This window comes from Salvia miltiorrhiza, unplaced genomic scaffold (assembly GCF_028751815.1).
Source record: "Salvia miltiorrhiza cultivar Shanhuang (shh) unplaced genomic scaffold, IMPLAD_Smil_shh fragScaff_scaffold_57_2, whole genome shotgun sequence".
Taxonomy (NCBI): Eukaryota; Viridiplantae; Streptophyta; class Magnoliopsida; order Lamiales; family Lamiaceae; genus Salvia; species Salvia miltiorrhiza.
In genome coordinates, this window is record NW_026651470.1 from 92,042 (window position 1) to 163,219 (window position 71,178).

The 71,178-nt window shown below is 39.9% G+C and overlaps 5 protein-coding genes and 2 long non-coding RNA genes across 12 annotated transcripts; 5 read left to right on the forward strand and 2 right to left on the reverse strand.

The window, feature by feature from the left end:
* Positions 1-6,736: 6,736 nt before the first annotated feature.
* Positions 6,737-7,507, forward strand: LOC131002986 (uncharacterized). Its single transcript, XM_057929461.1, has one exon. The coding sequence runs from the start codon at positions 6,737-6,739 to the stop codon at positions 7,505-7,507; it is 771 nt and encodes a 256-aa protein (XP_057785444.1).
* An 11,822-nt stretch (positions 7,508-19,329) lies between these two features.
* LOC131003002 (RING-H2 finger protein ATL78-like) lies at positions 19,330-20,242 on the forward strand. The gene has a single exon (XM_057929479.1). It carries the CDS (start codon positions 19,426-19,428, stop codon positions 20,014-20,016), a length of 591 nt encoding a protein of 196 aa, XP_057785462.1. The 5' UTR covers positions 19,330-19,425; the 3' UTR covers positions 20,017-20,242.
* Positions 20,243-21,376: 1,134 nt separating this feature from the next.
* LOC131003006 (uncharacterized) lies at positions 21,377-23,442 on the reverse strand. Of its 2 annotated transcripts, none has more exons than XR_009094503.1 (2): positions 22,815-23,442; positions 21,377-22,637 (listed from the first exon to the last, which is right to left on the reverse strand). It is a non-coding gene; the product is annotated as an uncharacterized LOC131003006 (long non-coding RNA). The 2 variants fall into 2 exon arrangements; XR_009094504.1 differs by having other exon boundaries at positions 22,788-22,920.
* On the forward strand, positions 22,894-37,250 carry LOC131003005 (uncharacterized). Its single transcript, XR_009094502.1, has 2 exons — positions 22,894-23,262; positions 36,392-37,250. It is a non-coding gene; the product is annotated as an uncharacterized LOC131003005 (long non-coding RNA).
* LOC131003003 (uncharacterized) lies at positions 29,974-33,632 on the reverse strand. Of its 3 annotated transcripts, XM_057929482.1 has the most exons (10): positions 33,216-33,632; positions 32,723-32,770; positions 32,336-32,395; positions 31,955-32,061; positions 31,579-31,721; positions 31,446-31,493; positions 31,307-31,359; positions 30,984-31,068; positions 30,845-30,911; positions 29,974-30,180 (listed from the first exon to the last, which is right to left on the reverse strand). In XM_057929482.1, the coding sequence occupies exons 5-10, from the start codon at positions 31,678-31,680 to the stop codon at positions 30,119-30,121; spliced, it is 417 nt and encodes a 138-aa protein (XP_057785465.1). In that variant the 5' UTR covers positions 31,681-31,721; positions 31,955-32,061; positions 32,336-32,395; positions 32,723-32,770; positions 33,216-33,632; the 3' UTR covers positions 29,974-30,118. The 3 variants fall into 3 exon arrangements, with proteins under 3 accessions (XP_057785465.1, XP_057785464.1, XP_057785463.1); XM_057929481.1 differs by lacking the exons at positions 32,336-32,395; positions 32,723-32,770; positions 33,216-33,632 and adding an exon at positions 32,213-32,295 and having other exon boundaries at positions 30,845-30,905; XM_057929480.1 differs by lacking the exons at positions 32,336-32,395; positions 32,723-32,770; positions 33,216-33,632 and adding an exon at positions 32,213-32,295.
* Positions 37,251-41,331: 4,081 nt separating the features above from the next.
* On the forward strand, positions 41,332-48,752 carry LOC131002992 (ASC1-like protein). 3 transcript variants are annotated; one of them, XR_009094497.1, is made up of 8 exons: positions 41,332-41,681; positions 45,078-45,307; positions 45,533-45,688; positions 45,924-46,109; positions 46,629-46,813; positions 47,751-47,817; positions 47,970-48,088; positions 48,672-48,752. XR_009094497.1 is itself a non-coding variant. In XM_057929466.1 (7 exons), the coding sequence occupies exons 1-6, from the start codon at positions 41,544-41,546 to the stop codon at positions 47,780-47,782; spliced, it is 927 nt and encodes a 308-aa protein (XP_057785449.1). In that variant the 5' UTR covers positions 41,332-41,543; the 3' UTR covers positions 47,783-47,817; positions 47,970-48,342. The 3 variants fall into 3 exon arrangements, 1 of the variants encoding a protein (XP_057785449.1); XR_009094496.1 differs by lacking the exon at positions 48,672-48,752 and adding an exon at positions 48,231-48,342; XM_057929466.1 differs by lacking the exon at positions 48,672-48,752 and having other exon boundaries at positions 47,970-48,342.
* On the forward strand, positions 41,681-44,598 carry LOC131002991 (uncharacterized). Its single transcript, XM_057929465.1, has one exon. The coding sequence runs from the start codon at positions 43,260-43,262 to the stop codon at positions 44,250-44,252; it is 993 nt and encodes a 330-aa protein (XP_057785448.1). The 5' UTR covers positions 41,681-43,259; the 3' UTR covers positions 44,253-44,598.
* Positions 48,753-71,178: the final 22,426 nt, after the last annotated feature.

Sequence of the window (71,178 nt, forward strand, 5' to 3'; positions counted from 1 at the left end):
ATGTGTAAACGTCCACCCAACGTGGCTTGCACATGGGATTCTTTGAGCCGTTGGAGGTTTCATTAATATTGTTTTATCAAAAGGTTACAATATTACTGTTACGAACTATGTGCGTTTCATGTTCTTACATGTTTATTTGTTTACTTTCAGATATGTCTATGTCTCCGATTATTAACATTCTAGCCAACAATCCTCTCACCGGTCCAAATTACACTGAATGGAAACGCCATATTATGTATATTCTTGACGCTGATGAGCACAGTTTTGTGCTTACCACTCCACGTCCCGCGGCCTTAACTGATGAGTCGACTGATGCGGAACGTGAGGCGCATAAAAGGTGGCACAAGTCGAATAATATGGCCAAGTGCTATATTATGATGACTATGTCGCAAAATTTGCAACTCCAGCATCAGGTCATGGATGACGCAGCGACCATCATGTTAAACCTCAGCGAGGTTTATGGGGAGTCCGAGAGGTCTGCTCGTTTTAACTTGATGAGAGAAATCTTATCTTGTAAAATGAGCGAGGGCAGCTCGGTGCACGATCATGTCATGCATATGACAAATCTGTTTGACAGGCTTGATCTGCTAGGAGGGGGTATCGAAGGCGAAGCCAAGGTCGATATCATCCTCAATACTCTCCCCAAGACTTTTGAGCATTTCCGTCTCAATGTCGTTATGAGCAAGGCCAACTATACTCTTAATGAGTTGTTGAATGCTCTAGTTTCGGCAGAGGGGGTCATGGGCACGCGCAATGGGAAAGAGGTCCTTGTTGCTGCCAAGGGATCTACTTCTTCGTCGAAAGGCGGGAAAAAGAAGTGGAAAGGTCCAAAGGGCAAGCATGACCATGAGGCTAGTGGGAGCGGTAAAGCCAAGGTTGATGGCCCTAGCGGCGGCGTGAACAAGCCGACAGCCAAGGGAAAGTGCTTCAAGTGCGGCAAGGTTGGGCATTGGAAGAAAGATTGTCCAGTGCTCAAGGCAAAGGGACAAGGTACGTCACAAGTTTTAGTAACAGAAACATGTTTAGCTTCGTTTTCTACTCATTCGTGGGTAGTGGATACGGGGGCAACTGACCATGTTTGTTACACCTTGCAGGGGTTCAACCCAACAAGGGAGCTGGCAAGTGATGAGATCACCATCTCCATGGGCAATGCGTCGAAGGTCGCAGCTGTTGCTATTGGAGATTTATCTTTATGTTTTGGTGATGACTTTTTAGTTTTGAGAGATATTTTATATGTGCCGGAGTTTCGGCGGAACATAATTTCTGTTTCAAAGTTGTTTTTGAATGGATATTCTGTTACTTTTGATGGGGGTGTCTCTATCATGAGAGATAACAAGATTATTTGTTCTGGAATTTTGAACAACTCTCTCTATACTATTACATGTCCAATGAATAACTCTGTCCATGTTGCATCTACATCACAAATTCTTCCAAATCCTAATAAGAGAAAATATTACTCTCATGAACAATATACACATACTTGGCACCTAAGATTAGGCCACATCAATCTAAATAGGATCCAAAGGCTCGTTTCAAATGGAATCTTGAAAGACTTTCAAGCTGTGCCATTTAGAACCTGCGAATCCTGTATAGAGGGAAAGATGACGGCAAGGCCTTTTAAGGCAAAGGGGAATAGGGCCTCGGATGTGTTAGAATTGATTCACTCTGACTTGTGTGGACCGATGTCCACTAGAGCTCGTGGAGGATACGAGTACTTCGTCACTTTCATTGACGATTACTCAAGGTATGGGTATATTTACCTACTTCAACGCAAGTCTGAATGCTTTGAGAAATTCAAAGAATTCAAGGCGGAGGTGGAGAAGAGAACGGGTAAATCTATCAAGTCATTGCGGTCTGATCGCGGTGGCGAATACCTCGGGAACGAGTTTCTGCAATACTTGTCAGATCTTGGGATTACATCCCAATTGACTGCACCGGGTACTCCCCAACAGAACGGTGTAGCGGAGAGAAGAAACAGAACTCTTATGGAAATGGTACGATCTATGATGAGCTATGCATCATTGCCTATTTCGTTTTGGGGATATGCCTTGGAAACAGCGGTTTATTTGCTGAATCGGGTACCGTCCAAATCGGTTCCTAAAACTCCTATTGAGTTATGGTCAGGGCGTAAGCCCAGCTTGAATCATATAAAGATATGGGGTTGTCCTGCATACGTGCTAGACAAGGAAGCGAGGAAATTGGAGCCGAGATGCGAACTAATGCTGTTTATAGGATACCCTAAGGAAACGAAAGGTGGTTACTTTTACAATCCGAAGGATCAGAAAGTGGTTGTTAGCACCAACGCACGATTCTTGGAACACGATTATGAAAGTAATCACAAGTCTAAGTCCGAGATTGTCCTTCAAGAAATCGAAGGCAATGGACAGGCGATTCCATCACCCCAGCCAAGTGTGCAAGTGAATGCACCACAAGACCCTGCACAAACCATTGTCACAACTGTACCACCACCGCTTCGTCGTAGTGGGAGGGTTGTAGTTCAACCCGATCGATTTATGTTCTTGGGAGAATCTTCGGATCTACTCCCTGTTGATGAACAGAAGGATGTCGACCCTGATAACTATAGACAAGCGATGAAAGATCAAGATGCAGATTCTTGGTACGAGGCCATGGTTTCTGAAATAGAATCCATGGGTGCTATGGATGTATACGAGAAGACCGAACTACCAGATGGCTTCCTAGCTATAGGTAGTAGGTGGGTATACAAGAGAAAGAGAGATTCGGATGGCGAAGTCGCAGCTTTTAAAGCTAGACTGGTGGCGAAAGGTTATACCCAGGAACAGGGTATAGATTATGATGAGACCTTTTCGCCGGTTGCCATGCTTAAGTCTATCCGAATACTCCTTGCCATAGCAGCCCACATGAACCTTGAGATTTGGCAAATGGATGTCAAGACCGCTTTCCTAAACGGTTTCCTTGAAGAAGGAAGGGACATCTATATGCAGCAACCTGAAGGGTTTGTGAAGAAGGGCGAAGAGCATCTTGTGTGGAAGCTTAAGAAGTCCATTTATGGACTTAAGCAAGCTTCGAGGTCATGGAACAAACGTTTTGACGAGGTCATTAAATCCTATGGATTTACTCGTTGTGAGAACGAGAGTTGCGTGTACCGTTTAGATGCCAATGGTGACGTGGTTTTCCTTGCACTTTATGTAGATGATATCCTCCTCATTGGCAACAATGTTGAGCTATTATCGGACATAAAGAAGTGGTTATCCGAACAGTTTCAAATGAAAGACTTAGGAGATGCAGCGTACATCCTGGGGATCAAGGTCGTTCGTGATCGCCAGAAAAGGATGTTGAGCTTATCTCAAGCGTCTTACATTGATACTGTGATTGCTCGTTTTAGCATGCAGAATGCCAAGAAAGGCTTGCTACCTTTTAGACATGGCATTCCTCTGTCTAAGGACATGTGTCCTAAGACGCCTAGTGAGGTTGAGGAGATGAGGAAGATACCCTATGCTTCCGCCGTAGGTAGCCTCATGTATGCGATGCTCTGCACGAGACCTGATATTTGCTATGTCGTTGGCATGGTTGCAAGATATCAGTCGAACCCTGGACCAGGACACTGGACTGCGGTAAAGCATATTCTCAAGTACCTGAAGAGGACTCGAGATTATAGGCTAGTTTACCAGTCAGACAGTCTATTTCCTTTGGGTTACACCGATTCGGATTTCCAGGCTGACCGGGATGAGAAGAGATCTACCTCTGGTTATGTGTTTACCTTGGGAGGTGGAGCCGTATCATGGCGGAGTGCAAAGCAGAAGTGCATTGCAGACTCCACCATGGAAGCCGAGTATGTAGCTGCTTCGGAAGCTGCTAAGGAGGCTGTATGGTTCCGGAACTACCTCTTGGATCTAGGAGTGGTCCCTAATTTGCCTAAGAGTATCATAATTTATTGTGATAACTCGGGTGCAGTGGCAAATTCTAAGGAACCCAGGAGCCACAAGGCGTCAAAACACATAGAGAGAAAGTACCACATCATACGAGAAATCGTAAACAGAGGAGATGTGCTAGTAGAGAAGATTGATACATTGGAGAACCTAGCTGATCCTTTCACGAAAAGCTTACCGCAAAAGACCTATGAGAAGCATGCTCGAGGGATGGGATTGCGGTTGATGCCACCCACTTAGAGAAAAACTTTCAGTATAAGTGGGAGAGATGAAGTGAAGTTTTGTAATAGCTAGTATTTAGACACATTGTATACTAAAAGTTTTGCTTTAGTATAAGTGGGAGATTGTTGGATTTGTATACTGAAAGCAAGAACTTTATGCTTGTATACAATGATTCCTGTTATTCACTATTCTTATCTCCTATCTGATTGTGTTCATGATTGCATATGTATGTTCTTTATCTCTGTATAAGTAGATTATATGGTGTGTTGTAGATCACAGAAGACCATATAATTGGAATAACCTTAAGAGATATAATTTGATCACAGCCGAAATAACTCTAGGACAAGTTATTGTTTTAGGCTGCAGTATAGATGGAAGTAGTTTGTCTTGGCTACTTGTCTATACTGGTACGTCATTACGTATTGATAGGACCACAGTTTGAGATGTATTCTTCTATCTGACTTAAGTGAAGAATCAAGATCTCGGTGACTTATAAATCTTAATACTAATAAGTATTCAGATATATATGTTAATTCGTATATCACTTTGACTTACTATGAGCGAGAGTTAAATACTAACTCGAGTACTCTGTATCTTGGGTGATAGCAGTTAATATATGATATTTGATTATCTGTATTAGTACCCGTATCCGGTATAGGATAATGACATCCCCTTAAGGAGCTCAATAAGGTTTATTACGCTAAACCCTGCAGGTTGATTAAGTTCAGGCGTAATAATAAAGATTGAGTGGTACTGCTTAAGGAATTATTAAGAGATTAATTAATTTAAGCTGTCAGAGCTCTAATTAATTAATGGATGTCGGATATTTTAAATACGGAGATTTAATAAGTCTAAATACAAGCCCCGACTCATCACCGGCAATAAAGGGGTAAGTCAGTATCGGTTCTCTAGTGGAATGAACTGATATTTATAAATTAATTATGGTCTGGGCTGACCATGGATGAATTAATTTATTTGAGGCCCATCTTTATTCCTTGTATCTGGTCCCTGGGCTGGCCCAATGTCTCCTAGCCCATGAAGACAGAATTTTCGGCCCTAGCACTGTAATTGGCGCCTCCTCCTTATTTCTGTATTATTAAATACAGCTGTCAGCTCTCAGGAAAATACAGTGATAAAATATTAGGGTTTGAGAGCAGAGGGAGGCGCAGAAAATCGTGAGGTGCCATTCTGTCTTGGGAGTTCTCATAGCTCGTTGTCCATCCAACGTTGGGAATTGAGCGGGATACAGTCGAGAAGATCAGAGCTGGAGTCTGAATCATTCGACGCGATCATCAACCATCTGTGCATCCGTTTCTCAAGTAAGTTTTCCTAACACCTGTGTGCAGCTGTTAAATTCATAGGAGCATGTTAGGAATTAATCGTTGTATGGCAAATCAATAATAACCAAGAAACGATCATCGGGCAATCGGAACGTTAATTCAATTTAATATTCCTTCAGGTTCTGTGGCTGGTTAGGGTCAATGTAGTGATTACCCCCGTACCTCAAGTTCTCGTGGTTTCTCCATGGTTGGTGGTATCCGTGACCATTCTAGTCATATCGCTGTTGCTGCCCATAGTTCCCTCCGTTATTGTTGTTATGCCTAAAGGCATTAACTTACTCTTCCTCGAACAGGGTAGGGCATTGGTCCGTCATAAGGTTGGGATCAGTGCATAACTGGCATGCCTTGACGGGCTTCTTGATTGTGGGCTTCTTGATTGTGAGCTTCATCATCTCCACCATTTGTTTTACTGCATCACACAACTCATCCACCTTTGAGTTGTTCTGGTTCTGGGGCACAGTTGTGTTTCCTCTGGGCACAACTGCTCCGTCTTCTCAGAATTCCTCTGCCATTTCCGCGAATAACTTGAAAGCTTCACTAGGCAATTTGTTGAGTATTGATCCTTCACACGCCGCATTGACCAATAGCCTCTCATTTGGTCTCATCTCATTCACGAAGTATTGGATAAGGTCTTGGTTAGAGATCTGATGTTGTGGGCATTTGGCCAACATTTGCTTGAATCTGCCCCAATAGTCATAGAAAGTCTCCCCTATGCCCATCTATATGGTGCTTATCCTTTTTCTTGCGTTCTAAATCCTCGATGCAGGGAAGCATTTCTCTAAGAATTTTTGCTGCATCACCTGCCATGAAGTGACACTCCCTGTGGGCAAAGTGTACAACCACTCCCTCGCACCATCCTGTAGGGAGAATGGGAACGAGATGAGGCGGATGTACTCTGCCTTGTTTCCAGTAGCTCTGACTGTGCCGCACACCATCTCAAAGTCCTGTAGATGCCTCTGAGGGTCCTCTCCGGGCATATCGCTGAACTTGGGTAGAATCTGTATGAAGGACTGTCGTAACTCCCAATTGTCAGTGATTGTGGATAAAGTTATGTCAATAACTTTCGTGTTAATTGATGAGAAACCCTAGCTCTCTCGCCGCCGCGTGATTTTTCCTCCGTCCTGCTTTCATGGCTTCCGATTTTCCTCCGATCTCCAACAATTTCGTTAGGCCTTCGATTACTTCTTCCGGTAAGAATCAAACTCGGCCCTTGGATGTCCCTCAAGTTCCACGAACAAGGGTTCAGAGGCCCTTATCAACACGACGATGCATGGAGTCTCTAGCCCTAGCGCTGAGGGGAAAAGGAATAAGCTCTCTTTTGCGCGAACGGTTCAGCGTTCCGTTCCTAAACCAGCAAATGTTTTCGCTCAGGATTTCAACGCTCTTCACCCAGTAAACATTGGCAACAAATCTATTCTTCGGATTCCTGAATCCCTTTATCAAAGTAAACTCAAGGAGTTTGAGTTCGCTATCCATGCTAGACTTTTGCTGAATAAGGGTGATACCCCTAGATTTGCTTCTGACATTAAACAAGAGCTCATGGCTTTATGGAAAACCTCGGATGCGATCCGTGTGGTGCCGCTTGGGAAAGGTTTCTTTTCGATAATTTTCACGAACGAAGCTGAACTTGCTACGGCAAAATCTAGGGCTACTTGGAAATTGAGTAAAGGTATTATTCGTATCAGGGAATGGGTTCCGGATTTTGACCCGTACAAAGAATCATCGGCTCTCTCTCAAGTCTGGTTGAGAATATATTATCTTCCTCACGAATACTGGCATCCGGAAGTTATTATCGGCATTGCCAGATATGTCGGTCTGCCTATTAAACTTGATGGCTTTGCGTTTGCTGGACATGTTGGTCACTTTGCTCGTGTTCTTGTAGATATGGACGTCTCTAAGCCCATCCCCGAAACTCTCACGGTGGATGAGGGGACTCGCTCTTTTGAGGTAGAATTTGTCTATGAAAATTTGCCGCATTTCTGTGGTTATTGCAAACTTGCAGGACATAATATTGCCCAATGCCGCCGCAAGAAGTAGCAGGATAACAACACTGAGGACACGAATCATAAAAACTCAGAGCAGCCTTCTTCCAAGCCCAATCACAATAAAACTATGGGGAAAGAATGGCAGAAAAATAAAGAGATCCCTATCGGTAATTCCTTCGATGCGGTATCAAAAGAGCCTACGGGAGCAGAAGATGTCAACGAGGAGAATCTTCTTGAGAATGAGAGGACTTCCATTATCAGCGCTTCGGAACAGGTTAATCACAATCCTGCTGAGGAATTTCACCATACAGAAGGGGCGCAGATTTCGCCCAAGCATAAAGAAGGTTTGTCCGGACCCGATTTACTTGCTGCCGCGTGCAGTCCTATTCCTGCTTCAAGCCTCGAGCCGCACACAATACTTGAAGAGGAATTAACTAATAAGAGCACCGAGATAGGTAATTTTGCTGATAAGGAGGTGGCCTTGGGAAACATGGGGCAGATTTCTAGTGAAAGGTCAGAATCGGAGACTAACTGTCGAACAGTTGGAGACACTCATCGTGTTACTATTGAGAAGAACGAAATCATACCAAAACGAGGACGGGGTAGGCCTCCTAAACAAGCTGTCGAACAGTTGGTGCGCACGGCAACTCCTTCTATAAAAGATCGTCTACGACACAATCAGGTCGCTACCATTGAGGATCAGGTGCGGCAATCTCAGGGGAACACAGCGGCGTTTAATTCTATGGTTAAGGAAGCGGTGGATAAAGGCGTGGCTATCTCGGAGTTTCTTATCTCTCAACCTACTTCTGCTGCTGGTAAAAGTATGGATACCGCTTCTTCACGGAAATGGGGTGATATGGTGGATGATGATTATGATCCTCAGGAGGAGGATGACAATGTCCACTTTTCTCAATGAATATTCTCTCTTGGAATATTCGAGGAATGACGGACACGGCACGTCAGTTGCTTCAAAGTTACTGTCATGTTCATCATCCTATTATTCTGGGCATTATTGAGCCTAAGACTAACTTTCAGAATATTCCGGTCTCCTTCTGGAATTCTATCAATATGATTCATTTTCATCAAAATGATCGAACCCCTCATGCTTCCAATATCTGGATCCTCACTGCCACCGGGGTTGCTTGCTCGTTGATTCGTTCCACGGAGCAGATGGTTATTTTTGACATCTCACATTCTGGTAATTTCTTCAGAGTTGCTATCGTTCATGGAAGTTGTAATTATATCACTCGCAGAATTCTTTGGGATGATATCTCTTCTTGTATGGTCTCTCAAATGGTGATTCTTGGGGACTTTAATGTTGTGCTTGGTGCCCATGAGCGGCGTGGACGACGATCTCCCAGTCGTGTTTCTTGTAGAGACTTTCAAGCTTTCATTGATAGTCATACTCTCATTCAAGCTCCCACTTCTGGTCCTTTTTTTACTTGGACGGACAGGCGAAGATTTCCGATGACTACTGAATCGGTGCTGGACCGCATTCTTTTCTCCGAGGACTTTGCTGCTCAATGGCACTCTGCCGAGAGCCTGGTTTTGCCTCGTCTTGGCTCAGATCATGCTCCTATTTTGCTTAAATGTTCCACTCCCCCGAATATTTCTGGTGCTCGGCCTTTTCGTTTCCTAAACATGTGGATTTCTCACTCTGACTTTATTCCGATGGTTCAGCGCTCTTGGGCTCATGTCGTTGATGTGAACTGCCCCATGGTGAGAATGATGCACAAGCTGAAACGCTTGCGGAAGAATCTCAAAAATTGGAATAGATCCACTTTTGGGAACTTTAACACTTCGCTTGAGGAGCTCCATAATAAGCTTTCTTCTCTTCAGACTCTTATTGATAATGATAGCTATTCTGAGGAGCTCTTTGACCAAGAAATTGAGCTGGAAGCCTCTATCTCGGTCATGCTTTCCCGACAAGAGGATCTGATGCGCCAGAAAAGTAGAGTTCGCTGGCTCCAGGATGGCGATCGCAATACCCAGTTCTATCATAACATGGTGCGAATGAAGAGGGCTCGTCATACTATCAAGCACCTGGAGATTAACGACGTACTGATTGAAGATCACAACATTTTGGCATCTCATGTGGAGAATTTTTATAAAGCTCTTTTTGCGGCAGATCCCATTCCTGGGGGCGATCTGTCTTGGATTTCTAATTATATTACCAACAGCCTCACTACTGACCAGACGTCGGCTTTGGTCACTGTTCCTTCTGCGATGGAGATCAAAGCGGTGGTCTTCGCTATGGACAAAGATAGTGCCCCCGGCCCGGATGGCTTTGGCAGTACGTTCTATCGTTCCGCTTGGGACATTATTGAGGTTGATTTCACCTCTGCCATCAAGAGATTTTTCACTCATCATTATCTCCCTTCGGGCCTCAACTCCAACACTCTGAGTCTTCTTCCCAAGAAGGCTGATGCCAAGGTTATCTCCGATTACCGTCCTATTGTTCTTGGCAATTTTTTCTTCAAAGTTATTGCCAAAATTCTGGCGATCCGGTTGAATGCTGCTGCTGCCACTATCGTCTCCGACAATCAATTTGGGTTTATTTCGGGACGCTCTATTCATGAGTGTATCACTCTTGCCTCGAAAGGGGCGAACTGCATGGAGAGATCTTTACATGGCAAAAACATGGCGCTTAAAGTCGACATTCATAAAGCCTTTGATACGCTTAGATGGGAGTTTCTTCTGTTCGTGCTTCAAGAGTTTGGTTTCCCTAATATTTTCTGCTCCTGGATCAAAACTATTCTCAGTTCGGCTCGCATCTCTATTCGGTTCAATGGTTCTCTTTATGGTTATTTCGAATGCGGTCGGGGGGTAAGACAGGGAGATCCTTTGTCTTCCATTCTTTTTGGATTGGCGGAAGACGTTCTTAGTCGCATTTTCCTGGATGCGGCCAATCGAGGTTTGATCGCCGGCATGCGCTACTCTAGATCTTTGAGCTTCCCTTCTCATCTACTTTATGCTGATGATGTGCTCCTGTTTTGTCAAGCCTCCAAGCGTAATTGCATTATGATTGACTCGATTCTTCAGCTTTATGCCACGGTTTCGGGACAGTTTTGCAACAAACATAAATCTACTCTTTACTTTGGGAAAGGGGTGTCTCCTGGGCACCGATCTCGGCTCCAACGGATTCTGGACTTTAACATTGGTTCCATGCCTTTCACCTACTTGGGTGTGCCTATCTTCTCGGGTCGTGCTTCTTCTGCTAAGCTACGTCCTATCTATGATCGGATTCTTGCCCATTTCCCTAGATGGCAAGGCTCTCAGCTCTCTATGGCAGGCAGGCTTTGCTTAGTCTCTTCTGTCATCAACAGTGCTGTGGTTCATAGCATGCTTGTGTATAAATGGCCGGCGAAACTTCTGCATGCTCTTGACAAAGCTTGCAGATCGTTCATTTGGACTGGGAGTTCTATGAAGAAACCCACCTTTTCGGTAAGCTGGAATAGGGCTCGGGCTCTGAAAGAGCATGGCGGCATTGGGGTTACCGGCTCTGACATCAACAACAGTTTCATGTTTCGGCTGAGCTGGTTTATTATGAATAAGAACAGCTTCGGTTACCGGCTCCTTCGTCAGAGATATCTCACTCCGTCCATGGATTGGATTTCCAAATGGGCGAGTTCTTCGGTTTGGACGGGGGTTAGAAGGACGATTCAGGAGGTTGCTTCGGATACCTTCTGCACGATTGGCACTGGCGATACGATTTATTTTTGGAGAGATAATTGGCTCGGGTATCGTTTGATCGACAAACTTCAAATTCCGGATTTCATGATACCTTATTTCTCTCAGAATATTTTGGATTACTTTTTTGATAATAAGTGGCACCTCACTTCTAGTTTCGTGCAGTCTTTCCCGCGTATTGCTCTTGACATCATTTCCACCCCCATTCCTGGGGTCACGGACGACAGATCCTGGATACATTCGGGGTTCGGGGACATTACTGCTGCCTTGGCCTTTGCTCACATTCGTCCTCGGTTCCCTAAGGTTGACTGGGGCTCCTGGATTTGGGCCCTTTTTATTCCCACTCGGAGATCTCTTTTAGTTTGGCGAACTATTGTTGGCAAGCTTCCTACCTTTGATATGAGTCGTCTTCATGGTATTCAGGGGCCTAACCGCTGCCCTTTATGCTCAGAAGCGGAAGAATCGTTGGACCACGTTCTGTTGAACTGCTCCTTCTCGACTTCCATTTGGGCGGATTTCTTTAGATGGTTCTCGATTGAGCAACCTTTGCCGTCTGATGTAGGCAGCTTGGTTCGCTTTTCTATTCAACAGAAGAACAGCAAGCAAATTGGTAACTTATGGAAAGCTGGGGTGATCTCTCTTCTCTGGAGTCTCTGGTCTCACCGTAACAACATCATTCACAAGGATTTGGCGCCTTCGCGTCACTTGATTATCAAGCAGGTCCGGATTTTTCTTTGGGAAGCTGCCAACAATTTCGACCTTGGTCCTATGGAGAACTCGGTTTCGGATCTTCTCATTCTTAAGAAGTTGTCCATCGCTGGGCAACCTAGGAAACCTATCTCCTATATTTACGTGGCCTGGCACCTTCCTCCGCCGTCTTGGATCAAAGCTAATACTGATGGTTCGGTTAGAGAAGGGAGAATTCACGCGGGGGGTGTTTTTAGGAATTCCTCTAATGACGTTATGGGTTGTTATCATTTCTCGGGCGGACATGGGGTAGCGTTTGAAGCTGAGCTTTTAGCAATTATTATTGCTATCGAAACTGCACATCGTGCCAAATGGGAGAGAGTTTGGTTTGAGTCGGATTCCTCTTAGGTTGTACAGCTTCTCCAGTCACTATCTGGGACGGTCCCTTGGAGATTCAAGCCTCGGTGGCAGCTTGCTCTCTCCAAACTTCACACTTTCACGTGGCGTATTTCTCACATCTTTCGTGAGGGCAACAGATCGGCAGATTTTTTAGCTTCTCAGGCTCGCGAGGAAGGTTTTTGGCCTCATACCATTGCTGGTTTAAATGATTTTGTCAAGGAAGACGTCTCTTTTCCTTATTTTACTCGTTTTGCTTGATTTTTTGTTCTTTCTTTTGTTTGGGGTCGGTTGTGAGCCGGGCGGTCTAAGGGTAATGGTTCGGCCGGAATCCTTGAGGCCTCCCAACTCCGCTCAATTTACCTTGACCCTTGACGAGTACTCTTTTTCCTCATTTTATTTTAATAAGGTTTTAACGAGGCTCGGCCCTTAGTCTGCAGTGTTGTGCTTTCAAGGGTTTTTTGTTCTTTCCTTTTTATTTTTTAATAAAATCTTATTTCAGCAGTGGATAAAGTTATGCCCAATGGTCTCAGGTTCATGTTGTTAGGGAACATCATTTTCCTCAAGGTCTGCTCCGGTGCATCTCCACCATTTTCTTCCGCCATCTCGGTCTGCCTTGGTCTGAATAGGGCACAGGCTGCTCCTCTTCGTTCTCTACCTCTGCCTCGACCACGCAACTCACGTAGTCTGCGCCTTGCGTTCGCCTCGATCTCAGGATCAAACCACAAATCTACGTTCTCACCTGCAAGGTTAAGTATGAACATACAAGGGCACAACCAAATCAATAAAAGAGTACTATAATACTAGAATGCCGATTCCCCGGTAACGGCGCTAATTTGTCGGAGGTCGTCGTTGAGACTCCGGGCAAATGATATTTATATTTTCCTATGCCCTGCAATTAAGATTAGTTTAATGGCAAGTAATAGGGTCGAACCCATAGGGAATCGGTGTATCACAGTACTCGTGTCACAAACTTTATATGGTGTTGCCCGTCTCTGGGCAAAGGTGTCACTCGCCAGTCTGTGGCCAAAATACAATTGAAATCTATTTATGGACAACATGTAAATGCTGAAAAAATAAGACACAAGAAAATAATTAGTAATAAAAAGAACCCGGTCTGGGCATAGTCTTGGTGTGATATGGGATAATTCTTTCGGACACAGGTTCAAGGATTTTCATTGTGTGGTCACATCTTTGGTTATGGACAGTCGTCAATAGGATGGGCCCCTTTCAGGTGTCACGTGCGCATCCTATCCCGTCCTCATCCGCGCCCCTCATATGGTTGCCACAGGAAGGTTGTCGGACCCAAATGGTCAACAGGCATGTCCGAAGACATACTATCACTCACCCACATTTGTCGCACTATGTGGAGCCGGATTTCTCCTAACTTTGATCCACTTGCTGCTTGTAACTTGGTTGTGCCCAGAACAGTACTGGCCGGATAAAGTGTCGTGTTTGCTCAAGTTGTATTGGCATCAGGCCAAATGCTTCGGGAATGTGATTGTACAAATCTTGTGCCCGTTTTGACCTTACGAATTATTATTATCCCATATCAACCTTAACTAGCCCATACTGGGCAAAGGAACTTAGCTACTCATAAACGTAAAAATAAAGGCAAAGTACTTGCCAGCACTAACTCCGGGCATAGACAAACAAAATATAAAATAGAAAAGTAAAGCGGCATATGACCGTGTATCTGCCTCATAGTCACTCAACACATGAACATAAAACTAAGGGAAGCTATTAAAGAAAAGTGGCCGCCTAGGGGGTGGAACAGGATCAGTGCACTCGTTGGACTTCAACTCTCAGGGCTGTCGAAGACTCCTCTGGGTGTGTAGTGTATCCATATTTATAGAGAAGGCACGGGCTAGGGCTTGGCCCAGAACAGGCAGCGGCTGGGCTAGGGTTTGCATGGTTGGTTCTTTCCTTCCATGGTGTGCCCTAGGATCTGCAGAGCCTCCGGTATGGCAACGAATCTCGGCTAAGGAAGGTAAGTGGATTTCCTTCCTTTTCTGGACCCGTGGGGCAGATTCTCCCGCATGTGCCTATTCACTCCAACTGTGCCCAACTGCAACTTCTCTCTTGGCCTCATTTCCTTTGCCTTCTTTCCCTCGTCTTCTGCTCATGTGGCTTCCATCTAGGCCTCATGCCCGAACACAACCCGATCCCGCGCGGTACTCAATGTGGGCTCAGCTTGGGTTGTGCCTCTGTTTGAAGTCGGGTACTTGCCTCTTTCGCGGAATGGAGCGTGTTCCCTTTTTATGCCTCCTGCACACTTTCTCTGCCCAAAACATGCCCTCCTAGGCACAATCACACACACACAAGCATGCAAAAAGACTTGATCTAAACCTAAAAACAAATACAAAAAGAGCACGAAAAATGGGCTCATCATATAGCTTGGTTACTGTTGCCTCGATATACCATTGGATTGTCAATAAAACTCCACTTGCAGCAAGATCAACCTAGATAATGATTTAAGTGGAGTCTTCGAGAAGACAAAGCTTATTATTTGGGATGAGGCATCAATGACGCACAGATACTGCTTTGAAGCGCTCGAAAAAAGCTTAAAGGATATTATGAAAGATTTTAGTATCTGATTAGAGTGGTCATACACATGACACAACAACTAACGTATGTATGATGAAATTTTCTATAAGTTATAATGTAATTGTAAATTTAATATATTTTTTTGGGTTAATTGCCCATGAATACACAAACTTTCAGCAAATTTTGGAATTGCACACCACCTTTAAAATCTGCTCTATAATACATCACCTTTTCTTTTTTCTGATTTCTCCCATGGCAACTTAAAACCTCAATATGAAAAGTGACGTGGCGATCGAAAATCCACGTAAACATGTCGGAAGCTAGGGAGAACGACGTCGTTTTTCCAAAAACCCCAAAATGATGTCGTTTTAGAGTAAAGTCAACTTATTTTTTTCTTTCTTTATTTCCCCTATTCATGTTTTTAGCCCTAAATTGCTTATTTTTCTACCCAAAGTCGCAAAACATCTTCTCTCTTCTAATCTTCTTTTTCAATTCGTGAGGAAGAAGGAGTCTAAGCAGAGGTCGGCGACACACGGCCTGGCCTCCGGCCGCCGTGAGAAGCTAGGCGGCGAAGAGAGCTCGCAGGAGCTTCGGCTGGAGTTCTGGTGGTTGAACGGGGGAATCGGAGCAACGGAGGCAACGAGCTTGAGATGATGCGTTCAATGCAAGGAGGAAGAGATGCTGGTGGTTCGCGGTGGTAGCGAGCGACGGTGTGAGCTCCGGAAGGGGGAGATGGAGCTCGGCGAAAGGGAGGACGGAGGGTGAAGCGGCGGTGCAGATGATGTCCGGAGGTGCCGAATTGAATCTTTGGGTTGTAAGTTCTCTTTCAATTCCTGAATCTCCAAAGCCACCATCGTTCAAGGGCTAGAGAAGAGTTGATTTTTTTATGGCTTCACTTCATCATCAATTTTAGAGATATTCTCGAAAGCCAAGGTGTAGTCTTGATATGGTGTAGTTGTAGTTTATGGTCTTTGGTTGTGTTTGATTTTTTTAGCAATATTATTGGGATTATTGGAGATGTAACCATCTTTTTTTGTTCAATAAGAATGATGTTATGGAAAGAATTTACTGTAACAATTTTATTTATTGGATTTTTGTGTTATGTGTTGCTTCTATTGTAAAGTTACATTGATAGCTTAAACCAAATGCGACACCAGAAAAATGAAAATGACCAAAGGATAAGATGCTATGTTGAAGTGTGAGGACTGGGCTAATTTATGGGAATTGAATTATGCAGGAGACTGGTTTTAGACAAAACTTCAAATATATATAGTAATGTTTACGTGGATTTCCGATTGCCACGTCATTTTTTAGATTGGACTGGGCTAATATTGGCATGGAATTTGGACGAAATTTGGCCGGAATTTAGATTAGTAGCAAAATTAGATAAAATCAAAAGTTTAGTAATTATCACGCCACAGTTTAAAGTTTGTATGCAAAACCAGAATTGGATGAAAGTTTGATATTTTATGGGCAATTAACCCTAAATAAAATTAGTTAACTTATGACCAACTAAGGGAAAGAAAACAATTAAATAAGCAAATATTATCCCCTAAAAAAAAGTAAATATTATGAATTCTAAATACTAAAACGGGTCTTTGCTGCATGCATCTATACCTAAAGGATCATATTTATTCATACTTATAGTCACGAAAAAAAGAAGAAGAAGAAAACACGATTGATCAAATCATATGTGAAAAATCGGAAGTTGTAAAGAATGACAAATCATAACTTTGGAAAAGTTATGACATTATTAAGCCAAAGATGCAAATTTAAAAATAAATCGTAGTGCTAATAATACCTAACCTTTTTTTCTGTACTTTTTGAGCATCAAAGTGCATGTGCCATTACCAATTGTAATCGTACAACAAATTTGGACATATGGTTATCTCCACTCTGGCATTTTAATTATATTCCTAAATTTTAATTTTTTTATTAAAAAAATTTAGATCTTTTCACTTTTCGAAAAAATGAGGACACTTCCATGCCCCTACTTGATTAATAAGGGGCCCCAGCTGATATGATTTTTATCGAGATAATGTTTAATTTCCACGTGGCAATTTATACTGCGCAAAGAGTGGATAGGGCCCAGCTTGATTGTACAACCCATTAAAATATGGCAGTTATTGTAGAACTTGTAAATAGCCCACTTCAGTGCTTAGGGGTCAAACTATAAACATATAGATCATGACTTCAGTATTTATGAATTACTGTTCTTGCATATTGATTATTTTAATCAATACCTTTTGTAGGCACCCAATTTCATTCAATCCCTTTCTCCCAATGGTACTAATCATTTTTTATCACAAAGATTTTGGATACATTTACGTATATCGTATAATCGGATTGATTTATACTTTAGACCATGATCCGCATCTTGACTCAAATCGTATAAAATGACATTATTCGATTATACAAATAACATTACTTATAATTAACATTATTCAGTTATATAAATAATACTGTAAGTTAGGGCTGCTTATTTGGATATTTAGTATTGGTTATATCCGAGCCAAACCGAAATTCATCGGTTATCGGGTAACCGATACCCGATATTTAGTTAAATGATACGGTTATAGGTATGAGTATTGGAATTTTTTGGTTATCGGGTAATACCCGATAATCGATCGGTATACCCGATTAACCGATTTAACTAATTTTAAAATTATAAAATATAATTTTATTAATATAAATATAGTATTTAATTTGATATTTATAATATAACTACAACTTTACGTGGAAGGAAATGCATCAATTTAAAAATTAATAATTAAATAAACTTATAAATAGTCAAATATAATAGAACAAACAATAATAAATTATTAAACTCTATTAAAGTATTAACTCAACTCAATGAAATCATTAACTTGTTCATGAAATCATCACATGAGGAATTGTGAATGTGAATTGATTAAATAAATTCTACTAAATGACTACCCTCTAACATACCTATTTTTTTATGGTATTTTGGTTACACGTTTAACCGATCCATATAACCATCTCATTTAATCGGTAACCAAATACCGTTTGGATTTGGGTATGGGTACCCGAACTTTGGATACGGTTATCCCGTACCCGACTCGTTCATCACCCCTAACTGTAACATTCTAAAATATTATAGTGTCATTTAGTATATTATTGTGTCATTTACAATCTTATAATGTCAATTACAAGAAGTGTCATTTATATTTTCGAATAGTATCAATTATACACAGTGTCATTTACAATATTATAGTGTCATTTCTACGCAGTGTCATTTGTATAATTGAATAGTGTCAATTACAGATAGTGTCATTTGTATAATCGAGTAATATCATTTACACGGTTCGAATCAGGATGTGAGTCAGGGTGCAATCCGATTATACAATACACTCAATTGTACTAAGACCACCTCAATTATTATATACTTGGAACTTATTCATAGGGATGTCAATCAGGCCAGCCCACCGGGTTTTCGGGCTAGCCCTATCGGGTTCCGGGTTAGTTGGGTGCGGGCTAATCGGGTTGGAGATTTTTTCGGGTTGTAAATCTTCAACCCTAACCCTAAACTTTCGGGTTTCGGGCTAGCCCATCGGGCTAAATCAGGTTAAATGCGTAAAAATAAAATTATCATTTGTATTTTATTATTCCTAATGATCTAATGTATAATGTATAAAATATACATAGATATTAAAGATATAAATTATATAGCAAAGCATGAAATGCAAAAATATAAGATATTCAAGATTACATAAATAAAATTATATTAAAATGAGATAGTAAAATTTAACATGTATCAATGCACTAGAATCAATCTGGATTATTACTGAATAATTAGTGAATTTGCCATGCACTTCTCATTGATAGAAAAAAAAAATTGGTATCACTTTAAAATGAGATACTAATAATTAATTTCTAACTAATGAGATACTAATAATCAATTTCTACAAAAAAATCCGTAATTAATTTCACTTTTTTTAATGAGATTGCACACACAGTGACACACACATACATATATATTCTAACTATTTAATTTCACTTTTTTTAATGAGGCTACATATATATATTTAAGCAAATATCATAGATCTAAACATAGCAGAAGTTGTAACTGGATGCATCTATCAGTCACAATTCCGTCAGCCCATCGGATTTTCGGGCTAGCCCTATCGGGTTCCGGGTTAGTCGGGTGCGGGCTAATCGGGCTGGAGGTTTTTTCGGGTTGCGATTTTTTAACCCTAACCCTCTAATTTTGTCGGGTTATTCGGGTCGGCCCACGGGTTTCGGACTGCATTGAGATCCCTACTTATTCATATATTCCTACTGGGCTAAGATTTGCCTTTTCCCACTTAATCTTCCATTACATAAGCTACACAAAATTAATGAATCACTGTACTTGTGTTGTAGGCTTAATATACATCCATATATAATGATACCATCACATATGAATGATTTCCCTATGGAGAAAAAAATAAAATAAAAAAGCTATTGAAATGGAATAATTGAGAAAAGCATGACAACGACCAGTTGAGGCAAATTATTAAATTACAAACATTATCAAAATCCCCAAAAGTTGCATCCCACCAAGGTGACCTTTTCCCCCCAGTATAAAAACATGCATCCAACTCCAAATCCAAAAATAAAAATCCCAAATCAAAAAAACCAAAGCAAAAAATGGGTGCTTCTGCTACTGCTGTGTATCATTCAAGAAGGCTGCTCCTGAACCCTCTGTTCCTCTCCCCGCCGTCAGCCCCGACGCCGTCAGCGGCTGAGGTGCCGAGAGACAACAGCAACTTCGACGCGAACGTGGTGATGGTGCTCTCCGTCCTCCTCTGCGCCTTGATCTGCTCCCTCGGCCTCAACTCCATCATCCGCTGCGCTCTGCGCTGCTCCAACCTCGTCTCCACCGACGCCCCCGCCCCCGCCGCCCGCCTCGCCAACACCGGGATTAAAAAGAAGGCCTTGAAGACATTCCCCATCGTCAGCTACGCTGCCGAGCTGAAGCTGGACTCCGAGTGCGCCATCTGCATCTCCGACTTCGCCGCCGGGGAGCGGGTCAGGGTGCTGCCCAAGTGCCACCACGGCTTCCATGTCCGCTGCATTGATAAATGGCTCGGCTCGCACTCCTCCTGCCCCACCTGCAGGCACTGTCTCATTCAAACTTGTGAGAAGATTGTCGGACTCTCTTCTTCTCCGCCTCACCACCTTCTTCTCAGGATTGAGCCTCTGCAACCCGAAGCTTTCATTCGGAATCATGCCACCTAGATGCAAATGTATCTCTCCTGTACAAATTGTGTCATATTGTAGATTGGTTTATCAATTTTACTTAAAACTTTTTTTTTTTTTTTTTTTTTGGTGGTTAGTGGTATTTAGGTGGAAAGTTGCAGCATTATGCACTAGGTTTTTGATGGGGACAAAAATCAGTGTAGTCCAAATTAAAGTGTATATATATGGTTCTAAACTTTAGTGCATAGTTACTGTTGTTTCTTAATTACTGCTATTGTGTTTGTCTTTTCTGGTATTGCTGGCTGCGGCCGTTTGATTGGGTGCTTCAAGTTGCAATAGCTACAAAGTTTTACTCCCTCCCTTCTTTTTTGAATTGTCCCATTTATAATAAAAAAATTTATTTCTTCTTTCTGTCCCACAAATCTTGACACGTTTTCCTTTTTGGGCTGTCCCACGAAAAAAATTTACTCCTTCTTTCCGTCCCACGAATCTTGACACGTTTTCCTTTTTGGGCTGTCCCACGAATCTTGACACGTTTTCATTTTGGGTAATAATTATTACCTTCTCTCTCCTACTTTATCACTTTTATTACTCTCTCTCCCTTACTTTATCACTTTTATTACCTTCATTGTCCTACTTTATCACTTTTATATTTTATTAACTACACATTTAAAACACTAATCTACAATTCCTTAATTCCCGTGTCGAATCCAAACGTATCAAGATTGTGGGACGGAGGGAGTATATACCTTCTCTATATCTCTCCTCATTTATTTTATCTTCACAAAGACGTCAATGTTTTGGGATTTGGCCTTCTTCCCCTCTGCCTATTTGGCTTGAAAGCTAAAGATATGCGTTTGTGGTGAGTCAAATGTGGTCGTAGTTTATCTAGTGCAAGTCCACATCCGAGTTTGGAATGTGTGAGATCGTGACGTGTAACTCTAATACAATCGTCGTTTTTCCAGTGCACATTCACATCTGGGATTTGGAATGTGTGAGATCTTCAAAACTAATTCTTCTTCTTCTTCTGAGCTCCAATGAATGTATTCATCTTAACAATATAAGTTGTAAATTCATTTGTTTATATCTGTCTTCAATAATACTAGTCCATATGTTTCAAGTGCACCCACTCCATTTCAGACCATGTAAGGACAAAAACACCCTGTGTTTCCCATCTGTCTTTACTAAATTGTTGGAGTTTCACTTTCTTGCACATCTGTCTTTGATTTATTAACCAAGTCAACATTCCATGAGGAGGTTGAGGTGAATCTCTATTTTTATTCCCATTTTTCTAATCTCTCTGAACCTGGCAATGGCATGATTTAAGAAACAGACCAAACAACATATTCTTATATGCCTGACAGAAAAATAAGGTTTCTGTAATCAAGGATGGAATAGGTTTCAGCAGAAAAGCCTCAAAATCATGATAAAGTGTTTGCATTCTCCGTAACTTTACAAGTGAGACCATATCATAAACCGAAAAAAAATCCCAGTAAAAAGTACCCATTTTTTTATACATGATATTGCATTAAACATGGAATCAACAAGTACAAAACTGTATGCATATTTCCTGGGATATACCTTGACACAAGTGGGGCTAAAATTTCTTCAATCTTCCTGCAGTGTTGGGCGATTTGTCCTTTTCTTGTTTTATCTGTTTCTTCTTCCCTTGGTGTTTCTTGGCAGCCGAGTTTCTTTGATTATTGGTCCCTGCATGGTGGCTTCTCCCGAGATATCCATATTGATCGCTAGGACCAGAGGATGCATCGGAAGCCATGGAGTCATCGCTATCCGCTGCTGCTTCTTCTTGCTCGACTTTTTTTAACCCTTTCTTGGCTATGGTGGCGTCGTCCTCATCATCTTCGTCTTCGTTGTGATCAGCATAGTCGTGCTCGAGGTCGGGTGAGGCTATGTATGTCGTCCAGCCGGATTCGCTGCTGCTGCATTCCTCGCTGCCTATTTTAGGAGGATCCATTTCAGCTTAGCAGCAACAAGGCAATATATTTATGGAGAGAATTGAATATCTTGAATTTGGTATTGGGCAATCCGCAATCTTCTTGACTGGCTATGGCCCCCTTTATCTATTGACTCCTTCATGCAACAAAACCGGCTTCATCATTGGAGAGGGGAAAGGTACTGCTTAGCTGTCTCTGCACAATAAATTCTCTGGCCTTTATTACCAGGAGCCACTTTACAGGTGAACTAACCTCACTTATAAAAACATAGCTCTTCTCTCTCTCTCACACAGACAGGGCCAGAGGTTTAGACCTCTTTTAAATTGGAAGATACTTTGTTTGCACACTCATAACACCTCATGCCCGGAAATCTCCCTATTCTTTACTTACTCCCCTGTCTGCTTCATAAATATAAAGCTGCTTTTGAAATGAGGATACAGATAAGGCCCACTCACACAAATGGCAAAGAATGTATAAACCCAATGATAGCATATAGCTCCATGAGGCCCTCTTTTGGTTTACAACCATTTTTATTTATCAAACACCTTTAATTTCTGTCTTGCCATCAACCAAGAGCAGCCTTTCATGTGAATTACACACTCAATCCAACTGTGTTTTTGGCTTCTTGTACAGGCTTAAATTGGATATGTAGTCACATACACGCTCATTTTCTCACCCCCTTTTTTTGCTGCTGTCGCTCTCCTCCTAAAACACCAAGATTCAATTTTTATTTCATTAAATTTGCTTTCCAATCCCCGAATTTTCACGACCAATATTCAAGATTTAGGCATAAATTAGGAACAAATATTGATTAATATCACAACAAGTAATCAAGATTATTAGGCATCATGTTACCTCAATGGGGATATCTGGTGGCCTTACCTATTGGCTTGTTGCTATTCTGCCATGGTTCCCTACCAATTTTTTACATCACTTGGCTTATTCTCTGTTTGGATTTCAGACAACTGAGGCCCCTTTACATTCCTCTTGCCTGTTTCGGCATTCTTCAACTTGCCTCTCCTGGGCTCCATCTTTGGATCATTCTAGGCCCCTTGCAAAACAAAATTTCCCCCAAAATCATGATTAAGCACAGTGTTTCTCTTCTCTTGGGATTTTCATCGAACATCTGCTGCGTCTTGGAGAATTTGAAACCCAATCGAGTAATTATGATCTGTGTGTAGTTGTCGCATAATTATGGCGACTAGGGCTTGTTTGGGGATGGTGATGCTGTATCCATCTGTGCCTTATTTCATCAGCAACATCTTCACGTGGAAACACCACAAATCTCTGTCCTTCGCAGTCCGAAATCAATGCTTGTCAAAGTTATATGGTGAGACCTCTTTGTTTCCGTTTCCAAACAAATCATGTCAAATCTCTTAACTTTTTTTTGTGTCGATTACAAAAATCGTATTTGGCTTCATTTGTTCTCACATAATATCGGATATTGTTTTTGTTGTTTTTAGTTTTCTGCATGTGTTAATGTAGTGATCGTGCCGGACAATTTGACACCTCTAATTAATGATGTCATTCTATGAAATCTCTTTTGATTACGTAACTAAAATAATTTTTATTTTATAGGCAAAATGAATTTTCACGTCTTTATATTTATGTATTTTATTTTATTGATTTTTGTATAATTTTTTAATTTTAATAAATCGTTACTTTTATTTTTGATTTCATGCCATCCTTATTCTAACCTTTTTCCTAATTCATCCTTATTCTAACCTTTTTCCTAATTCCACAATTTGATATAATATGATTTTCCAAAAAAACGATGAGATAGCCATCGCTGAATACGTATCAAGAGATTCAAGACTATCTCCAACGAGGACTTCAAATTAGCGTTAAGCGCTATTTTGAAGCAGATACGTAGCTACTTGAATATTGCTCTATTATGTTGTGTCATTTTGGTGCAATAGCGCAACTCTATTCATTGTGCTATTTTTTCTCCTTTTTCCCTTTATTATTATTATTATATTAAATTTTATTTATTAATCAATATTAAACTAGTTTAAAATATCTTTTAATAATACAAATGCTATAAAATGATACTGCCTCTATCCACCAATTTGTGTCCTAGGGGAAGGGGGCATGGATTTTAAGAAAAAATGTAGTATTATTTATTTATTTAGTGAAGATGGGGCACGACTTTTTAAAAAAAGTGATTTATTTGTTAAGAAAATAATTACTAAAAATAAATAGTACACGAATTGGTGGACGAACCAAAATAGCAAATTAGGACACGAATTGGTGGACGGAGGAAGTACAAATAATTGGAGATGTTCGAATGATTCTCTAAGCCCGTCACAAATTTGTTTTAATACCCACTTTTTCAAAAGTGCATATACCAAATACTCACTTTTCAATTTTGCTACATCCCATACTCATTGTATTTTTTAAAATATTTCGTTGCTATCGAAAAGTTGTGGTTTGTGTCATACAAGTGCTATAATGATTGGGAGATTGATTTACAATTTAGAATTCAGTGTACAATAGGTACCTTAGTTCACGGGGGTTCATTTTGCGCATTCATTTTATATATGCGGGAGGAATATGCGCATAATTATAATTTATGTGCATAAATGGAATTTTTGCATAAATCGTTTTATGCGCATATTCCTTCCGTATAAATCGTTAAAATATGAATTTATGCGTATATGTAATGCGCGTAATATAGTATACATTAGTGCGAATTAATGCGCACAAAATATGAATTTATGCGCATATGAATCATTGACTTTAAAATTATACATTATTGCGCATATATATTATATTATGCGCATAAATGCGCATAAACTTTAAATTATATATATTATTAAGCATAATGCACATATACATTATGTTGATTAATAGGCTATGAACATATTATTATTTGTTATGCGCTGTTAGGTCCGGAGGGTCTCGAATAGGTGTATGGGGGGAATACACCTATAGACTATTTTTGAAAATGAAACTTGGAACACAAACTGTTACAACCTTTTCAGTTAAAAGAGTTTTAGCAAGGTATAGGTTGTTGGCTGATACTGAATACTCTTCAGTAAGGAGTTATCAGTTAAATCAGAAACTTTAACTGATTCACGTAAAGCTTCAGTCAAGTTTGTTGAACAGAGAGATGTTATGAATCTTACTGACTATCTGGAGATAGATCAGTTAGACTAATAACACACGCAGCGGAAAACTTTTGTTTCGAAATAGCTTGTGAGATTAATCACGTTGTCAGAAGTTAAGTTTCTCTTTGAAGTTAATCAGTTTTCAGTTTAAGAAAGTTTGAGCACAAATAAGAAGGTAAATACTGAAAGCTGTAAACAACACAGAGATTTTTACGTGGTTCGGGAAATACTTTCTACATCCACGGTCAATTGATCAGACCGACAACTTCACTTGGCATGTGCTTACGGGTGCACAGTAAACCTGGACAACTGAAGATCCTATCTTCAGTACCAACACACCTGGTTGGATTTCTCACTCTTAGGGCAGACTGGGCACTAAGATTTTTTCGGAGATAGAGCACTGGTCTGCATTCCTTACAACTCAAACTCTCGATTCGGTCGATTGAAAAGAGGTTCGAAAACTTGTCAACTAAATTACAAAGAACGGGTTCTCTGTAATCAGTTATACTTAGGCTTTGGGTATACAATATTTGCCTAAGTTCTAAGAGAATGTATGTAATCAGCAGTGACTGATTTTTGGCTGTGTGATTCTCTTCTTCGATTCAAACTTTGGAATGGCTTTGAATGCTGAGTAACGAATTTGGCAGCGTTTCAGCTTATGTAGTTGAATCGGTGTTGATTGAAGTGATCCTCGAGCTCTATTTATAGGAGACGTCTTGAATAGATCTGTTGGCTGAAATGGTCTTCAAGAATTCTTCCGTTAGAAAGTAATTTGAACTTGGGCTGAGGCTTCAATCTTCGAGGTTCCTTTGTTTGGTGAGAACGGCTAATTTGAAGAGTAAGAGATAAGACATCTCTGAAAAAGGTAGTCACCAAAAGGAGTGGTCTCTGCAGAGAAAAGACGATCCTGAGATCTCTGCATTTAATGCGGTTGTACTTCTGGAGTGCGGGGCTTCCTTTAAACTTTAGACGTTCAGTCCGAGGAAGAATGTTTAACTGTTACTTGACTTTAGTATCAGTCCGCTGAATCTACGTGGCTCGCATTAAATAATCAGTCGTAACTGATTCTTGGACTGGTTAGTCAAATATCAGTATTTGACTTTGCCTTAATCGTTACATCAGTCGGCAACTTCAGTCTTCAGTCTTCAGAACAACAACTAAACTAGAAAAAGAACTCTAACACTTGAGTTCGAACAGTTCTAGTCTATTACAAGTGAAATCAATTGATTTTGGTATCATCAAAACTAGGATTATGATATTTCATTAAGTTCCCAACAATTTCCCTCTTTTTGATGATGCCAAAACCACACAACAGTTCTAAGACAGGAAGGGACTGAACAAGAACAACAAGTTACTAAATAGGGTGAATACTATTCCCCCTTAACAAGATACCTATTAACATGAGTTCTTGAAGGAAAAATAAAACAGTTCAAACGAACAAAACGAAGACAAAACTGAAGTAAATAATCAGAGCCTGGACAAAAAGATATTGTCTTCAGGTTGAGATCAAAGAAGTTCTTTTTATTTCAAGAGAACTGATGAGAAATCAGTTAAAGTACAAGGTACAGAGCAAAACATACAAAGAGGTAAAAACAAAAACACATGGACACCACCCATGGACTTCATCCGTTTGCTTGTTTGCGCCTTTGAACTTCGTCTTTGATCTTCATCTTCATCTTTATGTTCCTAAGCTTATTTATTCTACTCTTGTTTTCCATTTACTCGAGGTTTTACTGGTTCGTCATCCTTGAACTTCTGGTGATCCTTTTGCTTTACAAACTTCAGTCTTTCGAGAAGATGCAGAGAACCAACTTTGAGAAGGTTTTTCTCTGACTTCTACTTTCCCCCTTTTTAGCAACATCAAAAAAAGAGGGCTGATGATGGAAGCTATGATCAGAAGGTACCCAACTCCGAGTCTTAGAAGCTCGTGAGAAGATTCGAGAGGAGTATGAGTACAGAGATGCAGAAGAGGAAGACGCCGGTGGGAAGGGAGATGATGAGGGAGACGGAGAAGAGGAGCGTGGATGCGGGGAAGAGGAGTGTTTGTGAGGAGAATGAGGGTGGGGAAAAAGTGGGTATGCACAGCTCTTTGGAGATATTCATGTAAAACGGCTATGCACACGGACCTTAAAGGGAGGAAAAGGGGCTTAAGATGGAGAGAGAGAGGAATAGGTTGGAGAAAGAGGGATAGTACGGGAGAGGGATGTGAGAAGGAAAAATCGAATCAGTGACAGACGTGAGGACTAATATTGTCGATTTGCCGGCACGAGGTCTTAGTTGAAAAGACCATGTGCGGCTGGGGATGCCGGCAAACAACGAGAGAGAGCTCGTTGTTGTTGCATGCCATGGAGGTGAGCAGGATATGTGAGATGAGCTTGATGACCTCCTGAAGCTTAGAAGTTTCTTGGCGCCTGGCATTAGGATGGAAGACACTCTTGTCACTGGATATAAGTGAGAGTAGAAACAAGCTTGACATCGAAGAAACGTTGAAATCCAGTGGAAGGGTCCTTTAAAGACCAAGAGTGTGAGCGTCATTCTCCCACTCCATGACTGTGTCGTCATTGATCTCTCCTTTGTAGGAACGAAAGTTTTCTGCAACTTTGGAGAAATATTCTCATAGAAGTTTATGTGGAAAGTTGCTATTTGTGATGAAGAAAAGTTGCAAGTGTGAAGTATTTAAAAATACAAATGAAGATGAAAGGTTTTTCGAGAGTTGTGCCTAAAATCATTTTGAAGAAAATTTTTCACATCCGCCGTCACTGCAGAGGACGGAAGCTTCAAAAAGGTAGAAAAAATAATAAAAATCATTGCAATTTGTCAAATCAGTGAGATTTTCAAGATTTTTATTGCAGAGGCACAGTAGTTGGAAATAAGTTAAGTAAAGGATCAGGATAAGTTAAAACATTTTTAAACCCAATTAAAAGTACTTATCCTTTACGGATATTTCAATTTTTGTTTCCAACAATCAGTTAAAGTCTTTGAAAGAGACTGATCAGTTAGAGAAAGATTTTTGAAGACAATTAAGAACTCATAACTGAATTAACTGATATACACAAAGTAAGTCGAAGATACTTACTGATCGACTGATCATTGTAGTCAGTCGATACCACTTTTCTGGTTGACTTATAAGAATAAGTTCCCCCTCAGATGAAGATTCATCTTCTTAGGTTGCCACGTCAACAGTTGAGGTGCACCAGTTGACTGAGCAACAGTTATCGTGACTGCAGTTGAGATCTTCAAGATCAGCATCATTCTTCAGGGTTGATGAGGCCGATCCTTCCACAAAGATCGTTGCACCTATCTTCAGGAAGAGCTTTGGTCAGTAAGTCTGCTCTCTGAACTGCGGTCGGAATCCATTCAACTGAGACATTCTTCTTTTCCACATGATCACGAATGAAGTGATGACGGACTGCAATATGCTTGACTCTGGTGTGATGAACTGGATTCTGTGAGATGGCAATAGCACTGAAGCTGTCGCAATAGATTGGGACTTCCTTTTATTCGATCCCATAGTCCTTCAGTTGTTGAACTAGCCATAGGAGTTGTGAACAGCAACTTCCCGCAGCAACGTATTCAGCTTCAGTTGTAGATGTGGCAACTGAAGTCTGCTTCTTTGAAAACCAAGAGATAAGCTTGTTGCTTAGGAACTGACAAGTTCCTGAAGTTGATTTACGATCAATTTTGCATCCTGCAAAATCTGAGTCTGAGTATCCGGTAAGTTTGAAGTCGTCATCAGCTGGATACCATAATCCTAAGTTGAACGTGCCTTTGAGATATCTTAGAATCCTCTTTGCTGCATCCCAATGAGCTTCTTTTGGATCTGACTGATATCTTGCACAAACTCCGTCTGCATATGCGATATCTGGTCTACTAGCAGTCAAATAGAGTAATGATCCAATGATTTCTCTGTATTTGATTGAAGATACAGATTTTCCTTCCAAACGTGGATCCACCTTCCAGTTGGTGTTCATTGGAATCTTGACTGATTTCATGTGTTGAATGCCAAACTTGGTGATCAGTTCTTTGGCGTACTTTGACTGATTGATCAGTATTCCTTCATTGGTCTGCTTGACTTGTAATTCCAGAAAGAAATTCATTTTTCCCATCATTGACATCTGGAATTGATTCGTCATAATGTCAGCAAACTTCTTGCACATGCGTTCGGATTTGGATCCGAAGATTATGTCATCGACATAAATTTGAACAAGTAGGAGATCATCTCCTTCTTTTAGAGTGAATAGAGTTCTGTCAACTGATCCTTTCTTGAATCCTTGTTACTTCTGGCCATCTCACTACTAGAAAAACGCACATAGATAACGGATTTTATCCGTTATCTATGAGCAAAAAAAGCGTTGTGTATAGTGGTGTTATCTATTATAGGTGTCATACACAACGGTTTAAAAACCGTTATCTATGAAGGGAAAAGATAACAGTACAACCACACATACATAACAGTTATAAAACCGTTATCTATGAAGGGAATAGATAACAGTACAACCACACATACATAACGGTTATAAAACCGTTATCTATATTGATTATACATAACGGTTTTCGACTGTTATGTATTATAATTTATCCGTTATCTATTCCATAATATATATTTTTTCATATTATAGTTAACAGTTTTTTATACTTTTTATAACGGTTTAAACCGTTATCTTTGTAAGAAAAAGATAACGATTTTCCACTGTTATGTATTAGAATTTATCCGTTATGTATTATGTAATATTTTTTTTCCATATTATAGTTAACAGTTTTTTATACTTTTTATAACGGTTTAAACCGTTATCTATGTAAGACATAGATAACGGTTTTTTGTACCTTTTATAACGATTTTAACCATTATCTTTAATATTTAATATTTTTTTCTCAATTTTTATGTTATTTATATCAAGAAATAAATAAATAACTTTAAAACAACAAAATGATAAAATCAACAATAACAATATTATATATTATCCAAAATATTCGTACATTATCATCCGAATGAACCAAGTATCAAGTATCTAAGATCATTACATATTTCGATTCACTTCCTGGCTTATCCACTCCGACAAAGTCCTCATCGACCTCTCAAAGGCTTCCTTCGCGCTCATCTTCATCTTGATCTTCCTCCCTTTTTGAAAGTAACATCCCTTGATAACATACAAACATATACGCCACTTGTCAAATACTCAGTTATATGAAAGGAAAATAGTGTTAAAAAAAGATATTATGCATACACTAGCATTATTGATTGAGAAAATCCCCTTCTGAAGAAATGATAAAAAGGAAAAAGACATTGTTCTTCATGCATATGTACATTCAAGGAATATGATGGAGTTAAACCTCAATATTTTGTTAGTTATCAGCCAGATCTAACTAAACCTTTGGGTCTTTTTTTTTCTAACAAATTTCCAAAGAGCAAAGGATAGGAAACTTATCCATGTAAAGTTCAAATTCCACATATCTACACAAGATATCAAGATACCTCAGTTTACAGTATAAATCATAAATATGTTCTGATATATGACTATATACAGTTCAGAGCATCGATACGATATCACCTTCTTTCAGTCCACATTAGCAAAGAAATTCTGAGGTGAGTACTTTCCAGCAGAATGCATCAACTTAATCATGAAAAAATCTGAAAGTCTTCTCACATTAATATATATCTATGTGTGTGTGTAATGGACCAATTTACGACAGATATAAAGCGGTAGACAATTTTACGAAAAATATGAAGAGGCTCATTGAGATGCTCAGATGGGATAATATATCAACAGCAAGAACGCCTGATATGGAAAGAGCAGAGGCTACCTCGTAGCAATTCCTGAATAAACATCTGCGGGCTTTTCTCCAGCAACCAAGTTAACAGCAGCTGCCCCTGGACAAAATTAGAGACTTAACTGCTGTTGAATTGAATGCCTGAAAAGATTACTGGTAGCTAAAAAGGTACCTGACCACCAGTTCCAAGATATCGACCAAGAGGTTCAATAGCAAATTGTATTCTCTGATTGGTGCTTTCAGATGATCGATATAGTCTAACCAAATACAGAAGAAAAGTTAGTAACAATTGGATCCTAATGCTTTAACAAGGCCCACACTTCTTATATAACTATTGCAGAGGAGAAATTAGCATTTGGCAAGCAACTAAGAAAAAATAATTCAAGACTAGTCCAACAGGAGAACTTATGAGGTTGATAATGAACATAGCTAGCTTTTTCTGCAGTCAAATGCCCAATTCCCATATGAGGTTTTAGAGAGGAGCAAAAAACCTACTTGTAGACAATATCAACAGTTTTGCGAATATCCCAGCATAGAATATAAGGATCCTGCAATATATTTGAAAGAACATTCATGAAAGGCCCATCTAATTTTGCATTAGTATGCTGTCAAAAGAGGAGCAGTTGGACTCTACCTTCCGTCCCCCAGAGTACAAATAGTTTCCATCCTTAGAAAACTGAACCTGGCAGATACATACTTCGAATGATTAACCACTTCTAGAAACTCAAGAAAACATGAACCCACAGAAGGCAACTCTACCAACTTACTTGTGTAACCCCACCTTCTTGGCCATGCAACACATACAGCAGTTCCATATTGTCTTCTCTGTATATAGCAGTAGTCTGGTTGTAGGAGCCCACAGCCAGCATACCAGAAGAAGTGGGGGAAAAAGCAATAGAAGATATAATACCTGACCATAAGAAGAAAGAAGCTCAGGAAGATTAGATCCCACTAAAAACAAATATATTTAATGCATTAACACCACATAGATACTACTCGATTGAACCCACATAGATCACAACAAATAACTTATCAAATACTTGAGCTTATATAATGATTTAAAAGTTTACAGATTTAGGGTCAATCCAAAGTTGGTGGAATTCATTCCAAAGCCCCATTAATCTAGAAATTAGATAAAATCACCTGATTGGCCTTCTTTGTTTCCTAAAACAGTCGAGTGTTGTTCAAAATCTCTCCCTGGGCGATGAACCTCAAAAATTCTGATAGCTTTATTGTATCCAGCAAATATCCTGATCAGAATAATATAATATCTTCAAATATACAAAATAGCTACATGTGTGAAAAACAGAAGTTCCTGAAAGACATAGGACTATCATAAGGCAAAGACTTAAAACCAAAAAAGACAGAGATCTGGATTCAGGGGCAAAGAAAAAAACAGACATGATCAGAAATTATCAAGCACGCGTCAATAAATCTACATGATAATCTACTTAATCACAAGATACTCTGTAGAAAAAATACCCAAATAACACCAACAAAATAGAAATACAAATACAGACCAACCTTCAAGTTTTGCGGCGTAAGAATCGCAACACGACTAGAGCACAGCTCCAAAAAGACAACCTGCAATAGACACATAACATTGCTATTTTGGGTAGTGACAAGGAAAATGGGGCATAATAATAATAGCAGAAGACCTCAAAGTACATTAAGAAGGGGTTTACTTTTCATGATTGTGTATTTTTATCCTTGTTACTAGGATTTTTCCAATCCTATCATTTCAATAGGATATGAATTAAACAAAATTAGCTCAAGTTATAGAAATTATCAAGGGTCTTGGGATATCCAAATTTCCAATCCATGACGCAAACAATGAATTATCATATACTACTACCACTAAGAGAAAAGAGTATTAGTACATACTAGTTAAATCAATCAAAAGAAAAGCACCTGGGGTTTCAAGAATTCTATCACAGCCTGAACTTCTTGGCAAGATTCCTGAAAATGACAGAGCAATTCCCTTAAGCTATTCTGATTTAATAACCAATTTCTATCCGAACAATGCAACAAAATTCCCAGCAGTAATCAGAAGGAGAAAAACAGTTGGAAAATGGTAAAAAGAGCTGATTCAGATCTAGAAATTAAACTGTATAATCATGGAAATCTCAAAACAAATACACATCAAAATAACACCAAAATTACCGTAGAAACGTGGGCGGTTCCAACCAAATATACAATTGAGGATAATCGAATAACAAAGAGATAATTCAAAAACTTGAGCAAAATAGCTTGACAAAATTAAAAAATTTGAGCAAAATAGCTTCAGATAATTTAAAAAATTCGAGCAAAAGCCCTAATCTAAATCATATTGTTACCAACAAAGTTCAAAAATTAGGGATTTGGAATGAGATTTGCGTAAGGGATGAATAATTAGGGATTCTACCTTGGTGGTGGCTATTGTAGAAGGCGGCGGCGACAGCGGCGGCTCCTAGGGTCTGCGATTGAGAGCTCGACCGGCGACAGCTGCTAGGCCTAACGGACGGAGAGAGAGAGACGGGTGCGGTAGGTGGCAGACGGAGAAGCAAAAAGCCCGATCTGCTGCTGCTGCTGCGAGAAGAGCGGCGTCGGCGGAGGAGAGGGGTGGTCTGCTCGTGCTCGGTGGAGAGGAGAAGGGTGCTCCGCCGCTCGATCTGCTGCTGCGAGAAGAGCGGCGTCAGAGGCGACGCGATGCAGGGTGGGTGGGGGCAGGGGCGGTCACTGACTCACTGGCACCGGCGTCCGGTTGCTCGTGCAGCGTCGTCCGGCGCGGCGTCACCGGGGGGAGGCAGCGGGTGTGTTAGGAGTATTGGAGCAGAAGCTTGAAAATTAGATTTTGAGTTAGGTTTTGAATTTTACCTAATAAAAATATATATTTATGAAAAAAAATAATGTTAATACATAACAGTTATATAACGCATTTCTTAACGGTAAAAAAACTGTTGTAAAAAAGTGTTAATAGATAACGGTTGACGTAACGGTTTATCAAACCGTTATGTATGTAACTAATAGATAACGCTAAAAGATAACGGATTACATCATACTGTTATCTATTGTTATGGATAACACTACATAGATAACGGATTTCTTCAGAACCGTTGTCTTTTCTAGAAAATGCGCTCATACATAACGGTTTTTTAAAAAAACCGTTATGTATGAAGTGTTATGTATGTGAAATTTTGTAGTAGTGTCTGGTTCCTATGCAGTACAGTCGGGGAGTCCTTTTCCCCACACACTTATTGTATGTTAATGAAATCTTAGTTTTCTGTCTTGCCACTAAAGCCAACGCTCTGACCATTCTTAATATTCTGGATTATTATGGCTCTATTTCAAGACAACTGGTTAGCTCGGGAAAATCTCAAACTTGGTGATCAGTTTTTTGGCGTACTTTGACTGATTGATCAGTATTCCTTCATTGGTCTGCTTGACTTGTAATTCCATAAAGAAATTCATTTTTCCCATCATTGACATCTGGAATTTATTCGTCATAATGTCAGCAAACTTCTTGCACATGCGTTCGGATTTGGATCCGAAGATTATGTCATCGACATAAATTTGAACAAGTAGGAGATCATCTCCTTCTTTTAGAGTGAATAGAGTTCTGTCAACTGATCCTTTCTTGAATCCTTGTTACTTCTGGCCATCTGGTTCCTATGCAGTACAATCGGGGAGTCCTTTTCCCCACACACTTATTGTATGCTAATGAAATCTTAGTTTTCTGTCTTGCCACTAAAGCCAACGCTCTGACCATTCTTAATATTCTGGATTATTATGGCTCTATTTCAAGACAACTGGTTAGCTCGAGAAAATCTCAGCTTATTTTCTCAGAGAAAGTTTCTGTCCATCTGAGGATGTCGATATCTGAGGTTCTTCATTTTGCTACTGGGAGCTTGCCCTTTACTTACTTGGGCGTTCCCATTTTTCGTGGAAAAGTCCAAGCTTCTCATCTTTGCTCCATTCATGATAAGATTTTGAATAAGTTTGCTCGGTGGAAAGGGATGCAACTTTCTATGGCGGGCCGGATTTGTCTTGTGAAGTCTGTTATCCAGAGTTCTATCACGCACTCTATGATGGTTTATCAGTGGCCTAGATCTCACCTGAAAGAGCTTGATGTCAGGTGTCGTAATTTTATTTGGGCGGGGGAAATCCATTAGAAATCTGTTTACCTTGTTAGTTGGAGCCGTGTTTGCGCGTTGAAAGAAGAAGGCGGGCTTGGCATTCATTCTTTTTTGCTTATGAATAAATGTTTCCTCATGAAGATGACCTGGAGGATGATTGGGGCTAGGACCTTTGGTTACTCGCTGCTTCGTGGTCGTTACTTCACTGCTAGCTGCCAGGTTAAACAACAAGCTTTGCCTCCATCTGTTTGGTATGGGGTTCGGCAGGAGATTGGGGACCTTGTTCTCAATTCCTATAGCTACATCGAGGATTGCTCTTCCACTCTTTTTTGGGTTGATGATTGGTTAGGTTATAAGCTTTCTAACAAGTGTGGCATTCCTTATTTTATGATAGATTCTCTTAGGTAGATCGTGGCTGATTATTTTTATGATGGTGTTCGGCATTTCACCCAGGACATTATTAATTCTTTCCCGATGATCGTCTGCGATATTTTTCTCATTCCTATTGGTGTTGAGTCTGATGTTCGTTTTTGGAAGCCTTCTCTTCACGGTCATGTTACTGCGGCTGCGGCTTTCGCAAATCATTGTCACCGTTTTCCTCAAGTCTCTTGGGTAAAGTGGATTTGGGAACCATTTATTCATGTTCATTGTTCTCTGGTTGTTTGGCGGCTGCTTCATAACCACCTTCCTACTTGTGATAGACTTATCCGTCAGGTAGGGCTGTAAACAAGTCAAGCTACTCGTGAGCTATTCGACGTTCGATTCGATAAAAGCTCGATCGGTAATTTAATGAGCAGCTCATTTAACTAAACAAGCCAAACTTGAGCATGACGATACTCGACTCGTTAGCTCGTGAGCAAGCTCGTTAAATGATTTATCTTAAAAACATAAGATTATTAATTGAATGTCGTATATTTTATACTATAATTAGTAATGTTTGGATTAAGTTTCTAATTAACATCATTTATTTACAAGAAAATAGTAAATATATTATATTGTTGTGAATAAAATATCTTATACTCCTCTGTCCCCAAAAGTTATGTATACATTTATTTTTTGGTATGTCCCCCAAAATTATGAATACCCTATTTTTGGACACTACCCCACATACACTGGCGGATCAAGCTTAGAACTTGGGGGTGCAGATGCATCCCAAAGAAAAATAAAAATTAGTAGTATTGATATTTATATGTAAATTATTTTAAATTTAGTTTTTGCATCCCCAATTAAAAATATAATCTTAAAAAAAATATAAACCCAACCTAAAACAAACCATAAACTTTAAAATGAAACAATATTTGGGTAAGTTTATATTTATCATTAAATATTTTTATATTTATAATCATGTAATTATTTATCGCATCCCCAATTTGAAAATTCTGGATATGCTACTGCCCACATATAATTCTTACAATTTTACCCTTTTAACTTGCACTATTTACTCATAATCTACTTACACTGATAGGTCTGCTCTTGGTGCTCCGGGGCTCATTGCAGCTGATGGGTTTTTTTGCGAACACTATAGCTGGGTCTGGTGCAACATTTTCATCTTCACATCACTCATATTTTTCGGGAGGGAAATAAGGTGGCTGATATTATAGCCAATTACTCTAGGACTGAGGGGTAGTGGCCCCATGAGATTTTGGAGATTCCTGATGCTGTTCGTTTGGATATGTCGGTCCACAGTCACTTGCGCATGGTTTGAGCTGGGTGTTTTCTGCGGCGTTTTTGTCTGCGGGGGTTGGCTTTCTATGCGTGTTTCTCCTTTTGGCGATGCTTCACCTTTGCTTGGTTGTTTGGTGGGATGTTTGGTGTTTGAGATAAGGCGTCTCAGAGACCTTTTTACAATTCTCGGGTGCGCTCGGAATTGGGGTTGGCGAGGTCGGGTCCTGCTGCTCTGCGGCACTTACGGTTTTTCTGGCCTTCGAGTGTCGGCGTTGAGATTTTTTCCCTGTTTTTTTTATTTGCGGTTTTTCACCTCGGCTTTGTCTAGTTTGGATTTGTGGTGTTTGGTTTGTTTTGTCGGTGAAAATCGGGGCTATCTAAGAGTGATGGTTAGGCCGGAGTTCTTGAGATGGTCCCTTCCGCTTTCCTGGCATGATTCTTTTGTGTTTTGCTCTTTTTCTTAGACGAGCACTCCTTTTTCTCTTCAAGCTTTTCCCCTTGTGGGGTTTACTTGATGAGGTTTTAATGAGGCTCGACCCTTAGTCTGCGTTTCTGTGCTTTCAAGGGTTTCTTTAGGTTTTTTTCTTTTCCTTTTATAATAGCTTCATTTAATAATATTATATAGATATATATTTGATCATAATTCTATCGCTATCTTGTAGCTCATATTGATAATTATGTACCAAACACACAAACATGTGCAATACAAGTTCAAGTTGTGTTATCTCATAAAGAATAGTGGGATATATCTTATATATCACTATTCACATGACCAATCTAAGCATTATGATAATCAACTAAATAACTAGCATCCAGGTCGGCTAGGATAATTTTTAACTTTTTGTTATATATATATACAGGGTTGGGCTAGGGTGAAAACACTCTTTTTGTAAAAACTAAAAACGGCTGAATTCTATGTAGAACACGTATGAATTAGCTGTGTAACTGTATGAATTCAGTCAATTCATACGTGTTCTACATAGAATTCAGGACCTTTCGCAATTCATACAGTTACACAGCTAATTCATACGTGTTCTACATAGAATTCAGCCGTTTTTAGTTTTTACAAAAAGATGTGTTTTTATTATAGCCCACCTCTATATATATATATATATTAAAAAGACAATTTTCATTTGAAAATCAATTTCAAAATTAAGTGGCAATTTTGTAGTTACAATAAAATTGAAGGTTTATTTGTAAACTATATTTTTTTTCTTTTTATTTCCTTTTTCTTTATCTTCTTTTTCTATTTTATTTTATTTTCCTAAAATTATGAAATTCGACTGCTTATAAAATATTTAATATGCATATCAAATTAAAGATCACAAGGAGAGCTTTAATTTGATATATTTTATGTAGATATTTGATTTAAAATGTAAAAGTTATAGTTATTTAAAGATTATTTTTTTAAAAAAAAATCTCTCTCCTCTCTCTAGATCTATTTTTATTTTTTAAACTTTTAATTTTTGCCTTTCTACACGTTTTTAATGTTGTAAATTTTTTTTAATTTTTTTTTCAATATTCAGCTTAAATATATTCAGTTAAAATTATAATTTTTTATTATATTTATACATATGATAATTGAGTTGGTATCGATTTTATATTAATATAGAAATATAGAAACGTTCTCCGTGCATTGTACGAGATGCAAATGCTAGTTAAATAAATAATATTAATAAAATTATATATATTTAATATGTATCCACGTCGGTTTGGTCTATGGAGGTTTTGCACCCTCAAAAATTGAAATCGACCTGACGAATTTTCGGTGTTACATTTAAGAACTGAACCGCCCCGATAGCCCTTTGGAAACCAACCGGTTTGGTCCAATTCGCCAATTTTGGCCCGGTTCTGCTCACCCCTAGTGAAGCGAACAAAGAATGAGCTAAAAAAAAAAAACTTCAAGAGCTGATTGCTCATGCAAAAGATCTCTTATCCGCCATTGAAGAAAAAGAAGAAGAAATAAAGGACGACAAACCCCAGCAGAAATGTCACAATTGAAATTCGTGCATCAGTTGTTACCAAAGTATTCTCTTCTCTAGAAAGCTTTCCTCCCCCTCCTCCCCCCTTCTTTCCCCCCCTCCCCATCCTTCTCCGTCCCCAAATAGCCTTCCCCAACCCCTCATCCTCCCAAACAAAACGTACCCCAAAACAACCAAATCCCCAAAAATTAGCCATCCCTAACTAGCCAGTCCCCTAGCTGATTGGGGATCAACCTGCCACTCCGCTTTCTTAACTCGAAGCTGATCCTCTAACCACTCTCACAACCCAGTCTCTCCCATAGATAACTATAACTAAAATTCCCTCTACCTCAAACTAGCTTGAAACACAGGTTAATGAATCTAATTCTAAAAAATGATTAATCGAACCTTCCCCGAAAACCTAACTCGCCTTCTCAAGTAAACAAAATTGTTTCCATCTTCACTCAAAAGTAAAATGTCACATAATCCAAATGTTCTGGACCAAGCTGCTCAACTCCACACTTTTCTCGCAGTTAAAACATATCACTTCTATCAACAGAAGAAAATTGTGGAATCTAAATCTAGGTATAAGTGGATCTTTGGAATAAGCTATGATAGAATAGAATTTTGACATCGCAGACATCGAGGATGCTATTATTGAGCTGTTTCAAGCCGCCGTGAACGAAGACCAACTGATGAAATGCCCAAATTGCCGATGAAACTTAGAAGTCCAATGAGATGAATGCATCTGCAGAGTTGGATACGCCTCCCCAACTCTCGACATACACCATAGATAAGCTTACCGATTCCCCAACTGTCATTGATATCCAATCCTTTTAGCTCAATTTGTTGTAGTTATACGACAACTTAGCCAACTCACTGCCACAATTGTTGATGTTCAAAGGACCTCTTCGGCGCAAGCCACAATAGTCGACAACACGTTTGTGAAGCTGAATGAAGCCTTCAACAAGCAACAAGCATAAACATCTACATATCAAGAATGTTTATTCAATCAAGTTTAACAAATGATTGACGCTATGAAGAATGACATAATCGCCAGCATTGATGCCGTGGAGAAATAGTTTGCCATTGAATGCAAAGCACGTAAGGCCGAGCTATTGGCATCTCAAGAGGCACAAATTAAGCTCAGAGCTTATTGGACAGATAGAGTTTAGAGCATCCGCAGCGCAGATGCTCTAGAGCCAGCTCGAGCTGGCACGGGAGAGAGGAGAAGGCGCTGGCGTGCCAGCATGACTTGTAATGAGCCCGTTCCTTGGTGCCGTGCACAGATAGGTGATATCTTGAGTGCGTGCGTGTCACGCTCCAAATAAAAAAAATCGATTTAAATTCAAAAATTTCGACCGTTTTGCACTTTTCCATTTTTTTTTGTTTATTCTTTCCTTTTGACCTTTGCTGCCTCCAACATCTCTTTACTTTTTTCCCCCTTTACTTTCTCAGTATATACTACTCCCTTCATCCCCATAAATTATGACTTTATTACTATATTGGGACGTCCCCACTATGCACACATACTAGAACTTGAAGACTTCAAAACCTCTATAGTGGACCGGCATATTGGCTTAGCTAATGATACCAATTATGTCATTCGATAAAACAAGAATTTTGCTTTGGAATATAATGACTCTCGTATATATGGTGTGTAATTCTTGAAGTCTAGGTTCTTCCCAAAGTTTTGTATTGTGCTATAGTATTTATTCATAAAATTTATATAATGAAATCTAGAATTTTTCAGATGATTGAAGCGGATAGACTCACTGAACTAAAGAATAAAATCAAGTATGTTCCCCCAAAATCTTGTATTTGTGCTATAACATTCATTCATAAAACTTACACACTAAATCTAGAATTGTCAATATGGTCGAAGTGGACAAAATTATCTAAATTAAAAACTAAAATCAAATCGAATCATTAGTCTATAAATTCAATATGACTAAAAAAATACATTTATATGAATGATATTGACCCTTTGAACCTAAACAACTCGATCTGATGGTTCTGATTAATTTGAATCGCTTTTTAGAGCTTACAGTTTAGGGCATCCACTATACAGAGTCAATGTGGGCTCTTAAAAGTGATCCCCACCATTTAAGAATTCACACTCCACTATGGGAGAGCCAATACCTCAACTCTTAAATTTTGATTTTTATTTTGTATTTAATTTTAATATTGTTTTAATTAAAATTAACAACTTAAATTTCATTAAAATAAAAATTAAACATTACATTAATATAAAATGGAAAAATGTTGGAAACGACTATTTCTAATTTTAAAAAACAAAAACTAAAGCTGATGTTGTTGAATTGGAATCAACGATATTTTTTTTTATATCTCTGTTTTTCTGATTGAGCCGTGAATAACATGCGCCCAATCAAATTAAGTTGTACACCGGGTGCGGGGGCGGGGGAAGACGGTGCGGCAATGAAGGGTGGGGGTGAGGGGGTGCGCACGCCTGGTGCGCGCGGGCTTCCACACCTCCGTAATGGATGCCCTTAATGATTGTAGATTTCTTTAGGAAAAAAAAAAAAAAAAATCAAGGTTTGAACAAACTTAATGGCCATGTACAATTTGCTAGTCAAAGTATCCGAATTTATTTCTCGTTTACTTTTTGCCCCTTGGAGTTTTTCAAGTCAACGAGAAGTCTATGTCACTGGATCACAAAACTAGATGGCATTGCTGTAATTAAGGACAAAACTCATGGTTAGTTTAATCTTTTCACAACCAATTAAAAACTAATATGCGCCCTTTACAGATCTAGTCTTTTCCAGCCTTAAAGAAGAAAAGGAAAAAAAGAAAAAAAGAAAAAAAACTTAAAATAAAAGGCAGCATCCCTGCTCCAGAAAAGTTAATCCAATCAAGAAATAAAACGAAGAAATCGGTTTTACCGATTCTCTATGATTCTACGCATGTAAATTTGATTATGTTCCGTTGGAAAATAAAAATAAAAATTAATCACTCTTAAAATATCTGGATATGCCTTTTCTTCAATCGTTGAAATCCATTGATTTGGAGCAAGAATCCTACCCGCAGTATGAAGATTTCTTTGTTCTTCCATTTTTCGCTCTGTTTTTCCCTACTATCCGGTTTTTGCTTGACAGATTGGTTTTTCAGGTAATATTGTCAGTTTGTTGTTCCTTATTATTTAAATTCCTTGATTTCGGCTCTGAAAGTGGGCGATGTGTTTTCTGGTATTTGTAAGTGACCCGATTGGTTTTTGTGCGATGGATTTGTGCTAGTTGACCGTTGATTGCGCTCTTTTAATCTGTTAAAGCTGGTGTGAGTTTTCAACTTCTGTTGAAATGTTGGCTAGCTAATGGCCTATGCTAATCGTTAGAAGACTGCATTTGAAATGCGCTGCTCGAGCCGTAGATTCAGTTATTGATTATTGAGTGTTGTGCATCGATGCAGAGATTTTGTGATTTTTGGAATTTCTAGGAATTAAGACTGATTTTTGTAGCACAAAATGTTGAGGGGATGTTGGGGAGTGAAAATGCGGTGCATTTGGAAACATGAGTCTGAAGTCTTTTAGGATGAACTCTGTTCAAATTGTTTCACGGTGATTCGTAATGAAGTTTTATTCACTATTTGTTATTGTTGTTAGGTTAGATATGCTGTTTTATACTTGAATCGTCTGGTTAAAATTCTCATCGTACCCTCATGAGTAAATAAGGTTCCCTAATTAGATTCAAATAATACCCTGCTGATGCATACAATGATCTGTTTTGCCATTTTGGAGCTCTTGAATTTTGAACTTGTCCATGTTTAGTTTCCCTTTTCTTCTGCTTAGCCAGCATTCTGGATCACCATGTCCCACATTTTAGTAATTTTTTTTTGATAAATTATATAAGTAAATAAAGAAATTCAAAGACCGCGCGACGGAGGACTTGAACCCAAGACCTTAGGTCTTGAGCATTAACCTCCTACCACTAGGCCAACACACACACACACATTTTAGTAAAATTTATTGTTTCAGTATGCAGCTGCTTTACTTAAATATGCTGAAACTGATATGCATGTCTTATGCTATTTGTTGTTGATCCTTAAGAATCCAGATTTCTTCTGTAACAATTTTGACTAGCTTGAAGTGAAATTGCTAAAGAATTGAATCACCATACTATTTGAATTTCGTAACAAAAAACATATCATACTTCCATAAGGCCAATATTTAAAACTTTGTGCTCAAGGAAACCTCTGGAATTTTAAAAACACGTTATATTGAGTCGCTTTGGGTTGGTGTTCACTGAAGTTCTTATGATTGAATTAATTTCATTGACAGAGTATTCTTTGTGGCAGTACTTTTTAATGTCACTGGATGATAGCGTTAGATCAGCTGCAGTCTGCAGATTTAGGATTATCTATATTATATTAGTTTTTGTTAGTTCATAGTTATCTTTTATTTTTTCGCAGTAGTTCAATTATTTAGGGTTAAGTTTTTAGGTCAAGACTCATGGGCTCCAAGTTAATTAATTGGGCCTCAAGTCATTTGGTCTATATATAGTTCTTTACAATTTAGGATTAATTATCTTGGGGATCATTGTTTAGGGACAGCAATAGCTGTAGGGCAGAGATATTTTTCTCTGAGGGCCTCGCAGGAGGAGTTTTATATATTGTATTTTTATTTTCTTTCTTATTTCTTCATCTTCATACGCCTTTACTCTATCAAATTGGTCCGACCTGCCGGATCGAAAGATGACGATGACGAGAGACCAACAACGCATGGAGCAGATAGAGAAGGCATTGGAGGAACTTCGCGCTGCCCAGTCTGCAGCGGCGGCGAAGCAAGCAGCGTCAGATTCTAAACTTGACGCCATTCTCGCCCAGTTGAAATCCTTTGATCACTTTGATCGGGGCCCCGATCCCTCGCTGTCGGAGTCAGAAAGTTCCCCCACTCCGATGTTGCAGAAGATGGAGATGCCCAGTTTTGACGGATCTGATGCTCGTGCATGGCTTGCACGTGCAGAGCAGTATTTCTTGGTGCACCAGACACCTGCGGCGAAGAAGGTGGAGTTCGCCGTGATAGCCTTGTCAGGGTCATCGATGTCTTGGTATCAATTGCTGATCAGGAGAATACCTAATCCCGATTGGGTAACTTTTCGTCAGGAGTTGCTGATTCGATATGGCGATGAGTCCGCAATTAACGGCTATGAAGCCTTGCTTGCAGTCAAGCAAACAGGTTCTCTCGAGGAATATATCGCCGCTTTTGAGAATAGGGTTTCACAAATTCCTGATTTCTCGGATGCGCATTACTTGGGATTTTTCTTGGGTGGGTTGAAGAAGCATCTGCGAGCCCAGATTCAAGATAGTGTAATTTTCAGCTATTCAGCCGCTTTACAGGCTGCTCGAAAGATAGACCATGCAACATCGCCAGCCCCACCAGCGACGAACACATCGTCGGTTGTCTCCCACACGTCGTCCGCTTCCCCGGCTGCCTCCCTCACTTCATCTGCCCCTCCCCGCAATTTTCGCAACATCTCCAATGAGGAGTACATGAAACACCGTGCAGCTGGCACTTGTTTTCGTTGCGGCCTGAAATATGGGCCATTGCATCGCTGCCCACCTAAAACACTACAGGTTTTAATCGGTGACATGGAAGATGACCCGGGCAGGGACCTAGAGAATTATGAGGATACCGAGCTGAAGGAGGAAGTCCCATGGGACCATATGAATCAGCAACCGCCTTGAGGACAAGGCTGTTTCGACAAGTGGGCAATTGATAGCGTTAGATCAGCTGCAGTCTGCAGATTTAGGATTATCTATATTATATTAGTTTTTGTTAGTTCATAGTTATCTTTTATTTTTTCGCAGTAGTTCAATTATTTAGGGTTAAGTTTTTAGGTCAAGACTCATGGGCTCCAAGTTAATTAATTGGGCCTCAAGTCATTTGGTCTATATATAGTTCTTTACAATTTAGGGTTAATTATCTTGGGGATCATTGTTTAGGGACAGCAATAGCTGTAGGGCAGAGATATTTTTCTCTGAGGGCCTCGCAGGAGGAGTTTTATATATTGTATTTTTATTTTCTTTCTTATTTCTTCATCTTCATACGCCTTTACTCTATCACTGGAAAAGACTAAAGTTTCTTTATTTCTGTACGCAGTTTCATGTTACCTTAAACCTTGAAATTAAGTTGTGCATGTGTGATGTGTCTCATTGACCTTTCACTGTTTGTCATATATGTAAGTTCTTAATTCCCCATGTTGTCATGCTTATATGCTAAATCATTGAAAACAACTTAAATAAATTACATAATATACAACAACCTTTTATTTTGGATTTTCATATAATTAATTACAGGTGTGATTTCTTAGTCATCCACTGTTGTAAACTGTTGACAAAGAGGCTACCTCTCTTTTCATAATTACCTTCCATTGCATTGCTTTTTTTGATCATATAATTTTAAATACTTTTGATCCTTGAGAAGTATGAGTTAAACCTTGGAGGTCAATCTGACAATCCCAATTTTTGGAGCATGTTTACTCAATTTTACGCTGGATTTCTATCCTGCAGAAACTTGGAATGCGATTAATATATGGAAAGGGAAGGGAAGTGGTGGAAAATGAGACGAATGAGCAGAAAAGAAAGATAGCAAAGTTCAAGGAGTCAGCATGGAAATGCATTTATTATCTTTCTGCCGAGATTTTGGCACTTGCCGTGACATACAACGAGCCTTGGTTTAAAGAGACAAGATATTTTTGGGTAGGACCTGGAGACCAAGTTTGGCCTGACCAAACATATAAGTAAGGTTCCTTTCTCCATCTTTTTTTTGGGTTTCTCACTTTGCCAATTACCTTGAAGTCATGACCTATAGGAGGTTGCTTTACCTGTTTGGTCCTATCTTTTTCTGGCTGTTTAAATTATAAATACATATTTGTTATCTATGATAAAGTTGCTTGATTTTCAACTGAAAGTATTTGTTGGCATTTATGAGATCATGTGGTTGATGGAATGGTTTTTCTATCCAGGCTGAAACTGAAGGGCCTGTATATGTATGTTGGTGGATTCTATACATACTCCATATTCGCTCTGATATTTTGGGAAACCAGGCGCTCTGACTTTGGGGTCTCTATGAGCCATCATGTTGCAACTTTTATTCTGATCGTATTGTCTTACATATTCAGGTATGCTTTTAAAGAGTTGAGACTTTGATATTATCTTTAATGGATAATCTATTTTTTTCTTCTTTCTATATGTGTGCACCTGAAGAGGATACCAGTTTTATCTGGATGGGTTTTTTGTTTGAGCTCAACGATCACATGTTTTAGGCAACAGATTTAAGGACTGTCAGTATATGGAACTGCAACTATAGTATTCTACTTCTATACAGACTTCATTTGTCCTTGTTTCTGGTTGTAGGTTTGCACGAGCAGGTTCGGTTGTTTTAGCTCTTCATGATGCCAGTGATGTATTTCTTGAAGTAGGGAAGATGTCCAAGTACAGTGGCGCAGAAGCACTGGCTAGCTTCTCGTTTGTTCTTTTTGTGATATCCTGGGTGATACTTCGTCTGATATATTATCCATTCTGGATACTCTGGAGCACAAGGTTAGTTTTGGTGCTCATTGCGCTTCTGCCTTTTTTACTTCTAAGATTCATGCAGGTTATAGAGCTGTCTTTGATAAACTTTGTTGCTATGGAAGCATAAGTTGCTTCTCGACTTACCCTTCTTTGTTTGTGCATAGGTAGTAACAATGTCACATGAAATTTATGGGTTTTGCTCATTCTCTTGCCAATAAGTGTGCAAAATGGAACTTATCAATTAGCAGAACTTTTTTAACAATACCGAGGAATATATTGATGATACACCTTTCTGCTAAATGCATGTGATCACACTGTTCCTGAACTGCTAGACTTTTAATGCCGTTACCAGTAGCAGTGCTTTTTTTTTTTTTGTGGTTTACTTTAGAACAGAAAATTGCCACTTTTTTGTTTTTTCACCTTTTATTTTGTTCATCAACATCTACTGATAAGGCTTTGTTGTTACCAGCTGAGATAACATTAAGAATATCATAAATAATTTGTTGCTTTCATATCCTTTTTTTTAATCTTAATCTTACTGTGCAGCTATGAAGTTATCCAGACACTGGACAAGGATAAACACAAAGTCGAGGGACCAATCTATTACTACCTTTTCAATTCCCTTCTTTTTTCTTTACTTGTTCTTCATATCTACTGGTGGGTGTTGATGTACCGGATGCTTGTCAAGCAAATCCAAGAAAAGGGCCGTGTCAGTGAAGATGTTAGGTCTGGTAAGTAAAAATTGGAAACTAGCACTCAATTTCATGCATAGAGCCTGGAAGTTGCAGCTGATAAAATAGTCAAGTGCCAGGCGTACATGGTGATGAAATATATAAGCGCCTAGATTGCATGTTGATACAACCTTTAACTTAAATTTTGCATCCTCTTTTGGCTGGGCATATGGGGCCCGAAAGTGATATTATGAAAATCAATCCTAATCAGAAACCTGTATGCATAAATATTGACATTTGACTACTAATCCAACTGCTGATTGCTCAAGTATTGTGTTAGATTTTCATCGGATCGGCTCTGTGGTTATTCAGTAAATAAATCAGAAAGTCATAAATTGTTTGGGGAGATGATACAGATCAGTATATAGTTATAGTTAATTAATTATAAATTGTTTCTTTAATTTATTTAGTTATTAGGCTTAAGTTATTTAGGGCTAGAATAAAGTAATGGGTCAGACTTTTGTATGGGCTTTAAGATATTTCTTGGGCCTCAAGTTTCTGTAGGTCTTTAAATAGTTATTAGTGAGTTAGGGTTAGGATTATCGTCGTAGTATTATTCTGGACAGCTTTTGCTGTAGGCCTCGCAAGAGGAGTTCGGGACAGCATTCTCGCTGTAGGCCTCGCAAGAGGAGGGTTACTCTTTGATTTCCTTGTTCAGTTTTTATTTCAATTTATTTCTCTTTCAACTCTCCTGTTTTCGGTTTATCTCAAACCCTTCACTCAATCAGGAGAAGCCTCTTTGCATTTGCTTCAGTGTTTTCATTTTATCACAATAGTCATCAGGCATGTTTAGAAGTGAAGCTTATGCTGTGGCATACTGCAAGTCTGCTGTTTCCTTTTGTCTGAAATCTGAGTCTGTTTCCACTCCCTTCCATATAACAGAGACCTGTATTGAAGATCCTCATGAAGATTAAACCATCTGTTGTTTCTTGTGCAGATTCTGAAGATGAAGATCTTCATGAAGATTAAGCCTAGTCACTGCCTAAGTCACATGATTGTACATGGTAAGCTTCAAGACTATTGATGTGGCCAGAGAGCAAGATACATACCTTTGTAGCCATATTATAGTATACATCTACATCTATTACTATTCTGTTTTCTTGAAAATCATAAGGTTGTTCTGGTTCCTTAATTTGAGATTTCCTTTTTGTTGCAGATTCAAGAGCAGCCTACGTTCACCGGAACGTTTCTTGACTTGTAATGACCAGAAGATTTCTTTCAATAAAAAAACTTGCATCAACTGAGATTACTTGAAAAACAGGCCTTGTTGAAGTGGTAAGCCCAATTCTTCATTTTAAATTTATGCGATTCGTGATGTTAGAACAGTGCCATTGCCACAGCAAAAAAAAAAATATATATAATATATGAAAAAAAACAAAAAGTTCTCCTATTGAACTATTTGCAATGTTTGTACCAGGATTTTGACATTTTAGTCGGTCAATCTTGAAACTAGCACTGCAAATTATGCAGCACACAACACTTTGTACAATCTTTTTTACCCCAGTTTTTATTGAAATTAAGTTCGGCTACTTGAGTTTGTTTGTTGATATTATACGCTTGTTAAATCATTATTAAGTGTGTGTGTGTGTGTGTTGTGTTTTATTTTCCCTTTTTCTTTTCATTGGGTATGACGTAAGAATTGGGGAGTACTAATATTTGAAGATTGTGCAGAAGTTACTTGTTTTTTTGTTTTTTTTTTGAAGCATGCAGAAGTTACTTAATATTTGAATAAACTAGTAGAAGTTGAAAAAGGTTGGCTATCAAAGGATGTACCTTTTACGAACCCATGGCAATAAAATTCGGAAAAGTGTCCTTGAATATATCTCTTATTTATTTTCCTGGATTTGTATTTGTACAGGCAACAATTTCTTCATTCTCAGGTTGGTGATTGCCAATTGGTGAGATCAATTAACTAAATTGTTATGCACATTCCAAATAATTGGCACACTTCCAAAAATATCATCATTACAATATGAAAATTGACATTCTATAATTGCCATCGCTACCAAAATCTGACTCATTGATGGCGTATGCACATTCAATGTCGCAGGGACATTAACGTCTTCATCTAAAATAAGACTTGAGCTTTTTTCCAAGGAAAAAGAACCATAATAAAGATTTTTTTAAAAAATCACCTAACTACCCATTGAATGCGATATATGAAAAAAAAAAAAAGTTAAAAAGTTTCCGACAGTCTTATGTTTTCTTCTTTTATAGTCCTTAGATGACTAGTATACAAATACTATTATGATGAACTGTTTTGCCTTATAACCGCTGACTTGCGGTACCATGTCTTCCATTATTATTATTATTATTATTTGAGGGGAAAGATGAAATTTCGTTATTTTAAATTAGAGAGTACAATATCACGAAGTCAAGAAGGAAAATCTAACTTCCAAATTAAAATCTCTTGAGAAACTAAAGCAAAAGATGCTAATGCATTAGCCGCTCGATTTGCTTCTTTCTGAGCATGGCAAAAGTCGACCACACATGCCTACAAGTATGTTGAAAAACTTTTCAAAGATCATCACACAACGACTCCGAACATTTATGTTCTTTTTGAAGCACATGAATAGCCAAAAGTGAAGTAGTAAACATGATCACAGGACCTAAGTCGTATTTCAAATTGAATCAATGTCCAACATTATGGCATGCAACTCACCTAGCAAGACAATAGCAGGGCACCCAATCGGCTGACAAGCTGCAGCGATAATAGAACTCTCACAATCTCCAAAGGATAACACACGCCAACACTTTGGCCACCACTTTGATATGCGACATTAAAAAGGGAAAATATTAATTTACATATCATCATTTCAGCATCTTTTTAATAATATCTCTCAATCTTTCATAAATTACAAGTTGATGATAAGTGTAATTTTTCAACGTCTTTACAATTATATTATGAGATGATGCTTTGGCAATTGAAATCTCATTCATGTAGTATGCGACAGTCTAATATGGAAATTCATGCCCTTCCGTTTTGAGACCAGGTTAAAATACATGCTTAAAAATTGATGTTTCACATTATGTGTCGTAGCATTTATGAATACATCTTTTAATTAATCAAATTACGAATTTATTGAAAAAAATAAAAGAAAAAATCTAAGAACCCTTGAAAGCACAGAAAAGCAGACTAAGGGGGCCGAGCCTTGTTAAAACCTCTTTAAGGAAAATCCCATTGACAAAATCTTAAAGAGAAAAAAGAGTACTCGTCTAAGGACGGAAAAACTCAAAAGGAAAAAGAACGGGAGTGAGCACATAAATAATAAATAAGTAATACTCTCTCCGTCCCGAAAGAATGAGCACATATTTTTTGTGCAAAAATTTTAAAAATGTTGATTAATAGTGTGTTGTGAGTGAGGAAATAGATCATATTATTTATAGTATTGTAAAGTGTACATACTTTTATGGAACGAATGAAAATGACAAAGCATGCATATATATTCTTACATGAGAGGACATTTTTTGTACACACATTTGACAAGTAATATGTTAGCTCCAAAAGACTAATTCTTAAGTTGATGAATATATCAGCCGCAAATATCTTCCGTTGATAGCAAGCCAAATGCATGAAACCTACGCAATTCCAAAACAAATCCCAACATACTTTTTTCTAGGTGTGTTATCCAATTCGAAGTTAATTTGTCCAAATAGTATTGCCAATTCAAATATATTCCGATAGGAACATTTAATTATTTTCTGGATTTCCTGCTACCAGCCTCATCTCCAATCCGATTCTTTATGTGTTTAAAGGAATAATAAATAATAATATTACTGCAATGTAGAAGTAACAACGTTGTCAAGCAGTCAAGCTCTACAACCTAATTCTCACATAATTTGATGCAACCTTCACGCATAAATTATTCCATCGCTTTTAAATAAGTTACAAATATTATACTAGTCAATGTAATGAAGCAAATAGCAAAAGGATAAAAAAGGACTTGATGCATCGTTAAAATTCCTTAAAGCAAGGGGAAATTTTAGACGTACGGAAAAGAAAAACTTCCTCTTCTATTCAGAATAAAATCTACAATAATCTATAATGTCACTATTAAAAGAAAAAATTTATTCAGTGCGTATTTTAAATAACAACCACTGATAATTATCGTCTCAAAAATAGAAAAAGAGGTATAGTGGCATAGGATTCAATTCTATATAAAAAGAATTGTAATTCACGAGCTAAGTTCCTTGTAGTCGAAGGGACTTAGTTCGCGAGACAATTTGATGCACCAAAGTCTCTCAGTACTAAAGAGATTGTTGGTTCACTTCATCCACATGTGAATTATAGTTCTATTTTATAGGAATGCTTGATTTAGAGGGTGTTTGGCTAAGCTTATTTTAAGAGCATCCGCATCGCCTACACGATAGCGGCCTACTCGTGTAAGGCTCACATCGTGTAAGGCGATGCAGCCCTCCCTTACACGAGGGCTACACTTTCTAACGTGTAGCCCGCTCGGCCGTTAAAAATAGGCGCGTGTTTTACACGCGCCATTAAAAAAAATTAAAAATTAAAATTCGAATTTTGAATTTGACTGCCTCGATTTCCATGATTTTTTGACCGTTCTATTTTTTTTTCTTTTTATTTTTTTCTCTTCTTTATCTTCTCTTTTTCTTCTTCTTCTTCTTCCTCACTTTCTTCCTTCACCTTCTTCCTTTCTTCCTCTCTCTACACCCTCCATGGATCCACACAACTCAAATTACTATGACCTAAATTGGTGCCCCGATCTATCCAACGACTATCATTCTGATTTGTCGGGATGTAACTTGGGGGATGCTACTCCATCCGGCGAGGAGATGCCTTAGGCAGCCCATAGTGCCGCCAAACCGAAGAAAGGCAGCCGGAGGAAGGAAATCGCCCACAAGATCCGGCATGACAGGCAGGCGCCGGTGGCAGAGGATGAGGATGACAGAGGAAAGACTGTCCGTCATACCTACACCCCTGAGGAGACGGACCTCATCATCCAAATTTGGACGAAGGAGACAAACGACGCCATCCTTGGGACAAATCAAAAGGGGCATGAATACTGGAAGAGGATTGTCGCTTGTGTCAACCCCCTCATCGGCGCCAACCTTACGCACCGCCAGATTCAAGGGCACTGGACCCGAGTGGCCCAAGATGTGCGGCTCTGGGAGAGTATTTGGGTGGAAACGCGCACCCGGTGGCCTTCCGGCCATTCTGACGATATGCTCCGGGACAAGGCCCAAATCCTCTTCAAAAGTTGGACTGCAAATAAGGCCTCAACCACAAGTTCAAGTCGATGTACCTCGAGGGAGACGTGCATTCCTCCAAGAGAACAAAGACTACAGAGGAGGGCGCCTTCACCACCTCGGCGTCGGGCGAGAAGATCTCGTCTACCCGACAGATTGGGAACAAGGCGGCGAGAGCGGCGAAAGTGAAGGGAAAGGGCAATGTTGCAAGCTCCGAGCAATCATCAGAGTACAAAGAGGCATTAGAGCGGTCCGACCAGAACTTGAAAAAAATCACCGCCGAGTATGCCAAGAAGAACGAGCTCAGGGAGAGGGAGCTCGATATGCAGCTCCTCAGTTTGGATACGACGCATATGAGCGATGCACAAAGGATGGCCCACGAGCACTGTTGGATTTGTATACTGAAAGCAAGAACCTTTTATGCTTGTATACAATGATTCCTATGTTCACTGTTTTAATCTCCTATCTGATTGTGTTCATGATTGCATATGTATGTTCTTTATCTCTATATAAGTAGATTATATGGTGTGTTGTAGATCACAGAAGACCATATAATTGGAATAACCTTAAGAGATATGAAATGATCACAGCCGAAATAACTCTAGGACAAGTTATTGGTTTAGGCTGCGGTATAGATGGAAGTAGTTTGTCTTGGCTACTTGTCTATACTGGTACGTCATAACGTATTGATAGGACCACAGTGAGATGTATTCTTCTATCTGACTTAAGTGAAGAATCAAAGATCTCGGTGACTTATAAGATCTTAATACTAATAAGATTTCATATATATATATATGTTAATTCGTATATCACTTTGACTTACTATGAGTGAGAGTTATATAGTAACTTGAGTACTCTGTATCTTGGGTGATAGCGGTTAACATATGATATTTGATTATTTGTATTAGTACCCGCATCCGATATAGGATAATGACATCCCCTTAAGGAGCTCAATAATGTTTATTGCGCTAAACCCTGCAGGTTGATTAAGTTCAGGCGCAATAATAAGGTTTGAGTGGTACTGCTTAAGGATTACAAAGAGATTAATTAATTTAAGCTGTCAGAGCTCTAATTAATTAATGGATGTCGGATATTTTAAATACGGGGATTTAATAAGTCTAAATACAAGCCCCGACTCATCACCGGAAATAAAGGGGTAAGTCAATATTGGTTCTCTAGTGGAATGAACTAATATTTATAAATTAATTATGGTCTGGGCTGACCATTGAGAATTAATTTATTTGAGGCCCATCTTTATTCCTTGTATCTGGTCCCTGGACTGGCCCAAAAGTCTCCTAGCCCTAGTACAGGCAGAAATCGCCCCCTACACTAAACTGGCGCCTCCTCACGTATTTAATTATTTAAATACAGCTGTCTGCTCTCAGGAAAACACACACACTAATTATTTAGGGTTTTTGAGAGAGCAGAGAGGCGCAGGAACGTGAGGGAGCTTTCTGCCTTGGGACTTTCACAGTTCGTTGTCCATCCAACGGTGAAAGCTGAGCGGGATACAGTTCAGAAGATCAGAACTGGAGTCATTCGATTCGATCATCGACAGCCTCTGCATACACTTTTCAAGTAAGTAATTCTGACTCCATCGTGCAGCATTAAATTCATAGATACATGTTAGGAATTAATCGTTGTATGATAAATTAATAATAATCCAAGAAACGATCATCGGGCAATCAGAGTATTAATTCAGTTTAATATTCCTTCAGAGCACATGGTCCAAGAAATGCTCAAGCGTCGTGGACTTATCTAGACTAGGATTTTAATTTATGTAATTTTAATTATGTTTTTTATTTTTTTTATTTTTATGTAATTTTTAGGTTTTTTATTTTAATGGAATTTTAATTATTAGTAAAATGTGTTATTTAAATTTGAGCAATTAAATTTAAGTGAAAAGCATAAAAAGCAAAACTAAAAAAATCATGTAATCCCAATGTAGTCTCTTTACACAATGTGGTCCCCCCTCATCAAGTAAGCTATCATGTAGGCTATCATGTAACCCCAATGTGGATGCCCTAAAGAGTTTATAAGTTTTTTTTTAGTTTATAAAATGTTTCGACAACTTGAAATGTAGTTTATTAAAAGCTTATAAGTTGTCAAAATATTTGGATAATTGAACTTATAAGTTAGAGATAAAACTTTTAGATAAAGAGAGAAAATGAAAGATAGATGAACAAGGTTGAACCTGACATTTTGAGGGCCCTAGGCGAAAATGAAAAAAGGGGCCCTTTGAAAAATAAAACTTTAATCAAGATTTTTGTTTTTAGCTAGACATAACATATGATCGTCTTTTATAATTTTGTGACTACATAATTGTAATCTATAAAATGTCATGAACTATACAAAACAACGATCAAATAATTATTGAAACAATTTAGAACTTCCAACACTTTTATAAACAAAGTCATTAAATAATATCTTCAATTCAAGTGTTTCCAATTCTTCACTTTCCATGCATAATATTGGTATGCTAGTTAACAATATGTTATATACTCCATCCGTCCCAATAAACTTGTCCCCTTTCTTTTGGGCACGGAGATTAAGGAGTGTTTAATTAGTGTTGTAAAGTAAGAGGACGCACTTGTTTAACAAAAAGTAAGAATTCCTTAATTATTCTTGTGTTTGACTTTAATAAAATGTTGACTTACCTTTTTTAATTCTAAATATTCATTTTAATTTAAAATTCAATTTTTAATGTTGAATTCATTTCTTATTTGTAAATACAGCCGAAATTTTAATGTTGAATTCATTTCTTATTGAAGGCTTCCAAAAAGTAAACTGAAATTTGGTGCAACAATTTTCGCATTTTTTAATTTGGTGCCAAGATTTTGCCAACTGAAAATAAAGAGGGAAACGAATTCAAACACTGAAATTTTTCATTCATTCTAAATCATTCAAAATTCCCACCAAAATACAATTTGAAGTTCTATAAAACCAACCATTCAACTCAGTCTTCTACAACACTTGAAAATCTGAAATTCCTGGATGCAACAATTGCACCCACAATACAGCCGAAAAAAAAATGGGAAGAAAAGATTTGACAACCGGCGAGAGAAACTCCATAGTCCAGTTTGTTCTTCAAGACAACCAAGGTGGAATGCCAAACCAGGGTCAAATGCAGGCCGCTGCTGTCAAATTTGGCGTTTGCCGTCGGACGGTGACTCGGCTGTGGAATGCTGCAAAAAAAATAACACAGTGAAGGTTAGCATATGCATTCTATCAGTGGAAAAATCAACAAAACACGGCGCAAGAGAGTTGAAATAGATCTTGAATTAATTTCAACATTGGAGCTAAGCAAAAGATCAACCATTCAACGGCTAGCAACTGGAATAAATTGCAGAAAGAGCACAGTTGGGCGTTGGATAAATAAGGGTTTGATCAGGGCTCATACTAGTGCGATAAAGCCCGACTTAACAGCCCCTAATAAGTTGCTACGTCTAAGGTTTTCTCTTGAAGCAATCGAGTATGACAAAATACTCAAGGTGCTTCAGTTCAAGAGTATGCACAACACGGTGCATATCGATGAGAAATGGTTTTACATAACCAAAACAAATCACAGGTTCTACTTGACACTCGGAGAGGCAGAACCACATAGGAGTTGCAAATCAAAGAAGTTCATGAAAAAAGTCATGTTCATGTGCGTTGTGTGCAGCCCGTGGTTCGCAGAAGACGGGACTGTACTATTTTGATGGAAAAATAGGTATTTTCCCATTGACAGAGTTTGTACCAGCAAAGAGGAATAGCAAAAACAGGGAGGCAGGTACACTCGAGCAAAAGCCAATCCATTCAGTCACGAAGGAAATTATTAAGGCCAATTTTCTTAATGAGGTAGTTCAAACACATGAAATATGTCATATATGTAAATCTAGAATGTTAGGTATTGAATTAGTTGTGATTTAGATAGTTATTCAGTTTTATAGTGTGTAAACTGCTTCATTTCATGCATTATGGCAGATTGTTCCTACCATAAGGGAAAAATGGCCAAGATTTGCAAGTAGAGTGATATTTATTCAACAAGATAACGCAAATCCTCACATTAAAGACAATGATCCAGATTTTAGAAGGGCTGTCAGTTCAGATGGGTTTGACATAAGGATTGTTCATCAACCACCCAATTCACCGGATACCAACATTAACGATCTTGGTTGGTTTAGGGCCATACAAAGCCTACAAACTGAATCAGTTTGTACCAACGTTGATCAATTGGTGGAGGCAGTGAAGAGATCATTTGACGAACTATCTCCCACAACACTCAATAATGTGTTCTTAAGCCTTCAAGGCTGTTTAACAGAGATTCTTAAGGTAAAAGGCCACAATTACTACAAAATTCAACATATGAAGAAAGGTGCCCTGATAAGGCAGGGAAAACTTCCTTTGAACCTTCAAGTTCCACATGATTTAGTTAAGGAGGCCATTAACTATCTCATGGAGAACGGTGTTGTTAGTGGCATGGATCATCTAAAGAGTGCACTTGGATTAAATTCAATTTCATTAGATGAAATTAAACTCCAAATGAATGGTTTGGGTTTTTAATACAGTCTGTTTTTTGAAGGCTGCACATAATAGCAAGTTTTTTTGAAGCGTAGGAGGTCACTGTAACTGCCAACACAGTGTAATATGTTCTTTTTGTAGATTGGTTTTTTGAAAAATCTTTTGTATAGAAAATGATGTAAAGCAAGCAGCCAAGGTAATCAATGAAATGCATTTTCAGTTTAGTTTTAACCTTAGACATTGTACACGTGGGCACACACCAACAAAAAGCACTATACATGGGCACACACCAACATATGTAGCACTAAAAAATGCACTACATATGGGCACACACCAACACATGCAAGCATATAGGGCACACACCAACATATATACACATATTAGGGGCTGTAAGTCTACAAACTCAGGCTTCTACTTGTTCATCATAGTGAAATGCATTCTCTGTTTTCTTTTAACCTTAGACATTGTACATAGTGGGCACACACCAACATATGTAAGCCTAATTAAAGCTACACATGAGCACACACCATCATATATAAGCATATAGGGCACACACCAACATATGTACGCACATTAGGGGCTGTAAATCGAACATCTCAGTGGCTTTTAGTTCATCATAGATTTTTTAACTTAAAACAATTCATGAGCATAATTTCATCATCTCAAACATGCTAACTATCGCCCAACACATATTCCAAGTGCACATATACAGGGAATAGTTCAAAAACAGAGGCCACACAGAGCCTATACCAAAGCACATATACAGGGAATTGAAAAAATAGAGGCCACATAGAACCTATACCAATCAACATATACAGGGAGGCAGGTAAAATTGGAGGATCTCACCCAGTATTTTGGAAAAGGGAGCAGGCCATTCAAGAAGGCCAACATTGCAGGAGAGTACGCAAGCTTCCTCACAGGGGCCTCTGGACCACAATAACGAACAACATCGTCCCAATTTTCCTCACAAACGAAGGAAGCATAATCAGGATATGAAATTAAAGTCTCCACAGTAGAAGAGCTAGTCATTTGATAATATTTCAAGGGGGCAGGACGCCTAAACAAAGAGAACCTGGATTTTGGCGAAGCTAGGGTTCCGACCGGTGAACACACGGCTTCAATCTCTTCCACCATGTCGGACTCTCCTTCTTCCTCCGAAAAGGTCGCCGAGAAAGAGAAATACACCTTTGGAGGTGAACCCCAGTTTGAGAAGTCCTCCTCCGTGTCTGGAATGTACGTGCCGCTCAGATTACCCTCCTACGGGTTGTTCATCATGGTGGTGGTCGAGATCAACGGCCGCTCGTCTTAGATCTGTGAAATTTTAGGGTTTTCATAGTCACCGTCGAACACCAGAAATTTGGGAGCCGATGAACACGGGATAACATAATGTTGTCCCGTGTTCGTCTCGATTTTGACCCGCGACTTTAGGATTTTCGGTCGATTTTCAACCGCCGCCTCCCCTTCGGTCGATTTCTCATTTGTTCGTCTCATTTAACCGAAGGGGAGGCGGCGCCGGTCGATTTCGACCCGTGACTTTAGGATTTTTGGGAGAAATGAGAAGAGGCGACTAGTGGAGAGAGAGATCCAACTGTGGTCGACGCCGGTGCCGAATATATGCAATACGTCGCCCAACAATAGCCGACGAGCACCGACCACCAATAGAGGGAGAAAGTGGTGGCGGTGCCGGTCGAATGGGGCTGACGATTTTAGGGTTTTCTAGAGGATGGAAACGAGGCAGCTGATTGAGAGAGAGAGAGCCTAGTGTAGTAGGGTATAGTAGGAAATAAAAGGATTTAATTAACAAAGTTAATTAAAATCTTGTTTAATTAATTTTTACTAAAAAGGAAAATGAGACAAGATTATTGGGACAAATCAAAAAGGAAAGTGGGACAAGCTTATTGGGACGGAGGGAGTACAATAGAAACATTAGAAGAGCAATACAAATTTTTAACAAACTCTAGAACTTCACTAATTGACTTTATTTTTTTATGGTAACACATTTATAGTTCTTGCAATTCAAAAAATAAATCTTCAAAATCAATGACAAATAATATTTTTTTGAGTGAATTTTAAATTATTAAATACTCCCTCAGTCTGCCAAAAGTATGTCACTTTCATGTACAATTTGTGCATGAAAGTAACATCATTTGACGAACAGAGGGAGTATTAGTGTTTGGAAATTTATGGAATATCCTAATCCTTGTTTTGATGATACCAAAATCCATAGGCCTTAATTATAATAGACTAGAACCTTTTGAACTCAAGTGTTAGAGTTCGTTTCTAGTTTAGTTTGCGGTTCTGAAGACTGAAGACTGAAGAACGAAGAACTGAAGACTGAAGACACGAACTGAAGTATCAGTTGAAGAATCAGTTCGAAACTGATTACTTAATGCGTGCCACGTGGATTCAGCGAACTGATACTAAAGTCAAGTATCAGTTAAACATTCTTCCTCGGACTGAACCTCCAACGTTCAAAGGAAGCCACGTACTCCAAAAGTACAGCCGCATTAAATGCAGAGATCTCAGGATCATCCCTCTCTGCAGAGGTCATTTCTATTTGGTGGCTACTTTATCAGAGACGTCACATCTCCTGCTCTTCAACATAGCCGTTCTCACCAAACAAGGAACCTCGAAGATTGAAGCCTCAGCCCAAATTCGAAAAGCTCTCCAACGGATGAAATCTTGAAGACGTTCTCCGCCAACGGATCTATTCAAGACCTTTCCTATAAATAGCACTCGAGGATCACTTCAATCTTCACCGATTCAACAACATAAGCTGAAAATCTACCAAAATTGTTTCTTAGCCAAAAGCTTTATCTCTCCAAAGCTTGAATCGAAGAAGAGAATACCAAAACCAAAAATCAGTCACTGCCGATTACACACATTCTCTTAGACCTTAGGCAAACCTCTGTTTACCCAAAGCCTAGGTCAAAACTAACTCTAAAGAACTTGTTCTTTGAAGTTTAGTTGGTAAGATTTCAAACCTCCCTTCGAGTTACAGAATCGAGTGTTTGAGCTGAAAAGGAGTTCAGGAAGGTACTCTGACTCCGTGAGATCCTAGTGCAAGGTCGTGCTAGGAGTGAGAAATCCAACGCGAGTGAAGTGTTGGTACTGGAGATTGGATCTTCAGTTGATTCGGTTGTGTGCACCCGTCTAAGCACACGGATAGGTTTGCAGTGCACCAGTTAAGCACTTGCAGAGTGGATTGTTGGTCTGATCAACCGACCGTGGTTGTAGGAAGTGTTTTCTGAACCACGTAAAATTCTCTGTGTTATTTACAGCTTTCAGTTTTACATTCATACTTGTGTTCTTATATTTGATAAACTGAATTCTGATTAACTACAAAGAGAAACCTAAGACTAACAACGTGCTCAACCAAGGCTATTACGAAACAAAGTTATTTTCGCTGTGTATGTTATCAGTCTGACTGATCTATCATCTGATAGTCAGGAAGACTTGTAGCATCTCTGTTTTAGCAAACTTGACTGAAGCCTTAACGTGCATCAGTTAAGTTCCAGTGACTTAACTGATAACTCCTTACTGAAGAGTATTTCAGTATCAGTCGTACACCCTGTTTGGTCAAAACTCCTTTCAGTCAACAGGCGTCTAAGTTTGCATGAAAAGTTTCATTTTGATCTCGATCTTGAGATCCCTCTGATTTAGAGGAGAAAAAATAGCCTATAGGTGTATTCCCCCCATACACCTATTCAAGACCCTCCGGACCTAACAATTGGTATCAGAGCAGGTTGTTCGCAAGAACATTCTGTTTCTGATTAGGTTCTAATTGAACTAGATCATTTTTCTCAAAGGTCTCGAAAAACTTTTCTCTTTCTAAAAAGTGCTTGCTACTTGCTCTATCTGTTGTTACATGTTCTCTCTTTTTTGATGGAGACTAACCATAGCAAACTGTCCTCTCTACCTATGTTTAGTATTGAAAATACGACATATGGAAGTTTCGGCTTGAAAGCTTCCTCACCGCCCAACACTGCCGAATGTGGGAAGTCATCACCAATAGACCAATCATCATCACCAAAACCGTCAAAAGAGTTCCCGTTGACCTAAATCGGGATCCATACGATGAGTTCCAGATCAAGCAGAAGGCTGACTTCACCACAGAAGAAAGGAAGCAAGATGAGCTAGACAACCTCGCCAAAAGCATCATCTCCGGCACAGTTCCAGACAAGCATGTCACCAAGATCATCAAGTGTAAAAGTGCAAAGGAGATGTGGGACATTCTTGAAAGAATGTGCGTAGGATCCGAGGAAATCAAGGATAATAAGTTATCGATAGCTTGCCAGAAGTTTGACTCCTTCCTCATGCTCAAGAATGAATCTATCGACGAGATGGAACTCAGATTCAATCAGATCCTGAATGAAGTTCAATCCATCTCAAAGGACAAGTACACTCAACGAGAAATCAACTTGAAGATTATTCGAGCACTGCCGCAAGGAGACTAGCAGATCTATTCAGTCGCTCATCAGAACAAGCCTGGATTCAGTCAGCTCCCAACAAACAAGCTCTTCTCTGATCTCTTGGCAAATGTGTTCGACATCCAGAGAAATCTTGGAATAAAAAAGGCTGGAGGATCAGACGAAGATGGTCCATCAACCTCACGAGGAGCAGCACTGAAAGCTTCAGCAAGAGAAAGCAAGAAGCAGACGAAGGAACCAGTGAAACTCAAGCCCGAGGACTTCTTCAGTCAATATGCTTTATTGACTGAAAGATTCAACAAGATGGAGTCCAAATTCCACAAGTACAGAAGGTTCCACAAGCAGCACTACAGAGGAAAAGAAAGAGAAAGCAACTCCAGACATTCCACTGATCGAAGAGGAGAAAGAAAGTCAGTCGGCTTCGATATAAAAGATATGGAATGCTTTGGATGCAAAAGGAAAGGGCACTTTCAAAAAGAATGCCCTGAATTGACGCAGTCTGAGCGCAAAGAGTTGAAAGCCAAGAAAGATCGCAAGTATGCGAAGAAGAAAGCGATGGTTGCTGACAATGCTGAATCTTCCGAAGATACATCAGAATCATCCGACTTCAACTCTACCAGCTCAGATGATGAGAGCCAAGCCCTGATGGCCAATGAAACTGAAAACGTGGCTGACAACAGCTACGATAATGGAATGAATGGCTCAGAGGTAATCTCTCACTCAAAAACTCCTTATATTGATAATTCCCTGGTGTTTTCAGGAGATCATTCAGAATCTGGAGAAAGCTCAGCCGATGAAACTGACGAGTTCGATCAGCTCATGACTGATCACTGTCAGTTGAGGAAAATGTTCGAAGATCTCCTCAAGCAGAATCAAAAAATGGAAAAGAAGATCAATGATGAACGACCCAAGAATCAGACAATTATCTACTTTTCGGATGAAACTTGTCTTGATCAGTTGATCATGGAGAACAGTCGACTGGAAGAAAAGCTCAGAATCTCCAACTCAGAATGTGACAGAGCATCTCATGAAATCAAGAGGCTCAATCACAAACTGGAAGATACAGTAAAGGACTGCATGATGAAGTCTCCCATGATGAGCAACTTTCCATCAAAAGGCCTCGTTGAAAGCATTGGATGAAAGGTTACTGCAACTGATAAAGGAAAGAATATCATGGTCAACGCAGTGGGCGATACTTCTGAATACGACACATCAGAAGAATCAAGAGATCATGATATGGATGAAGTTTGGAAATGCAAACTGATGGCAAGAACAAATGTTCCACCTCCACAAAGCTACAGACGAGCAAAGGAGGCCCCCAACCAGATCATCCTACTGAGAAGACTGGAAAGCAGATTTCAGTCAAAGATTGGGCAAGGAATATCAGGAATCAAGAAGAATCTTCCTCACCAGTCCAGGGGGAAGAACAACAACATCAGTCAGAAACTGAAATCAGTTCAGTTTCAAAAAAGAACAACATCCATGGAGACAAGACAATGATGAGTCCAGACGAGCCAAACGCCATTCACGACGACAAGCGACTGGACATCTTATGACTCATGTTCCACAACATCAGTCAAGTCTCCATCAGTCTAGAATGACACAAGCACCAACTACTTCAGTAAGACGATCAGCAAAGCGCAAGAAATCAGTAAGACCAGTTCTGAAGCAGATATGGGTTCCAAAGGGAACACGAGCTAACATTGAAGGACCCAAACTTTGATCGGGTACCTAAATTAACTCTTCCTTGTAGGTCAAAAATAGGAAACATAAAAAGAATGAAGAAGTTAAAGCTTCAATCAGAACTTGGTATCTGGATAGCGGCTGTTTGAAGCACATGACGGGCTACACAGAATATCTAACTCAATATATTAAGAAAGCTGGATCTAAAGTTCCATTCGGAGACAACTCAATCGGAGAAACAAAAGGCTATGGTGTGCTCAACATGGGTAACGCCAGTATCAGTAATGTTAGCTTTGTTTCTGGTCTTAAACATAACCTGTTGTCTGTGAGTCAATTTTGTGACAGCGGTTTCGCATTGAAGATCAAAAAGGATGAATTCACTGTTAGAAACAATCAAAGAAAAGTGGTTCTGAGAGGAATCAGACAAGGAAGTCTCTACGTCGTCTCATGGGAAGACAGCCCTCCAGAAATATGCCTCATCAGCAAAAGCAGCTCGGAGCTCAACTGGCTGTGGCACAGGAGACTCAACCACCTCAACTTCAAAACGATCACTAAGCTTGCTAAACATCAACTGGTAGAAGGTTTGCCTTCTATTGTATTCCAGAAGAAGCAAGAATGTGAAGCATGTCAAAGAGGAAAGCAGACAAGGACGTCATTCAAGTCAAAGTCAGGACACTCCTCTCAAAGGATTCTTCAACTACTTCACATGGATCTGTTTGGCCCAATCTCTCCCAGAAGCTACAATGGTAGGAAGTACACCTTAGTTGTTGTGGATTATTATTCACGATATACTTGGGTTATCTTTCTATACACCAAGAGAGAGACATTGCTGGAATTGCCAAAGCTGCTGAGAAGACTAAGCGTTGAAAAAAAAGTCAACATCATCAGGATCAGATCAGATCGTGGGACTGAACTCCTCAATACTGTCATTCGTGAGTATTGTGAGGAACAAGGAATCAGTCATCAAACTTCTGCAGCAAGGACTCCTCAACAAAACGGAGTTGCAGAAAGAAGAAACAGGTCTTTGAAGGAAGCAGCAAGGCCGATGCTAGCCGAATCAAAACTCCCCTTGAAGTTTTGGGCCGAAGCAGTCAACAACGCATGCTACACACAAAATCGCTCCTTCCTCACTCAAAGACATGGGAAAACTCCATACGAGCTATGGAAGAACAGGAAGCCTTCAATATCATATTTTCATGCTTTCGGTTCTAGGTGTTTCATCCACAACAATGATAAGAAGAAGTTAAACACTTTTGATAGCAAGGCTGATCCAGGAATCTTTCTTGGATACTCTAGAACTGAACGATCCAGCAAAGCCTATCGAGTGTTTAATTCTCAAACTCTTTGTGTTGAAGAAACACCACATGTTGTTTTTGATGAGTCTACTGTTGATTTCAGAAAACAGGAAACTGAAAGAAGTGTTGTGAACACTGAAGTTTTCAGGACTGAAATCGATAACACCGAGCCTTCTACTGTCTTGGTGTGGGGACCAGGAAAAGATGAAGATATTGAAAAGCTTCAATATCAGAAGATTAGCCAAAGGTCTGAAGCTCAGACTGGAGCCACAGCAGATGGTACCAGTCAAGGGGGAAATCCACTTGCCGAAGAACGAGTTGAACATGCCGTAGCAGCTCCAGCTCAACTCTCCCATGCTCTAGAAGATGCTCAACACTTCAGAACCATTATGACTGAAGAACCTCCACCATCACCAGAAGAGATCAAGAAGTATAGAAGATGGTTTGAACTCCACTCAAAGGAGAACATCATAGGAGAACCATCAGACGGTGTCAAGACTCGAAGATCAATGTGCAACCTCGTCTTTGATATCAACCAGAACTGCATCAACGAAGATAAGAATTTCAGCTGTTTCTTATCATCTACAGAGCCCAAGGATGTCGAAGAAGCTCTGAAGTCCACTCAATGGGAATGCAAGAAGAACTCAATGAATTCAATCAGAATTCAGTTTGGGAGCTTGTGGATAAACCGGACGATGCAAAGGTGATTGGTTTGAAATAGATTTTCAAAAACAAGAAAGACGAAGAAGGAAATATTGTGAGAAACAAAACAAGGCTTGTAGCAAAAGGTTACAGTCAAGAAGAAGGAATCGACTACGATGAGACGTTTGCCCCAGTTGCCAGATTGGAAGCAGTCAGACTCTTCTTAGCCTTCGCAGCTCACAAAGGATTCAAGGTACACCAAATGGATGTGAAGTGTGCATTTCTCAATGGAGTGCTCACTGATGAAGTCTACGTGGAACAACCTCTAGGTTTTGAGGTTGCATGGCCAGAAAAGGTGTACAAGTTGAAGAAAGCGCTCTATGGCTTGAAACAAGCTCCAAGAGCATGGTATGATAGTCTCTCTGAGTATCTTGTTGAACAAGGTTTTAAGAAAGGATCTGTGGACAGAACGTTGTTCACTCTCAAAGAAGGAGAAGATCTTCTACTTGTTCAGATTTATGTCGATGACATAATTTTTGGATCCAAATCCGAATGCATGTGCAAGAAGTTTGCTGATATCATGACCAACAAGTTTCAAATGTCCATGATGGGAGAAATGAATTTCTTTCTTGGATTACAAGTCAAGCAGACCAGCGAAGGAATATTGATCAATCAGTCCAAGTACGCCAAGGAACTGATCGCCAAGTTCGGTATTCAGCACATGAAATCAGTCAAGATCCCAATGAATACAAACTGGAAAGTTGATCCAGGATCATAAGGGAAATCGGTATCTTCAACCAAGTACAGAGAAATCATTAGATCATTGCTGTATTTGACTACGAGCAGACCAGATATCGCATATGCAGTCGGGGTTTGTGCGAGATATCAATCAGATCCCAAGGAAGCTCATATGGATGCAGTAAAGCGTATTTTGCGATATCTCAAAGGCACACCCAACGTAGGATTGTGGTACCCAGCTGACGATGACTTCAAGCTCACTGGATATTCAGACTCAGATTTTGCAGGATGCAAAATTGATCACAAATCGACTTCGGGAACTTGTCAATTCCTAGGCAACAAGCTCATCTCATGGTTTTCAAAGAAACAGACTTCAGTCGCCACCTCCACAACTGAAGCTGAATATGTTGCTGCGGGAAGCTGCTGTTCACAACTCCTATGGTTAGTCCAACAATTGAAGGACTATGGGATAGAAGAAAAGGAAGTCCCAATCTATTGCGACAGCTCCAGTGCTATTGCAATATCCCAGAATCCAGTTCATCACACCAAAGTGAAGCATATTGCCATTCAACATCACTTTATTCGTGATTGACACAAACCCGTCGTGCGGTGTGGACAAAATACCTGTGTATGCCCAGTACAGACAGTACACGCTCCTACTTCTCACAACAAGGACTTTAGTCTTAGCGGTAAGCGTAGGGTCGAATCCCACAGGGAGTGAGGAACCACTTTGTTCTCCTACGACAAACTGAGGTGTCACAATTCTCAATCTGTATACACTGCACAAGAAATAAACAAGATCAATAATAACAAAGGGGTGAGGTTATTCGGTTAGGTCATAACTGTTGTTAACATTCGTTCGGTCATAGGCACACTGATGATCCGTCTATGATCCATACAAACCAAAGGCGTGGCCCAAAGACATTGGGGCGTTTCAAGGGTTTATACTTCACATATAGGATGGTTGATCTCATTGTGGTCACTTGGTCCGAAGATCACAAAATCCCCGGTCACAAGGCAGTGCTTCACTTCTCCGTAGATAGTAGCCATACCCGTTACTCACCAAGTATGGCCCTCACCAACCTTCTCTCCCGAAGTCCCCAACTCCACGCTTTTAGTGACACATGCCTCCTGGATTCAACTATTTCCGGCTTTGTCAGCCGACCAGTCATAGACATGCTACGGCGTCGAGATTGCTTTCCTCGTTTGATAACCATGGCTTTATGCCTCGTCACAGTTGATGGATAGCCTCTAGAGAAGCCCAAGACTGAGGAAGGGAAGTGTATCCCATCAACCCTTTCCCCACCTTCTGGATCTACAACGCCTTTTGTTGACGCTGCTCAGCTACTCGGTCTTGGGCATACCGATTGTTGTACCTTGGTATACCCTGGCCTTTGCTTGTCATGGATAGCGTTTTACCGAACGGAGATCACCCGTTAGGCCCCTACTGCCCATGGTTTCGAACAGATCCTTCCGGAACCACGAGATTCAACCGGAAGAACAAGTGCCTTACGAATGTTTACATGTTAACAACAATTACTTCCTCCCCTAAAACCTCACCTAAAGAATTACTCACACATAACAGAATTCATAAATGTAAAATGGATTGAACACATGATAGAACGAAGAGAAATACTGAAATAGATAAATAGTACCTAGGCTTCAAGCCTTCGAACTTGTTCAAAAGTGAAAACACACACTGAATAGGGAAAAGCACGGAAATGTAAATTGTTTCGAATGCCACGCACGGTGAACTTTAAAATGATAACTAAAGTAAAACAAGAGTTTCCAGGTGCCAAGAAGTTGTGCACGCTGCACATCGTTAGTCTTTTATACTGCCGGATGGTAAAGGCCTAACCCTAGCTGCGCCGGTTCCAAATCTTCGCCGGGATCTTCTTTCTTTAATTAGCTCGATCTTTGATTGATCCTGATTGAAGATGGCATCCAGCTGCAAGCTTAGTCAACCTTTCCCATTACTTCGATCCTTCCAGTTTCTTCTTCTTTCTTCCACTTGTTTCTTCGAGATCTCCGAAATTGACCCTTCCTTTTATGGCTCTGGCTGTCTGCTTCTCCTGGTAACGATCAGACGGACTGCTCTTATCGGTGTGGCTCATACCAGGTGGTTGCTCCAGGTTCCCATGCCCCAAGTTGAATTGGAGAGGTACTTGTTGGCCGAAGCTCCATGCTGGTAAACATAACTTAGCAATCTGGGCTCGGTAATGCCCATTCTGACCGCATTTCCTCCATTTCTGCTCCACTGACCTTCCTTCCTCCACAACCTTGTTTTCCCCCTAGACAGACCTGTACTGACAAAAATAAAGAGAAAAAACAGGGCCAAATGGCCCAAAAGTCGAAGACGCATCACACCTACACACTTAAAGCATACTTGCCCTCAAGTATGTAGGTGGATTCACAGAAGACACGGACGAAAAGGTAGAAAGAAGAGAAATAAAACTAAGAGACACGAAACTTGCATAGATTTCAGGGTCAGATCATACCAACATGCATCATTCAGTTCAAACAGACCACAAACCAGAGTAATGAACATGCATAAAGTGTGATGGTAGTCTCTCTTCTCGCTCAAGCACCGGGCTAAGTGTTTACACTCATAATTTGCTGTGCTAGTTCCTCTAAGAGTTTGATTGAAGACCACAAGTTAAGCACACTAGTATGACTCATCAAAGGGTCTTTGTTGGGTTGTAATGGGGCATTCGGAGCTAAGGTGAGGTATATATGGTTCAGTGGCTAATTTCAGTATCACCTTTACTCAATATACACGTTCAGTATAGCTACAACTAACCCTTTATTCCCTCATTTTCAATGGGGATCATCTTTCCTTGGATTCTTTTGTGGGCAATAATTTTTATACAATTTTTTTGTGCCCAGATTTTCTTTCTTTCCTGTAATTCCTTGTTCACCATTTTATTCACTTCATAAATTCTTTCTCCTAGATATAGCATTAACAAAGCTCAAGAAAGAATGAATTCGGCTCAAGTTGGCATACAAGGGATTATTTTTCACATTGCATATCAAAGAAAAATCTGGGGTCCTAAATCAAAGAATCGTGCCCAAATCACACAAGTCATGAACTAGCAAAATGAGTCCTCAAACAAAGTCTGGATTTCCTAGTCACAGCAAATTCTCTTCATAAACATGCATTTTTTCAATTTGGCCCTGATCTCACCGGTGGGGTACTCTCAGTATCCTCACAACTACCATCATGCATTTCATACTCAATCCACCAATCATACCAAAACAGAAATCAGCATGCACAATCTTTCACCATCAAACAATGCAAGTAGACTCGACTCAAAAATAGATTAAACAGACACTAAAACAAGAAAAGCAAAAGATAAAATAAAACCTAATCTACGAGTTCAGGGGGGAAAAAACTTAGTCATTTTGGTCGGAGGACCTTGCCTCCGCATTCAGCCGGTCCATGATTGCTTTGAAGCCAGCTTCCACAGCCTCCCTCAGGGTTGTGATCTCCGCACTCAGCATCAGCAGCTCGTCTTTCACTTCCTTCATCTCCGCCAAAAACATTACGCTCTCGCTGCTGACAAGGCGGGGTCCCTCTGGCTCTAGTGGTCTCCTCGGTTCTGGTCTAGCTGCTGCTGCTCTCTCAGAATACACCAAACGGTATCTCCCGCCTTCGTCTGCCTCGACCACCCTCCAACGCACGAACCTGCCCAAGTCCAGAAAGCGACTTTTGGCCAGGGCTGCATCATCTGAGCTCTTGGTGTCGAACTTAATGAGCTTTTCTGCCAAGATGGTCACCAGTGGGCAGAGCGAGAGGTACTTGTTGGTATGGGTTACCCCATACTGAAATTGAAGCGCCACGGTGAGCCCGAAGTTCACCTTTTTCCTCTCCATCATGCACCACAACAGGAAGACTTCCTGTTGGGTGACCACATTGGAACCTTCCAGCCGGCCGTAGATGTTGTAGGCCAGCCACCTGTGGCAGATCTGTAGGGCGGGGTCCCTGATCTCGTTCGATTTGCTGATGTTTTTGACATACTTGCTTCCGGTAGACAGCAGTGACCAGTAATGGTCAATCCGACTCCTCCACTCCGGTGTGGCTATGGTTTTTGCTTGCTTGTACTCCTCATCGTAGACTTCTGTGGTTTCAATCACCCCCAGGTGGATATTCAGCTCGTTGATCGAGAGCGGGAATATCCTACCTTGCATCTGGAACCGCAAGGTACCTGGGGTCTCAATTGTGTAGTTTCCTTTGGGCTTAAACTCGACAGTTCCCATGAACTCCTCCGTCAACTTCTGGTATGCTTTAGGGTTCCACTCCAGTATCTTCTTCCAACCAATCCCTTCAAAATAACCCTCTACTTTCTCCTTGATCCCCAAATCCTCCAAAGCTTCAGTAACCAGAAAATACCAAGGGGTAATTTCTCTGTTTTGTAGGACGGCATACCTCTGGCTGCCTTTCGGTATGACCACTCCTGAAGCAGTGGTGCGTATCATCCCCTTTTGCTTTGCAAGTTTTGGCTTTGCAGTAGTGGCTGTACTGGAGGTGGGTTTCTTTGGCGCCAAAATCTCCTCAGATTTGGAGCTATCCACGGTCTCAGTTCTCTCTGGGTCTACTTCCATTGGCTCCTCCATCTCCTTGGCCTTCCCTTTTTCGGCTGCAGTGGGTTTCCTTGGTTTCTTACTTTGTTCAGCTTTTGTTCGGGTCTTACTCCCTGCCGGTGCCGGTTTGGCCTTAACTGGTAGTGGGGGTTTGGCAACATCTAGCTTCCTTTTCACTCCGGGTCTCTTGCTCTGGGGTGTCGGGATTTCTACTTCCTTTTCCTGAACGGCCTCAACTTCCTCCGCTTCATCATCCTCTTCCTCGTCCACCTTCTCTTCTTCGCTCTTTTCCTCCTTCGCTTTCTCTTGTTGTTCCTCTTCCGTATCCTCGGAAGTTGTTCTTCCCTCTTGTACGGAGGTTTCTGGAATTTGCGGTTGCGGTTGAGCTTGAATAGGCGGTGGTGCGACAGTGGACCGCACCGGAGTTGCTCTGTTTGCCTGAGCCTTCTTTGGTTTCTTCACATGAGGGGTAAGCTCGGGCTCCCCTTCTTCCGGTTGCATCGTCTCGGCGGCTGCTCTTGCTATTTCTTGTTCCTCTTGTTGGAGGACTTCGGCACGCCCTTTGTCCTCGGGTTGGATCGTCAGCAAAGGATCTTCAGTAATCTTGGTGGAGGTCTCCTCCGAAGCGGTTTGCCTTGTGGTACGCTTTGGAGGTGGGAGTTTGGTGCCTTTCTTCTTCGGCGGTTGGTTGCTTCCGGAGCCTGCTCCTCCTTTGGTTTTGGCCATTGTGATTTGCAGAGATCAAAATACTTAGGATTTGTGCAGAAGTTTTGGATTTTGTGGGGTTTTTGGAGGCAAGGTTGGTCTTTAAGAAGGGTGATCGGTAATTATGGGAATTTAGGGTTTGAGGCGAGTGGTGATCGTGGTGTAGCAGTTTTTCGGAGGTTAGGGTTTGTGGGGAAGGAGATCGTGGGTTGAGGCTTTGAATATGGTAAGTGTGACGGTTATGGCAGAAAAAGAATTTTTAAGGAAATAAAAACTTGGCCAAAATTTGAAATTCAAATTTCTGCAGAAACCGAAGAGTTGCAGTCACATCGCCGCCTGCCTCTGACATGCTCGCATCATCTCCCTCTGTAAGCCCTTTTCCAGACCGTTCCAATCCCTAACTCTCCACCTACACACTTTGCAATGCAAAGTGGGCTTGGATCAACCTCTGGGCCTCTTTCCAAATTATCTCGGCCCGACTTTCCTGCATGTTAGTGCATCCAAACAAAAACAAAACAACTTTAAAGAAAAAGAAAATTCGGTATAGACCATACCGAAGTAACCACACTGGGTTGCCTCC

Excerpts from the sequence above, each read along its gene's own strand:
- LOC131002986 (XM_057929461.1), top strand. The coding sequence starts at position 6,737 with ATGCATGGAGTCTCTAGCCCTAGCGCTGAGGGGAAAAGGAATAAGCTC.
- LOC131003002 (XM_057929479.1), top strand. The coding sequence starts at position 19,426 with ATGGGTGCTTCTGCTACTGCTGTGTATCATTCAAGAAGGCTGCTCCTG.
- LOC131003003 (XM_057929480.1), bottom strand. Across the intron at positions 31,722-31,954 it reads AAACAAAGAAGGCCAATCAG|GTATTATATCTTCTATTGCT; the intron begins GTGATTTTATCT and ends TCTTATGGTCAG. Across the intron at positions 31,494-31,578 it reads AAGAAGGTGGGGTTACACAA|GTTCAGTTTTCTAAGGATGG; the intron begins GTAAGTTGGTAG and ends TGTATCTGCCAG.
- LOC131002992 (XM_057929466.1), top strand. The coding sequence starts at position 41,544 with ATGCCTTTTCTTCAATCGTTGAAATCCATTGATTTGGAGCAAGAATCC. Across the intron at positions 41,682-45,077 it reads TTGACAGATTGGTTTTTCAG|AAACTTGGAATGCGATTAAT; the intron begins GTAATATTGTCA and ends TCTATCCTGCAG. Across the intron at positions 45,308-45,532 it reads TGGCCTGACCAAACATATAA|GCTGAAACTGAAGGGCCTGT; the intron begins GTAAGGTTCCTT and ends TTTTCTATCCAG.
- LOC131002991 (XM_057929465.1), top strand. The coding sequence starts at position 43,260 with ATGACGATGACGAGAGACCAACAACGCATGGAGCAGATAGAGAAGGCA.